This window comes from Amphiprion ocellaris, chromosome 6, assembly GCF_022539595.1.
Source record: "Amphiprion ocellaris isolate individual 3 ecotype Okinawa chromosome 6, ASM2253959v1, whole genome shotgun sequence".
In the NCBI taxonomy this organism is placed as follows: Eukaryota; Metazoa; Chordata; class Actinopteri; family Pomacentridae; genus Amphiprion; species Amphiprion ocellaris.
Window position 1 is genome coordinate 16,350,122 of NC_072771.1, and position 58,092 is coordinate 16,408,213.

Sequence of the window (58,092 nt, forward strand, 5' to 3'; positions counted from 1 at the left end):
GATGTTCTCTGCACAGAAGTTAATGTAGTCCGTAATAGTGTCCGTCAGTGAATCAATGTCCTCCCCGTGTGGACCACACAGCACATCCCAGTCTGTGGTCTCAAAGCAGTCCTGCAGCGCCTCAGTGGCCTCATCAGACCACTTCTTCACATACCTGGTGGTGGGGGGTTGTTTCTTCACCATAGGTATGTAAATGGGCTGCAGTCTCACCAGGTTGTGATCTGATTGGCCCAGCGGGGGGAGGGGTGAGGAGCTGTATGCATCCTTGATGTTTGCATACAGCAGGTCCAGGGTTTTATTGTCTCTGGTATGGCAGGTCACGTACTGTGTGAACGTGGGGAGAGTGGCAGAGAGCAATGCATGATTAAAGTCTCCTGAGATGATAATAAGAGACTGAGGGTGAGATGTTTGCAGCTGGGACACTACACTGTGGATGAGTTCACAGGCTGCAGCCGCATCAGCCGAGGGAGGGATGTACACAGTAATGGCTATTACATGTGAATACTCCCGGGGCAGATAGAACGGACGCAGACTGACAGCCAGTAATTCTACATCCTTAGTGCAGAGCTGCTCTTTAACACTAATGTGTCCAGCATTACACCATCTCTCATTCACATACATCGCGAGGCCCCCACCCTTTCTCTTACCACTCTCCCTCACGTTCCGGTCCGCTCTGACCAGATGGAATCCGTCCAGAGTTAAAAGTGAGTCCGGAGTGAGTTCGTTCAGCCATGACTCCGTGAACATCATGAGGCTGCTCTCCCGATACTCCCACTGCAGCCTGGTCAGCGCCGTCAGTTCTTCCATCTTATTCGGGAGAGACCTCACATTCCCCATAATCACAGATGGAACGGACGGCTTGTAGCGTCTCCTCTTCTCCCGACGCTTCAGTCCTGCCCGGCATCCTCTCCTCCTTCTGCGGAGCTCAGCTGGGATGTCTGGTCTCTCCCACGACGGCGGCCTGGCCTGGCTCAGCGCCAACAGCTGTTCCCGACTGTAAACAATGGAGCCATGGCTGAACGGGTCACCAGATGCAGATTTAAAAAGTTCCGAAAACAGTAGTAAACAAAGTAGGGAAAACGCTATTTGCACATCCATGTCTGTCCCGTACAAAAGCGTCACCCTACTTGCTGAAAAGAAAAACTTAAAAAGAGAAGAAAACTACAAAAATAACTAAACAGACCTAAAGTTAACCGGAGCTGCTGTAACTAGCTGCCGCTGGCACGGCGCCATCTTGAAAAAAAAAAAAAAAAAAAAAAAAAAAAAACATCACCATGATAACTTACATAACCAGCTCCTCAGCAGGTTTTGTTCCAGAGGAGAGATCAGTGTGTATGACATCACCTTCTACTGACCAATCAGTTGTTTTGGAAAATGCTATTGGTATTAATTGAAGCTCAGTGCACAGATAGTGAGATGGAAAGATAAGAGTTTTTAGAGCAATATAATCTTAAAGTGTTTCACACACTTAAGCCTTGCACTTGTTGACCTTATAAGATTTGCTGTAAGTCTACTAATCGATTTGAATTAGGTTCTTTTATTTGTTCTTTACTTGCGCCCGAGATTATTTAACCACCAAGTAGCTGAAAGAATAGGACTAAAACTGTCTCACACACCAGGAGAATATATCTAACACATTTATTAGACAGAATATACAATTGTAATTATAGTCACATCCACACGTGCCCTAAAAAAGCCTAATTACCCTCCTCATTTAAACAGTCTAAACTCATTTGACCTGCTGAAGTTTAGACAGCAGGTTTTTGCCAGCTATTTTTCTTTTCATCTGTAAACTATGCCACTCTGGTGCCAGTAGAACTGCCCCTGTCTGTGGTCGGTCATCTCTTACCAACTCCACTTTTTTCATGTGAATGCGCTCATATCGAGGTTTAGAAACCCTTGGGCTGACTTACTGAGTTTATAACCAGCTTTGTAAGACCACTTATCCAGACATATAACTTAAAGATTCCCTGGGAGTGATGGATTTGCTTCATTGTACAGGCCTCAGGTCAGTATGGCCAGTAACTGCAGATCAGCAATGTGTAGCTCTGTAGAGCTACTTCTGCAGAGAGGACAAAACACAAACTCCAGCAGAGACAAGTCAGAGCTGGTGGCATGTAAATGTATGAAGACTGACAGAGAGGTGCTCAGTGCATCATGGGATGTCCCCCAGCAGCTTAGGCCTGTAGCAGCATGACTAATGGATGGTTCAGGGCCACCTGAGAAGCCCTCACTATACACTTTATCAAAAAGGAAAGTTTTAAACCTGATCTTTAAAGTTGAGAGGATGTCTGTCTCCTGAACCTAAACTGGAACTCATTCCACAGCAGAGGAGCCTGATAGTCTGAGGGGACAGTTTCATCTAAATCCCATTTAGCATTTAGATTTCTGTGTAATGGTTCTGTCTTTTATTGCTGGTTTTGGATCACAAAACATAATCAGACAACATTTGAAACACATCTGCCATTCAAAAGACGCATAATTTTGTCTTACTAACAAACATAAAACTTAACTGAATGAGTTGAATGAGCTTTGCTTTCATAATAACATCAGATATTTTCTGTTGACATGGAAAATTAGGTGCTATCATTTGAAAGCAGCCAATTTCTCAGTGGTCAGAGGTTCAAATACAATTCAATTAGAGAGGTTAATTAATGGAGTTTCCGTTAAAATTAACACAGTGCAAAGCTGGCTTTCAGAACTTTGATTTTAATTTCATAGATATGTTCAAACAAACAACTTTTGTGCTGTCTCAGTGAGTAGAGTGTGTATTTTCAGGGGTGTACGTGGATACGTGGATCAATATAAAATCAAACGCTAAGCTGCTCATGTGTCAGAAATATTGGAAGACAGTGAAGTCGGCTTTGCCTAGAATCCTCTCATGTGCATCTGCCTCCTTGAAAATTTTTCATTTGCAGAACAAAGAGCAGCAAAATTGCCTCGCTCGTGTGATGTGTCTCTCCAGTGTTTTGCAAAGCAGCCAGTAAACCAGTTATTAGAGTACCTGCTAACAGTGGAGGTGCTCACCTGCAGCTGACACCTTCAGTAGGCAGAGTCAGCACTGTGCCCGTGGCCCGCCTCTCCGGAAAAACGGCCCGTATTGGCCTGATCCCATCTTCAAAAGGTGAATGTTGCATTAATAAGAGCTGCGAGAAGCGGTGTGGGTTGCAGAGACTATCAGCAATAAATTCTGCCCCCCGGTCCCTTTAAGGCCAGGAGCCAGGCTGCACTCATCTGTAAAGCAGTGGTACTGTTTCAAATGATTACAAATAGCAAGCGTCTAATTTAGACTTCTGAATTTTAGGCACGCTTTTCTAAAATTACCTTTTCATGGAGCTGTAAGCAGAAGCACTTACGGTTGCATTTGCAGTCCTCCTCCCCTCACACATGTTCATAACATGCAATGTGCCACTGCTGTGTTTGACTTTTGTCATTCATTTGCTTCAGACGAAGACACACTGTCATCCGTTCACTGTTTGCTCAGTTCAAATCTTTAAACAAGTGTGCATCCATCAACACAAATCTGTTCTTTGATCCATGCATGAAGTGGGGAAATAGATACAATAATTAATTACAATTACTATCCTTGCAACCTCACTCAGAAACTAGATAATCTCTTTTTATAATAATAAGTTTCTTCGAGAGCAGAACTTTTAACAGGGTTGGCACAGCAATTACTAAAAAGAAAGAAAAGGAAACCTCCCACTGCAGTCTGCTTTCACATCTAGATTCAAAGAGCTTTGGCAATAAAAAAAAAAAAGAAGAGCTTTTTCATGCTGTTATGCAAAAAAGTCAGAATCTGTCCTTGAAATCTTTATTTATTCATAAAGAAAATTGTGACTATGGGAAACCATGCTAAATGCTTATGTAATTAGGATCTTGCTTGCTTTGACCGGGTGGTTGCTTAGGTAAATGAAGTAAACAAGAAATCTAAATAGAAGTGCAAAATAATTTAAGTCAACATCTTCATATACGTCTGTCTACAAAGTAAGTGTCCTCCACAGCACAAACTTTAGTGGTAAGGTGTTGCATAAGCAAGGTGATTCTGAGGTGATTTGCTTTTCTTATCAGGTAAATAGGTGTGTGGATGGTTTGGTGTTTGTAAATATGCGGCGGTGCTGCAGGAATAATCGTTTGCATGTGGAGCGTGGTAGATTGTGGTCCATGGATGGGCTGAGCCATCACGCTGCACTGATAGACATACAGCAAAGTCCATAATGAGCACAGATCCTTCCCATCTAATGCAAATAAGCTGTCCCCACTACCTGTGGTCAGAACTGATGCAAATCATGCCTAATACTCGTATAAATCCCCGAGAAGGAACTCTTAAATCCAAGGGTTTCACCTTGCCGTGTGCATCCTGCTGACAACTCCAGGCAAGGATTAATACTTGGATAAACAAAACAAAACAAAGGATTCTTCAGCTGCAGCCAAAGGTATTGAGTCAGACAACGTATTGTGATGACTGGCAGGCTAAGAGAATGAAAGCAGGAACCTTCAGTAAGATTCAGAGCAATAAAAAGCCTCGTCTGACCCAAGGGAGCTTCGTTTGAGGTAAAAATGGCAAACGTTTCTCTCACCTCCTTCCCCTGAGCTTTATGTCACATATGATTGCCTAAATTTCAGATTTCACATATATTTTTAACCATAATAGGAGATTTTAATTGAGCCTATTTGTATCTGTTTTATGTATTTCAAAGACTTAATGTGTGAATCTTTTCCCCAGGCCCCACTGACAAACTGTGACTGATTCCATTCTGTGACAGAAATCAAGAATCGTCTGGTTAGGAGTGTGTGTGCATAATTTTTTGTCTTCTTGTCATCTCTTTGAACACAGAGAAAACAAAATACTTCAGAACCGCACACACACTGCTGAATGGTACACAGACTATAAAGTTATTCTCATAACAGTTTGCACTGCAGAGACAGAGGCATTATGCTTGGGGTAGTTAAGTTTACCCTCTGGGTGATAACAGGTCTGCTGGCTGTGCTGACCGTCTTATTTAATGTCTACATCTTTGTGATGTGCCTCTGGAACTACAAGCAGAAAAAGCAGTTGGGTCCCAGTGATACCATCATCATGGCTCTGTCGGTGGCGGATGTGGCTCATCAGCTGGCCTGTTACTTCTGGATGACCATGGTTGAAGTGGACAGAGAGTGCCGCATCGCCCAGATTATCTACGCCGTCATGCTACAGTTTATCTTCAGTGTCAAGTTCACCATTATGTGGGACACCAGCTTTCTCACCTTCTACTACAGCACCAAGCTGGTCAGCAGGCCCAATCAGTGCTACACACACATCCAGAATGCCATCCTCAAGCATGTCACCTTAGCCATGTTTCTCATCCCTCTGTGTGGCCTGTGCACCTGCATGCCCATGCTGGTGGTATTTCATACTGAACAAAATGTCACAGAGACGAACGAAGACTGCGGGGTTTTAGTTCCCAACACCAAGGCCGGCCTGGTTTATGATGTCCTTTATTTGTTCCTCGCTGATGTACTGCCAGGGCTGCTCATGATAAAATGCTGCATCTCCATCTCTGTCCACCTGGCCATCCATCTCCGCCACATGAAAGCCAGCACCAACGGGGCGCACCTCCCAAAGCTGGGCTCCCAGATGAGGGTGATCGAGATGGCTCTGTCTATAGTGGCCATCTTCATTGTCTTCCTCGTGGTTGACCTGTATGCGAACTATCAAATAGTGGTGAACCACGAGAACGACATCACGCTCACGTTCCTCTTCACGTCCGTCTACACGGCTGTCAACGCCATCGTGCTCATCTATGGTAAAAAGACGTTTTGGAAAGCTCTGCTACGTGAATATAACGTCCTCTTGGATGTATATCCATGTCTGTCTTGTCTGAAGGTGCCTGAACAAAAGGCTAAAGCCAGCACTCCTGTAAAAGTCCACAACTGAAAAGCCAATTTGCTTTGTGCTGGAGGTCTTTGTGCTGAAATCAATTGGTCATTGTCTGTGCTTATTAAGAACTTTGAAGTAACTTATTCTTTTATCTTCTGTGCGAGCAATTTCAGTAATGGCCACTGTCTTGCTGAATAACATAATTGCAATTTCTTACATCAATATGGGATTTTAGCTGTGTTACACAGTTGGAGCAAGGGAAGCACAAGCGTTGAAGTGATGCACACAGCTGCTAGGTGACCATCCAAATCACAAGCTCATCAGACTGCACCTATGAACATTAATATTTCAGCAGAACAAATAATAGTCAGGCCTGTAAAATAGATCCCCAAGCATGGCTGCCTGGACATGATGTAACTCTGTGCCCATCTCAAAATGTTAAAAAATACATGTGACTGTGGTGAGAGTACAGAGCATATTAATAAAACAAGAAAGTACGCACAACTTGATTTTTTTTTTCCTCTCAGCATCACAGAGGATTTGAGGGTTTTTCCTCTGTCGGGTTGCAGATAGTTAAAGCTGCACATGTGGGACTACAGTAGGCTGCATGTACAGTGCCTTGCAAAAGGATTCAGCCCCTGTTGGCTTTTTTACCTATTTTGTCACATTACAACCTCTAATTGCTGGACTTTATGGAAGAGTGATCAGAAGAAAGCAATTACTTTTAGCTAAAAATAAGAAGGCATGTTTTGAGTTTGCCTTTTTGCAAACTCAAAACCTGTACCAGTCTGTAATAGGTTTGAGACTAGGACAGAGGTGCATCTTCCAGCAGGACAATGACCCAATATACTGTTTATGCAACACTTGAGTGGTTTAGGGGGAACATATAAATGTGCTGGAATGGCCTAGTCAAAGTGTACACCTCAGTCCAACTGAGAATCTGTGATCAGACTTAAAGAATGCTGTTCACAAGTACAAACCATCAAACTTGAAGGAGCTGGAGCAGTTTTCCCCGGAGGAATGGGCAAAAATCCCATTGGCAAGATGTGGCAAGCTCATAGAGACTTATCAAAAATGACTTGCAGCTGTGATTGCTGCCTAAAGGTGGCTCTACAAAGTACTGACTTTAGGAGGGTGAATAGTTATGCACCTTGATGTTTTCTGCTATTTTGTCATATTTTTTTGTTTGCTTCACAATAAAACAAATAATCACATCTTCACATTTGTAGGCATGTTCTGTAAATTAAATGACGCAAACCTTCAAACAATCCATCTAAATTCCAGGTTGTCAGGCAACAAAACATGAAAAATGCCAAGGCGGGCGAATACTTTTGCAAGGCACTGTAACTGGAAGGTTGCCAGGCCCAACACCTGCACTATTTGAGAGAGAAAACATGAACCTGATGAGGAAAAGCACTCGCAACCTCCTCTCCTCTGGCGTGTCTGTTCGTTGCCCCTCAGCAGAAGTGTGTGTGCAGACACACGTCAGCTCCCAGGTGCGACTGTGTGTTGCTGCAGCTGCAGCTGTAGCTGTGGATGTGAAGCTGGGCGTTCCTGAAAAGTGCACTCATGCCCAGCCAAACCTACCCTGAGTAAATAGAGGTTCAAGAAATGCAGCAGACCTCTTTGCAATGCTACATTAGTTCACACCCTCTGGCACCACCTAGTGAGGTTCAAAGCAGAGATACAATAGTGCAGCTAATCCCACTCCACACAGACGCTCGGGATCCCTCAAGCAGCTAAATGGACAAAGTAAGAAAGGGCGTATTTTCCTTTGATGCGGAGGAGTTAAGTCGGACCGAGGGAACGGCTTCCATGCCTGCTGTCGTTCTCGCTCGGTGGGAGGGAGCTGGGTTCAACACGACGGCCGAGAACGGCTCGATATGACAAAGTACTGGCCGTTTATGACTGTAATGCTCAAAATGGAATATCATTCTCCATCTTTGCCCTTTTTTGTTTGGGAAATGGCAGTGATGTACAAAGTACTTAAACGGTTTGCTGCACTTACAACAACATAAAAAATAATGATTAAATAGCAAAAGGACAAGTATCAACAGCAAAATGTGCTTCCAGTAGCAAAAGGGAGTAAAAAGTGGTCCTGAGTCATCACAAAAATGGCCCCTGAGGCTGATATTTGATTATATGTATAGAAATATTAGACTGTTAATGCTGTTTTTAAGCAACTGGGGCTAGTTTTGAGAATTGTATCCAAGTAATTTTAGCTTATGTCTGATGTTATGATTAATGGTCTAGAAAAAAAGCAGCTACACAACAGCTCAGCTCCTTATTTTTGGACTTTTATCTTATCGTTTTGTTTTTGTAGATTTCCACACGGTTTATTCAACACTACAGTACAAAATGATTTAAATGAGACATAAAAAGTACTATGAAAAAAGTAGAAAAGCAATATGATGCTGTAAAAAGAAGCATACATATATAGAAGTTTAAAAGAGTAAAAGAGAATAAAAATAAAAAGGAGATAATATAAAATGTGATATGAATGAACAGATTAACTGAGAGGTGGAGTTTTTTATGTTTGGTCTGGAACAATGTTTAGGTAGGTGGTTTGAGTCACAGTAACATCCACACAAATGCCAGGACCCAGGGTGAAACGTTGCACTCAAACAAGATGATCGGTTTTACACACTACCAGTGGATTTTACACTGCCTGGCCAAAAAAAAAGTCGCCACCTGGATTTAACTAACAAATAGGTAAGAGCCTTCCATTGGATAATTACTGCAGCGATGAATGTGTTTCAGCTGCAACAACTTATTTAAGCACCAGCTGATGCAGTGAGGAGCTTCTCATTTCTTAAACAACCATGTTGGAAGACATATCCTGTGGTCATGGAAAGGATGTTAATCTGTGTCAGAAGGGTCAAATTATTGGCCTGCATCAAGCAAAGAAAACAACTAAGGAGATTTCTGAAACTACTACAAACAGAGTCCCAAGCATTATTAAAATCTGAAGGATAGTGGTGAACCATCATCTTTGAGGAACAAATGTGGTTAGAACAAACTCTTATATTGTAGGAAATCAACAGTAGAACTCACGGCTATGTTAGTGAAAGTATATGTCAGTGTTGTATTCACAGCTTGTTTCCACTACCCCCAAGAGGCCAAACATTCTTGCAGGTTTAAAAAGCTGATAATCAGCTTTTGGTTTTTTTTTCTCAATGTGTTATAGCATTTTTTGTGCATGTAAAAGGACTGAAAATTTACAAAAAACAGTTATTCTCTCCCATTAAAAATGTTTGCCTGAAACGCCTCATCTGAAGTTCAGGCTTTTCTTCTGTTACTTATTTACGTCAACATGAAACACATTTCACAATTTGCTGAGTAGTTAGTTTATCACGCCCTGAAAGAATAATCAGCTTCCTGGCAACCTGCATTATGTAACCAATAATACTTCATTTTGATTGGGCCAACTGACCAATCAGAGCAGAGTGCGCTTCCCAGAGGGCCTTAAAGAGACAGGAGCTTTGCACAGAAGGTGAGAAATACAATGTGTCCTTTGAACATAAACACTATAAACCTATTCTAGTAGATCTTAAAATGTGCACAATATGGGCTCCAGAGGGGAAATGTTTCAGATCTGCAGTCACTAGCCTCACCAGTCTCCAAAATGTTTATTTTTCTCTTATGTATTGTTTGTTTGTTCTCCATCAACTGGTTGAGGCAGATGGCCTCCCTCCCTGAGCCTGGTTCTGTGAGGTTTCTTTGCCCCTCCCAGTAGATGGGAGGCTTTTTGTTCCTTTCTACCGTCACCGAGTGCTTGCCCAAAGGGAATCCAAAAGAAACTTTGGATTTGTTGAATTCTTTGTTTAAAACTTGCATGGCCTTCCCCTTATTATAAAGTGCTATGAGACGACACATGTCGTGAATCGGAGCTACATAAATAAAACTGAACAGAAATGTGCAGGAAGTACTAATGATTCATAATCATCTAAAACAAGGAACACCCAGACTAGACTAGATTTTTCAAGGCCAATTAAAAGTAAGTAAAGTTGCCTTTGAAAAACTTTAAAAATCTTTCATTTTTCTGCAAAATCTTAATCTGTAACGTAGTTAGATGGAGACTGAAACAAACTATTTTTCCCTACGAAATTAAAAGAAAAAACAAGGCCACATAACAAAAGAAATACTCAAGTGAAGCATAAGTGTCTATAAATTGCTCGGTATAAATGTTAAAATGATGTGTAAACATTTGTAACCATGTTCTGGAAAAATGCTTCAAACGGCTTTCCAATAAATTCTCTCAAGAAAATGAAATTGTGCACGTGACCTCCGACTGCAGAACAACTCAAACACAGTTGTCAGCAATGTAAATGAGAGAAACAAAGCTGTCGTGATTTATATGCTCAGAATCTGTGCAGTATGAAGTTGTAAACCGTTGCTTTATTTGCATGAGTAAACATCACTTCAAATGTTTATTGCTCCTGAGACTTTCAGGGGGGAGTGATACTCTGAACCTCACTATCTGACAGGAAGGAAAAGGCTATTAACAATCCAGATTAGCAGGACCAGCACCCATCACACAAACCCTATAAACATCTTATAAACTCCTCCCTGCAGGCGGCCTCAGCAGATAACGCCCCGTCAGCTCGTGCATCAGTGGGAGCCAAAGTGGCACCGCTGACCTACACCTACTCTTATTGTATTTGAAATCACCAGTTTTATGACAGTTTGTTGGATGTTTTGAGCTTGACTGGGTAGTTTTTCATGCTATCACAAGCATCTAAATGACTGTCTGCGTGAGCTCTGTGTTTCCAATGTGGGCACAGAGAATAATCTGTATTCGCTATGTTGACAGGATTGCAGTTAAGAGATGGAGAAGATGCCTTTCTAAAATAATCAATGTCATCAAAAAAAAAAATAATGGGAGTTTGGTGACCTTTCAAAAAGTCTTTATTTTTGTTTAGTCAACAACAACTTGCTCATAAAAAAAGATCCCCATGTATCTCTTGAGGCATTGTTTGTATAAAAGTTCTTTGATGCTTGCTAGGAAATCTGTACTGCACAAAGAAGTTAATCCCTTCTAAAAAAAAACTGGAATCTAAAAACATAACTGAAATACTGACTTAATTATAGATTCAGTTTGATCATTTTCAAAACACTTTACATGCATAGATTTAGCACTCTGAAGGCACATGAATTGCATTGCAGTGTACAGTAAAGCAGTATGTGGAAATTACACTAATAATTACACTGCATTAAAAATAAACCCTCTCTGTACACACTGTGTGTGCAAAACTATGGAAACATTACATTTCATGAATAGCAATAATTTAAATTTTAATAATGATTTGATTAAAAAAAAGAAAATCTGCCAACACCTGAAATATCAACTAAAGTAAACTTAAGAAGCATTTAAGCTTGTACCATACAGCATTCAGGGTATGAATTTTTGGAGGAAAAATTTGGGAAAATATGCTTTTTACTTTCTTGACGAGTGTCATCTGATCAAATACATACCACTCTTACGTCTGAACAATAAACATGTAGCTGTGGAGCCAGCAGCAGGTTAGCTTAGCTTAGCATAAACACCAGAAACAGCCAGATCGGCCCAGTGTGACGCCAATAGAATCTGCCTACCAGCACCTCTAACACTTGCTAATTAACAAGTCAGATCTCATTTGTTTTTAAAAAAAAAAAAAAAAAAATGTTAAAAATGACAATTTGTGGTTTTATTGAACAAAAACCAAGATGAGAGTGGTATCAAGTGTCTCATCTCTCGGCAAGAACGCAAGTAAGTGTATTTCCCAAATATCAGACTAATTCCTTTAAAGGTGTACTTTGCTTTTCTGGAGAAAGATTGTAGATAAGTAGCTAGTTAACATATTTAGATAGTTAGGATGGGCCTAGTCTGATTCAGTGGGTGTAGACTATTCCTTTCAAGAAGGATTCTCCTCCCCTTCTCCTACCTGTGTATTAATGCTTTCAAAATGCCTATCACAATGGGAAACAACAACAATCATCTCCATTTCCCATCCCTTTACCCCTGCCCTGTGCACGAGCATGAATAATCCCTGAAACACTAAAATAGTGTTGTGTGGATTGGCCACTTTGTTTCCCATTTACAGAGCCAGGGCTGGATTATTTTTCTGCTCACACACAGGACGGATAGTTAGCAGACTACGAGGAGATACCCATTATATTAACTGAACTTGACAAAAACTGCATTGGTCTGAAATTGCATACTCCACCTTTAAGGAAAACATAATTCCATTGAACACCGCCATCAACATGGCGTACTACAGTTTGGAAGCATCGGTTACAGTTTTCAGTTCACCATAAACATCAAAACAAATGCACCACATTCAATAATGCCATCCAGTGTCTTAGAAACATTGCAGTTTAAGAAAATCGCTTTGATCATAATGACAGCATCAAAAAATAACGACATATCAGCTAACAGTTACATTCTGTACATCATATTCCCTGCACTTAATCAAGTTTGACATGTTTCTAATGCAGCTTTTTCCTGATCAAATATGGAATGCAGGTAAAAAGCTTGGGGGGAAATTAGTCATCCAGTGTCACTCCACACACACATAAAAACTTATAATATTGCATTGCAACATTGGTCATTCCTTTTCCCTGCGATTGATTAAAAAAATACACCATACTATCGTTTCCTCAAGGAAAACTGTTTCATTACTGAATCTAAGGCTGTACCTAAAATCATACTGTATGCCCATTTTTGCACAGTAGTACCCTCTTATGACAGTAACCTCACACATATCCTTGCTTGCGGCGTAAAAACAAAACAACAGTTAGAACTTGGAAACAAAGGACTGCTTGGAATTATAAGTGACTTGCATCGGAGAGAAGTTTTTCCAGCGGAATCCTTGCATACATCCCACATAGATGGTCAGGCAATCTGTACCCTACTGAGGCGTTTCCACAATGCCACGAATGAAACTGCATTTTCATCACAGCCAAATCAGAGGGCTAATGAAAATTTAAGGCCTGTGCGTGGGTGTCGCCTTACTGGGGGGTGTGATCGTACGAGGGGAACATTGACTTTCGTGTCTTCGGGGGCGGGGGAGGAGGCTTGCTCTCGACTTTCACTGGTAGCGGAGGAGTAAACTGCGGTGAAGGAGAGTTGGAGTTAGGACTTGAAATACAAATAAAAACAGAATAGTTCAACGTTTACTCGCCATTAAATATGCATTAGTGAGGGGGTGCTGTTTTCTCTGAGCAGATGTACCTCTGTGGAGAACCCCGGGTTGTCAATCTCGTGCGGGTGTTTCTTCGGAGGCATGGGTGGGGGAGTCCCTGGGGTGTCAATGGTATTGGCATCATTGTCACTGAGAAGTGATGAATAACCTACCACGGGAGAGAAGAAATAAAAGCTTTTCAGACCGCATGCATCTGTGAATTTGTGTGTGTGTGACCTGATTAGGGCTACAAAGCAGAATGTGCTTACACAAGGTTAGTCGGCATGATGCTCTCCCTTTTTCTGTGAGCAAGGCATATTTTTAAGAGAAAATAAAGTGATGACATACAGTGCGGTGTCTGTCAGAGTGGCAGGTTTTTGCTACGTACTGGAGCTGCGTGGTGTGTGCGGTGTGTGTGGAGAGGAAGGCAGCGGGCTGAGAGGGTTCGACAGGCTGAGCTGGGATGAAACACCCTGGAACAGTGAGAGGGTGAGCCGTCGGTCTCCTAATTGTAAACTCTTGGGTCTCTGCTGCTTCTCTGGAAGACTCTGGAATGAAGGTGGAAAACAAGATACTGGCTTCCATGTAAAAAAAAAGAAAAAGAAAAAAAAGCCTAAAACAATGGAGCTGCTCCCAATTCACAAATGACAGAAATGTAATGTTAGAATGATACGGTCTTATATAATCACCTGAGTGAAAGTGAAATAAAAACACCACAACACAGACATAAAAATAGCTCTGGCACGTAAAACCTCACCTCATCTGAATCTAACTGCCTCTCCAGCAGGACCTGGGACTTGCTCACACTCCACTCCTTCCGGTTCTTTCTAGCAATCCTGTTGTCCTCCTCTGAGCGAGACAGAACAGAGACCCTGCGATCACTGGGATGGGACAACAAGGAACTGTATGTGAATGACCAGAGGCAGAGAAACAGATGCAACATAATCAGAAAGAGCAACAGAGCTATTTTTTGAGCAAAGAAAAAGAAATGTACTTGAAGTAAACAGTGAATTGAAACTAAGACAGGGTGAATAGGTAGACTGAGGAGGCAGGGAGAGGATGCAGGGACTGACTCTTGGGAGGAAATGCAGGAGGGTCCATCTGAGGATGCAGAGCCGCTGGAGAGGCCTGAGGAGGCGTTAGAGAGGGTTGAGACAGTGGACATGCGACGCAGGGTGGAGGACAGGATGTAGGGCATCACCACCGAGCCCACGCGACTCTTCTTCCTCTCGGTGAGAGAGCACGGCTGGGACACACAAATGGGATTAAGCATCATCGGGGAATCTTGGCAGGGGAGGAGCACAATGACAGGCAAAACACGGGTCACAATAGACTGCCTAAAGGAAGATTTATGGTCCTGCACTAATATAATGTACACTCTGCTTTGAATGAGAATCGTTTGATAGGAAGGCAAGAGGGCCAATAGCTTAAGTTGGCACCCTCTTACATTAAATTGAGTTTGCAGTTGGCAAAATACCAAGGTTATGACGCCATAATGCTTCTCCACTTTCTCCCGAAGGTCTTGGAAGCAAGTAACCAGACGATTGTGTAAGGGCTTCAGCTGCTCTGTCGTCTTCTCCCCGTGGATGCGAATTCCATCTGCCAAGACGGGGATCTGGAGGGAGAGACAAGCACTTAAGTCAAACAAAACGTGCTCTGCTTGAGGCTAGTGTCAATGACAATGATGGTGAAAGGATTTACCTGTAGGGCGATGAGGTGTTTAAGGACCTCGATGCGTTCATGGTCGTCTGGGTGCTCTTGGATGTAGGTGTCTGTAAAGAATGCCTGCAGAGAATGAAAACAGGATGAATATTGGGCAGCTTTTTACGCATGTTCAGTTATAATTTAGCTGCAAGCAACAGGGAACAGGCTTCCACAGCATGACAAAGAAGCCAAAGCGGTTCCCTTATGAATACAATGTTTTAGCACAACAGGCTAGAGGCCAACCAGAAGTCCTGTCTCTAAAAAACAGGATTTACAAATTCATTCATTAGTGTTTTCTGTTCTTTATCGTCTATTGGCGTAGTTTGGCAATGTTTAATAGCATGGTATTCCTTTCCAGATCAGTTACTTTGGTTCTAACTGTGTGTGCAACATGAACGTGATTCAGCAAACAGCTAAGATTTAACAAATACAATGCAGTCTCCAAGGAGAGGGGCAGTGAATCTATTTTTGTGCTGCTCCTCTTGCATAATGAATTAAAGAGTGATTTCAAACACGTACTCTACAAATGTAATGAATTACAAAAAACACTAAAATATCAGGCGGTTTGAGTGTGTGGATGTTCTCCCTGTGCCTGTGTGGGTTCTAACCAAGTGCACCGGCATCATCTCACTATCCAAAGACACGCTGATGTTATCTGGTGATTCTAAACAGGCTGTGGTTCTGAGTGTGAATGTGAGTGTGCTTGGTGGTTTGTTTCCATGTGTGGCCCTGTGATGAACTGGCAACCTGTCCAGAGTGTCCTCTGCCTTTTACCCTAAGTCAGCTGGGATAGACTACAGCACTGCGACAGTATGAAGTAGTGAATAGAAAATCAATAGATGGACTGAAATTTCATTCTTAGCCATCATAACGACACAGTTCTGTTTGACCTTTTTCGACGGCCCGTTTTTTGTTTGTATAATTTCTGGCTGACTGAACTACTACACACTAGCTCAGTGGTTCCAAAAGGAGGGGTCTGGACCTCCCAGGGGGCTGCAGGATGATTTCCAGTCATCAATGAATCAAGCAATAAACACAGATTACAATTTAATGTGCTGATGTCTACAAAATAAAATTCTGAATATACTTGCTGTGCTCCAAGCATAGTGGCCAAGTTTCAATGAATAAAATTAGGAAAAAAATTTGCAATTGACAGGAGCAATGTTTACTTACTACGACAGTTTAAATATCAACATTATTTTGACATATTCTGCAACTATCCTATATTGCTCCCCTGTGAGCAAGACAAGACGGCGCTCCCCTGTGTGCGACGTTGCGTTGCTCTCCGAGTCAAGTTAGCATATCTGTAGTTAATTTGAATTTATTTAAACTTTAGTGTGATTTATTTCAGGGATCTTATTTCTTTTTAATTGTTGCTAAATTATTCTTATTTTGACTCGGAGTCACGTACAAGAATTCCAATGTACCTGTACCGTGATGTACCTCTGCAAATGGCAATAAATTCTATTCTAATTCTATTCTATATTAAACAAGAAAAGCACTCAGAGAGCACTATACTGCACCAAGGCTGCTCAATCGTACCATTTCTTACAGCTAAAATCTTGAAAACATTTGTGGCAGAAGTCACAGCAACATAGAATGTGGCCATTTAATATAGATTTACCCTCAAACAAAGTGACCTTGCGCTGAGCACAGGCGTGTGTTATGCATGTGTACCTTATGTACGGATACCGAATCATCTGACCTAAATATGTAGCGGGTGGCAGGAATTGATGGGACTCAGAAACACCCCCACAATTTAATCAATTGTTCCTTGTATAATGTCGGACAGATAAGTCTCGATAAGTCTGCAGTGGTGGATTTGTAGTAGGATCACAATCATGTGATCGTCGGCAGGCAGCTCACGTAGCATTCACTTGTTGTCAGAGTTACAGAGACGCCGTGTTGCTATCTTGCAATGATAAAGAAATCTTTAACAAAGCCATGGATCCAGACTATAAGCTGCATCACTGCCAAAATCTAATGAGTTGGTCCTTGTGTCATTTCTGACCTTCCCTGAAAATTTCCTCCAACTCCGTCAGCCCGTTTGTGAGTAATATTGCTAACAGATGAACAGACGGACAAACCAACGCCAATCATCACATAACTCCGCCGAGGCTCCACTTCCATGGTGGAGTAACTACAATAAAATAATGTTATTGTTGCTGTGTTCTTTTGTGTTCTCTTTGTGCCCATGTTTGGATAGTTATATTAGTGCATGTGTGTGGTTGTGCTCAACATTTGCCTGCAGGGATACAGAGAGTCATAGGCCTCTAGCACCATTATTTTTACAAGTCAATCATTTATAGGCCTGGCCAACTGTTGAATTTAATTTTCAGCATTTTCCAATTATTAGTATCTTTATTTTGTTAACTAATTCCTGATAAAATAAATTTCACTACTCTGTGTAGTCGAATAATTATCTGCCCACAGTACTGTCTGACTGGATACACAGAGGATTGGCCAGTTGACAGACAGAAAAATGAAATAAAAGTAATTTGTTCCTATGTGTATGCTTATAATTATCTATTCTTATATTTTTATTTATCTAGCACACTTATTACCTCCAGCTTATTCTATTTATCGACTTAATATGTTCATACCAGTTTCATAATAATCATTAACTGCATTAGCCCTGAAGAAAAACATAACAGCCAACCTCTAACTGCTTTAGGGGCTTGGGGCTGAAAAGTTTAGGAACTGAGGCTCACCCACTACACCTGACATTGTCTGGTTAGCATTGTGATATTAGCATTTAGTTCAGCCTCACAGCACAGCGTACATTTTGTCTAGCATGTTACCATTTTTTTTGGTGAGATTTTTCATGATTTTAGTGATTATTTGATGCATTATTTGATTATTTGATGCAAAACAAAGGTGTTTCTGTTTCAAAGTTACTCCAGAAAGACTCCAATGGCCCAGTTAAATCATGCTATTTGTTTCTACATGTGTCTGCAAAGAAAATATAATTAACGAGTCAGACCTTCTCATAGTTGGAGAATCCACCCATGACAGCAGGGTCAACAATGCCACTGAGCATCATGGACAGTGGATTGATGGACAGAGAGCGATCACAGGCTTGTTGCTGCACGAGGTTACTCAGCTTCTCATTGGCCATCTCCATGGTTTCTATGGCGTTCTCCAAAGGACTGATCTCCTCCTGCTCAGCAGAAAACAATTGCATGAGCAATGATCTGTATATGAGAAATATTTCAAGACAAAGAAACTGTGAAAAGAACAGAAACAACACAGCATAATCATCAAAGCTGCTTCTTACCACTGAGACAGATTTGACTTCAAACCATTTGAGAATCCCCGGGAAGCGATAGGCAGTAATGTAAGTTGTTCTCTCAATCCACATGGTCTGTAGGGCAAAATAAATACCTTTGAATTACTAAAGGGTGACATTTTCGTGTCTTTATTAATCTTCAGAGTGAAGTATGTGTATACACAGGGTTGTTTTAAGTATTTTTTTACAATTTATGGCTGTGTACTTACACATATGAGTTTAGTGCTTTAAAGTAAATTCAAAAAGTACTCACTGCAAATTCATTGTCTGGGTCCTTTTCACCTTTCCTGAAGGGCCTGGAGTACTGGAACTGGTCCACTTCATTGGTTCTGTAATAGCTGCAAGAGAACAGGAAAGGACAGCACTGAGCTAGCGCCTTGCCCAGAGAGCTATAAATCCCAGGATATTCACAAGAAAATAAATCAGCCTTTAAGTGTTCTGTTACGCACTTTAATATCTGCTCTGGAACCCCCTTGTCTTTAAACTGGTGCGGCACAGTGAGAACAGGCTTGACAGTAAAGCACTGGATGTCTGTGAAGTTCAGCTAAGGATAAAACCAGGAACAGTGTGGCAGAGCAGAGATAAACTATACTGAATCAGATTTTTTTTTTTTTAAATCTGCAATTGTGAAATAACTCATAGAGCCTACAGCCAGGCTTCCCACTTTGTGAGGCACAGTGGCGCTTTAGGCTAAATGCTAACATGAGCCCGGTCACAGTGACAACGCTGACATGCCAATGATCAGCATGTTTACCATCCTGGTCTACTGTCTTGACATTTGCTAATTAGCAATTAACACAAAGTGGAGCTGAGGCAAATTGGAACGTCAATTTTTGATGTCAAGGAAAAATATTTGTTCATGACTCCTCAGCAAAATGTTTAAAAGTCTCAAACATTATGTTCCAATTTATCCTGAGTGTATTAAATTTTGTGAGACTCCATCATGACATTTCACTCACAATCATAAATATCCATCTCATATCTCCGCTTGAGCCATGCACCAATTGTGCCAAAAACCTGTCATGAACAGACAATGTGACGTTAATGTCACCATGCCTGCCATGGTGGTTACCTGTTTACTTTATGTTTTGTTTGGACAAAAGTTCGTTAAATCTGCCAAATTTAATGGAGACGGGAAAAGAGGCAGAAAAGGGGAATAAAAACCGTAGTGTGGTAGCTCTGTTTGTGATGGTAGTCACATAACTGTGTTGGAGACCCTCAGCTACACAAGTCATAATCTCAGACACTGAGCAAAGAAGAAGGCACATGATTGTGTCTCCGGAATAATATCTATCTTTACATTTTTAAAAGGCAAATCGACAGCTAATATGATAATTACAGTTGCTAAATTTCTTCTTCCTGCAATCTAGACAATATGAAGCAAGACAACAAAGCCAGGACACATTACAAAATTTGAATTATTTTGACTGTTTTCAGTAAACATATTATTGCAGATTGCTTTGCTGAGACTGTAGTTCACACTTTTTACATGTGTTGTCTCTACTGTTTGTGAAGCAGCTTTTGACAAGAGAGCATTCCAGAGACTTTTGTCTGTTTCTTGAAGCACAGAGTGCTTCCAGAAAGATTCTTTTTTAAGATCACATAACTTGCTTATTAACCATAACTGAAGTTATGAATTGGGTCACAAGCCCAAAACTTAATATGTCTAAATACCATTACTCGGCACTGAAATTCAGGTTCTCCCCGTGGGGTTCCGTTTTCTTCTCTTTTGCCTTCCCCTACTCTCACATAACCAGATCTCCACAGTGCTGTGTCAGTGCTGAAGAAGGGACTGGCTGGCATTTAAATGGATTATTCACAAAAAGTACCAAGTAGGCCAGTATTATTTCACAATTCAAAATTTGCAATTTTCAGTGTGGAGTTTGTTGTTTTCTGCAGCAAAAGAGATTGTGAAAATTGTAACACAGAGCTAGCCGAAGGGGAGGAAAATACTTCAGGAAATACTTCACAGAAATGGTATATTCATACCTACATTCTAATTCTGGTGAAGCAGACCTCCCTTCTCCATCAGATTTGACTTATTTAGCCAATTTTTAGCCAAATAACACAACAAGGTAAGAAGGTAACCTTTGTAGCAGCAGAGGTAACAGAGCGTGTTCATCAAATGGTTGTGCCTCTATGTAACACCTTCACATTCTCTATTATTATTGAAGGATACACTGTCCAGAGGAGTTGCTGATGTTGTCTTCAGGAGGCGCTGTGCTGGTCATCCGGACTGCATTTGGGAACTGAGAAAGCAGCTTTAGGCTAAAGTCTTCAAGCCACTCATACTCTTTGCCTCGGTAGATGAACATCTTGTTCTGCAGCAGAAGATTTCAGTGTGAAAAATGGCAAATGAAAGTCAATGAAAAGACAGAATAATGATTGAGCTTATTTTTCATAATGGATGAGAGGTGGGCTTGTGCAACGCCTTGACAGGACTGTATTTATTCTGACATTCACACGTGTCATCAAAAGTCAATAACTTTTATCGGCATTATTGCACATTGCCCCCAGAAATTTTTCAAAAAGTCAGCTCATTGCATAAGCTTAGGCACATGAGGGTTTCCTAAGTCTCGATTTATTGAAATAGGTAATCATTTTCTTACCCTGAGGAAAGAGGGGAATCCAAGGCCATAATATCCAACAGCAAAGTACTCAGGTTGTGGCCGCATTGCATGCATTATATTTTCATAGAACTGGGCTTGTTTTTTCTGTTACAGAGGAAAAAGAAGAAGAGAAGGCTGCAGTACATTCTGTATACAGTATGCTGGAATTAGTTTTTTTTTTATAGTGGTTTCAAATTAAAGCCATTCATAATGATTGTGGATGAAAGAAGTTCCATTTTCTTTTATGGTATTTTCAGAAAAGATGTTTTGGAACACAATTCCACTAAACAACTAACACTGAGAGATTTTATAAATAGATTCTTCATAACAAATTCAAACTAATGAGTTAGTTAAAACCCCTCTTTGAGTTGTCCAACCAGTCGCAACCTTGAACAGGCAGCCGCATCATTCTTGCTGTCAGACTAATTTCATTTAGTAATAATGAAGCCCAAACAATAAAATCATCTGCAATTCATCCCATTTGTGATCAGCTTACAAAGCCAACTCTCTCTGTGTTTTGTTTGTAAGGCAGATTTATGATGCATGCATTATCTTACCAGCAGCTGGCTCAGCTCCATGAAGTCAAACATGTGGCTCTCATGCATCTTGGCCAGCTGTTTACCCAGCTCAATGGCCTTCTCCCACATCTGAGAAGACATGTGCATCATTCCGTTAAGAGGTGGACATAAAACACGGACATAAAAACACCGTAGCATAAGCTGAACTTTTCCAGCTGGCTCCCACTGCTGTCCTCAGGGATGCTCCGCCTCACAGCTTCAAGAGATAACAGCTGATGTGTAGTAACCAGTGAGAGATCTAAATACTATCACAAGACATAGTGTTGGTGCTGGTGTAGGAGATTCTGTAACTTTCTATTGGGTTTCATTTTTAACTTTAAGGGCATAATTCAAACATTTTTAAGGCCATTTATACATGACTCTAAGACAACAGCTCACATGCAAAGCAGTTAATAATCACCTTTCCCTTGTCCAAGTAACATATGATCTCCTGGAACAGCCTCTCTTTCAGCTCCTGTTGGGTCCACACATGCTGCCCGTCTCGAGGTATCAGATGAGGTGCACAATGTTTGTCAGACCACTGAGGAAGCAAACAATCAGAAATCAGCACTCAGGTGAACATGTAGAAGTGCGGTCATTAGCAAAGGTTAAACAGCTCAAACATAAAAGAAACTGATTTCTCTCTTTCAAACAGAAAAAAAAACTTATATGTCAGAGACCTCCAGCAATTCAGCATGAAGCAGCAGAGTGTAAGCCGCCTCGGTGTAGTTCTCACAGTCTAGGTGCAAATCTCGCAGCTTGTACAAGTACCTGGTTACAAGAGCACAGCAGTTACACACAGCTAGCATACTGGTCGAAAAATCAAATGTTCCATGCGTCATTCTGACTCACCGGATATAAATGTCCTCCCTCTTCTTTTCTTTGTAGAAATTCTACAAGAGAAAGAAAGTCTTAAATACACATTGAACATTTTCTCTCAAGCAGTTTGAAAATATAATTGCTTTCTGCACATACGCCTATAGTGTGAAGGCTTTGTTAACGCTGTTCAGTACAGACATAGAGCATACCAGCACATTGACAGTGCAGCTCATGCGGTGTTCAGGACTTTCATCATGTGTAATGGTGCGGTATGCCAGGAGATTCTCCAGCAGGCTGCTCAGCAGCAGAGCCAGCTCCTCTCCTGACTGGGACAGGTATCTGTGGCGTCTGCAGTGCTCCAGCAATCTGCACATACAAACAAATATCCTTCACAGACTGCTCTTCAGCTGTAATGGACTATTTCTAGTTTATCAGCATGCCAAAGCCTGCTTTTCCTCCTGACAAGCATATAAAAATTTGCTTTGGCAATTGTCTGGAATCGTACATTCTGTGCCCGAGGGGTTTTGTATTGATTAGCGGTTCCTTATTCTAACACACTGTCTTGTCCTTCTGGCTCCTTGAGGACTTTATCAAAACACAATCAGAGAGGCCTTTGTTGTATTTTAGAAGCAACCCGATGTGAATTCACTATTAGACAGAATTGGATTTTTGATCAGTTGGTTGTACTACTTAAACAACTTTCAGCAAAGAAAGAAATATTTTCTGTTTGATCTGCTCCTCTTACGTTTTCTCCAGCAGGACTTTGTACTGCTCATCCCCTCGGCCTCCTTCTACCTCTTGATCCAATTTTGTTATCAATTCGTTCTCAAACTGCAAAGATAAGAAAGAGTTTAAAAAACTGACAATAATACACATTGAAAATGTCATATTTAGCCAGGAGCAGCTCTAGTAGAATTTAAACAGAAAACAACAAAGTGCTGAACTTCAGAGGCAACTTTGTACCGTTTCAAATGTGCGTCCAGGGCTGAAGTTGTGCTCGCACTGCATCATATCAAAGAAGATGGGGATGGTCGCCTTCCTCAGTTCAGGCTCAGGGACCAGTGTGACCTCCAGAATGGGTCCCACCATGGCTGGGATGAACCTCATTTTGTGAGGGCCTGAGGGACAACAAACATTTTCACGCAGAAATATCACAGAATGATTTGAGAAGGCAATAAACTGCATCTTCATTCTCAACAAACAGAGGACAAATCTAATAATGTGGTAAACTAAACAACAACACACTGTGAAACTGGACCATAAAAAATATTGTCTTGTTATTCCCCCTGCATTACTGGCAGGCACTGAATAAACACTTCCACAAACTCTATGACAATAGCAGCATTATCAGATTGTCTAAAAAACTCACCAAGGTTGTACCACATATCTCTGATCTTAAATCCAATAGTCTTCCTCATGTCCCCATATCTGTGGCAAATTTAAAACAAAGAGCTGTTAGATTAAGTTCTCTCTATTTAAATTATCTTTTCGATGAATTGTAAATGATCTCACTTGTTCAGTATTTTATTTCGTTTCTCTTGAGAAAAGGATTCCAACTGCAGTGTCTTGTGAGTGAGGTACGCCACGGTCAGATGAAAGTAGTTATTCCACAGCTTGAAGGGAAGCAGGGTTTTCAAATATTAATAACATAATTACCTTCTCATAACACTTGATTTTGATTTTGTGTTTAATAAAAAATGTAACCTCTGCTGAGGCAGGGGAGGACGACACACACCTGCAGTTCAAAATGCGCCTGGTCCAGAAAATACATATTGAGGACATCCGAGTACTGGTTGATGGCCCTCAGGAAGACCTGCATCTGAACCAGGTTCATGATCATCCAGTCAGCAGGGAAGACATTCCCCATGAGGTCCTTGAACATGATGAATGTCTCCATGAGGAAGTCCTTAGGTAAGAAGAATAATTAAATTGTTACTGCAAATGTATGTGCTCTGTCTCTTTACAGAAATACGAGTGGCATCCAAATAAGCAGAAACCAAACTAAGCAAATCCACATCATTGCTGCTACACGTCAGATGCACATAGTGCTCCCACAGCTTAATGGAGGCCCACAGACATCCTCATCATGTCAGTCCAATCCGCTGCATGAAATGTCTATAATCAATATTCCCTTAAGGAGCAGTAAGTGGCCTGGGTGGTTTAATGCCTGTTATTGATGTTTCACGACAAGATGTAGCCAGCAGGGGAGGAACCAAGACACTTACAATGATATCCTGTCTCGTCTTGAAGGTGCTGATGTAGTGGGCGTAATGCATGTCATCCATTTGCTTCAGGATAGCCGTCATGCAGGCAAGATAGTGGCCCTGCCACAAGAAAAAAAAGACCACCATTACTCAAATGATTTCACAGTAAAATATCCCTAAAGAATCAGCATTTCCAGCACATTTTGGCTATATTTAGCTATTGTTGATGTCAGTATTATCAAGATTAAAATGAATGCTGAGGATGCAGCTGTCAAGGACACATTTCAGCTGTAACATCCCAGTGAGCCTTACAATGAGAGGAGAGGATCTGTCCATGCTGATGACAGTACGATTAACCCTGCGAAGAAGCCGCTCCATTATCAGCTGAACGTGCCCTCTGGTTGGACCCTGCACAGACAGAACAGCTTCAGGTACAGCTACCAGCTCAGACACAGCGACACAGACAAAATGCAGAGTGCTGTCAGTGTTAAAGGGCTGACTCACCCTAGTTTCTCAGTTTTTTGGTTTTTTTTTTGGTAGTGCTAGTTATAACCCCCAAGTTTTGAGATACTTGTCTTTGAGAGTTCTGTCTCAACTAGAACGCAATGGAGATGAATAGAGTTACTTTCATGTTTCCTGAAGTATTTACAAAACACATAAAGAAAACTCAGCAGCCACAGAGCAAGCATTTCTGCATTGCTTTATCTCATGTGGCAGTAAACTAAATACCTCTTTGTTTTAGATGATTAATTAAAGAACAAGAGACAGTTGAGAAACTATGATTTGCAATTTTCTGCTAAACATTTTGTTATTAGAACAAGCAATTATTTGACTGATCAGGAAAATAATAATTAGCTGCAGCCCTAAATAGCAATATGTCTTTCCAGAAACAGTTCAAACAGTTATAGACAAATCCTTCATAAGTGTTCTTTGTGACAGTGTTTTCGGTGAAACAAGTTTGTGAGGATTTAATGCTTTTCTTTGCCCTAAATTATAGTAGACAAAAATCTTTCTATTAGTCAGACAAAAAATTATTTTGAGGATGTCATTTGAAGTTTTCAACAAAGTGATGGCCAGTTGTGATAATTCCTGTTGTTTTAAAGAGAAAAACTGCTGGACACAGTGAGGTGTATGGATTATCCAGAGTAACTGCACATCCTGACATTCTTTTATCAACACATCGGGCACAAAGTAATGAAACTCCATTCATCTCCGTTGTTACAGGGTAGTGAAAAAAAAATCAGAGACAAATTTTTCAGAACCTGGGCAAATAAACTCAAACTGTCTGGATGACTACACGTTCCATCCATCCATCTATTCATATTAAACCCCTTATCAGACTGTAGGTCACAGCGACGACAGGCTAAGCAGAGCAGCCCAGACTTTACTCCCCTTGGCTACATCCTCCAGTTTCTCCAAGGGGATCCCAAGATTCTCCCAGGCCAGATGGGATATGTAATCCCTCCAGCATGCTCTAGGTCTGCCCAAGGGCTTCCTTGAATGTGCCCCGATAACCTCTAAAGAGACCTATCTCTGAGGTCCCCATGTATGTCTGAGATCTTCATACTATCTCTAAGGGTTAGTAAGCCACCCTCTAGATAAAACTCTGTTGTCACAGAATTTGGGTGTGCCGACCCTTTAAATCTAATCTCCTTCGGTGTGTCTAAAGGTAAACTTTGACTCCTCACCACGTCTTTGCGGTCCAGGTTGTCCAACACTGTGCTAAGCAGTTGAACGCAGGCTTCATAGTCCGGTTTACTAGAGTGGTCGTCCAGCTGTCCACTCAGTTGATCCGTAACAAGCGGCAGAAGCACATCTCGACAATCTGTGGCAACAGAGCAGAGAAAATCAGAGCTCATTGGATCACACAGCACATCTGCGAGTTAATGGAGTCGACAAACTTGTAGGTAAGTGTAATGCGGAGCAGAAGTTTTTTTTTCTTTCATCTTATGTGAAATGTCATTATGCGGTTTTTGAGCCTCGAGGACTCCTACCTGGCTGCCTGAAAAGGTCACTCTCCACCATTTTACACATGCAGCCAAGCTTCTGACGCACAAGCTGAGAGTCTGGAATGCTCTCAATGAACTTTGCTAGGAGAACACTGAAAAGAGAATGACAGAAAAAAGCCAAAAGAGCAGCTGTGACAATTTTAATGCTATTCATATTTCACATCCAGTAATTACAGTCACGGAGGACTAATGAGCAGCACACATGACGGGCTGATTTTACAGCAGCAAGAAATGAGAATATCATCTCCTTTACTCAGAAGTAAATATGATAATTTGCACTGAGACAGGCAATTATCATTTCCTACTGTGAAAACCCTCTGTAGAGTTACCTGAGCTCCACAGGATCAAACACAGTCTGGATGTCATTAATGATGCTGGGGAGGTATTTCAATATTGCCCCCTGAAAAACAAAAGAATCAGGTCTCAACAGGCTGAAGCAAGAGGATGTATTCTTATTCCCTAGTAAAACAAGCTATTTAACAGAGCTTTTCCTCACCTTACTAAAGCTGCCAACAGGGAGCTCACATTACTTTGCAGGTAATGTGTACAACTTTTCAATAACTTGTCTATAACGGTATAACACATTTTCACAGCTGGATAGTTATCTACACATAACAGCTGAAAACACAAAGACGGAAAATTCGAGAAACATCTTTTTTTGTTTTGAAGCTAGGGAATAATAAATAGGCAGATATTTTATTCAACGAAACAAATAAAAAAGCCGCTACTGGAAACATCAATCATACATCTTCAGCTTACCTTTATCTTCACTCCCTCATCAAGTGGCCTGTCCATGAGAGTGTTGAAAGAGAGAAAAAGGGTGCGAATGGAGTTGAAGAACGCATCTCCGTCTTCATTGTTCCCATAGAATCTGAAAATGAAGGCCAGGCATTGCATGAGATGTCATCTTTAAGAGCTACGTCAATTATTGCGTGACAGTGCCTCTGATACCTGAGATAGAGGACGCGGGACTGTACAATGAACCTGAACAGGTACTTGAGAGCTTTGAGTGCCGCGTAGAGCCTCTCGGTGAGTTGGGGCTCTTCGGCATGGCCCACGTAGTAGTTAAGCACACGGGAGAGCTTCCTGAGAAAGTAAATGAGTCAGGCATCAAGTTCTGCTGGTAATTTGGGTGTGGGAGGACAAGAAGAGCAAAACAAACTAAAAATAAACAGCATAAGTCATCAAAGGGGGGAAATACAACACGAGGACTCACATGTAAGCCAAAGTGGCGCTGAAGTGCTTGTTGATGTAGGTTTCCAGGACTGGATTAAAGTGCTGGAATTTGATGTCACCAATAAGTGTGATTATAAATACCTGGTTGCAGACAAGAGGAAGAAACAAGTTGAGAGCATTGTGAAGATTTTTACAACTGTCAGAGATTCGGGTTTCCTTTATGTGCAGCAGGGATTTACAGCAAATCGGGATTACAATTAGACAGTTTCTGTAAACATAGTATGAGCCTGTTAACTCCATTAATGCAGTACCAGAGCTGCATTACAAGGAGAAGATGAGGTCTGCACAGAGAGAGCTGAGGAGGAAGATCAGAGAGGGGAAAAGCAGCTACAGGAAGAGGATGGAGGGTCAGCTGCTGCAGAACAATGTCAGTGGGGTCTGGAGGGGCCTGAAAACCCTCTCTGGACACAAAGATCCCAAGACTGAACTGAGACGGGATCAGGAGTGGGTGAATGACCTGAACACCTTCTTTAACAGGTTTGAACAGGCAGCCACCCCTTCCACGGACCAGTCCACCCTGCAGCAGCCACAACTGCATCTGTCTGCATCCCCTGCTCACTGCACCCACCCCGCTGCATTCCCTCTCCTTATGGCTCCACCACAGTTCTCCTACCATCACACCTCCCCTCCCCTACAGGGCCCCACACTCACAACCAGCACTCAGCCCCCGTGCCCCAACTTGTCCCTATCGACATCCCAGGTGAGGAGGGAACAAAGCAGGCTGAAGATCAGGAAGGCCATGGGTCCTGATGGCATCAGCTCCAGGCTCCTCAAATCCTCTGCAGATCAGCTGAGCAGGATTGTGGAGCATGTCTTCAACTTGAGCCTGAAGCTAGGGAGAGTACCACAGCTGTGGAAGACGTCCTGCGTGGTACCGGTGCTGAAGATATCGCACCCCCAGGACCTCAACCACTACAGGCCGGTGGCACTAACATCCCACCTGATGAAGACCCTGGAGAGGCTGGTCCTTTGTCATCTGCGACCCCTGGTGAGCTCATCATTGGACTCGCTGCAGTTCGCCTACCAGCCCGGCATCGGGGTTGATGATGCAGTGATTTACCTACTGCACAGATGTCTATCTCACCTGGAGAAGATGAAGAGCACTGTGAGAATCATGTTTTATGATTTCTCCAGTGCCTTCAACACCATAAAGCCTGCGCTTCTGGGGGACAAGCTGGAGCAGACAGGAGTAGACTCTCACCTCACAATGTGGCTGCTGGATTACCTCACCAACTGGCCACAGTTTGTGAGGGCAGGAGACTGTGTGCCCAACACTGTGGTCTGCAGTACGGGGGCCCCGCAGGGGACTGTCCTTGTCCCCTTTCTTTTCACCCTCTACACAGCAGACTTCTCCCATCACACCACAAACTGCCATCTTCAGAAGTTCTCTGACGACTCTGCCATCGTCGGCCTCATCACGGACGGAGATGAGGAGGAGTACAGAGAACTTAACCGGGACTTTGTAGACTGGTGCCTGCTGAACTGCCTCCAGATCAATGCGATGAAAACCACGGAACTGGTGGTGGACTTTAGCAGGAACAGACACACTTCTCCTTCACCAGTGAAAATCCAGGGAATGGATACTGAGATTGTGGACTCTTACAGGTACCTGGGTGTTCACTTAAACAACAAACTGGACTGGACTACAAACACCAATGCACTTTATAAGAAAGATCAGAGCAGACTCCACCTGCTCAGAAAACTGAGGTCCTTCGGGGTGCAGGGAGCACTTCTGAGGGCCTTTTATGATTCTGTGGTGGCATCAGCTATCATGTATGGAGTGGTCTGCTGGAGCAGCAGCATCGCAACTGCAGACAGGAAGAGACTAAAGAAACTGGTTAAGAAAGCCAGCTCTGTCCTGGGCTGCCCCCTGGATCCTGTGGAGGTGGTGGGAGACAGGAGGATGATGACAAAGCTGTTGTCTATCATGGAGGACACCTCCCACCCCCTACAGGAAACAGTTACATCACTGGGCAGCTCCTTCAGTGACAGACTGCTTCACCCGCAGTGTCTAAAGGAGAGATACTGCAGGTCCTTCCTTCCTTCTGCAGTCAGACTTTACAATCAAGCTCCCAGTAGCTCAGTTCACCCACCTACAAACTTTGCAATAAAAATGTACATAATGATGTTGTGCAATTTCATAAGAATGTTGCTGTAAATACTGTATTGTATTTTTTCTTCTAGAAGGAGAAAATATTTATATCTATGCACTATGTGCATTGTGTGCTGCTCTCCTTTCTATTCTGTTCTATTTGCTGCTGCTGTTACATTGTAAATCAATAAAGGTTTAATCTATCTATCTATCTATCTATCTATTACAACAAAAGTGAACGGGGTCATAGAAACAGCAAGAGACAGTTAGAGGTTAAAAGCATACAGGTGCAACTAAAAAATGTCAACCTTTTCCTTTTACCCTGAGTACGAGTGGAGGACTAATCAACCAGAGGGAGTGTTGGTAGGGATAAGATAAAATTCTTTATTTCTCCCCACTCCAGGGGAAATTTACATTGTTACAGTAGCTTTATTTAGGGAGAGTAGTACAGTGCATGAAAACCCCCTCTTGTGTACAAATACACAAATGAGCTACATCACCTCATGTGCAAAAACACTCTGTTCAAAGCCAATATACACCACATAAAGATAAATACCATCACAACACACTTCTGCCATTCTTGAGCTTGATCTAGCCTCAAGGAAGAATCCGTAATGAGATCATCTGTAGTGTGCATGCAGGTAGGCAGGTATTAGGGCTGGGCAATAAATCGATTTTATCGATTAATTCGAGTTTGTACTTAATGTCGATTTGTTTTTATGAAAATCGATTTTCTCATCAACATCCGCCACCAATGGCTGCCTGCTGGGCTCCCGTAGTTCAGAGTGCGCGCCTCCCTCCCCCCTGTGCTTGATACACAAACAACATGGCGGCGAGCGGTGCAGATCTAAAGACGCGTGTCCACTAGATGCTATTTTCCTGCACGGCAACGCACCACATCTGAAAATGGCACGGACAGCGGTCACTAGCGGACCACAACATGGTCACATGACAGCGCTGAGCAACAGCAGGCCGCTACATGGTCACGTGACCGAGCTTTCAGCTGGACAGTCCGGCAGACAAGTTGAATAAACACAGCGGCTCAGCCTCAAACTTTCCCTTTTATTTCAAAAAACGCGTCAGCGAAAAGTATTTCTGAAAGCATTTGAAGCGAGAAATAATCTGCAGCAGCTAAATCTGTCCTCGTTTTAGGTCACTGACGTCTAGTTTAGAAGTTTGAGGACAGTTTCACGATGCGTGGAATCTCCGCAGGCTGCATGCAATTTGCATAAAGTAGAAGTCATTCTACTTTATGCAAATGAGCTGCAGCCCTCTCCAGGTAAACACACCGGATCACAGCTGGAAACGCACCGCAACCAGACCAGCATGCCACATGCAGCGCATTTCCAGCTGTGATCCAGTGTGTTTACCTGGAGAGGGCTGCAGCTCAATTGCATAAAGTCGACTGGACTCCAGCCTGTGGAGATTAGGTAGGGGGTTAAAAAAAAAAAAAAAATCGGATAAATCGTGAATCAGGATTTTTTGTGAAAAAAATCTGAGATTTTTTTTTAGGCCATGTCGCCCAGCCCTAGCATGTATGTAATGAAACAAGCAAGTAGACCATCTCATGTTGGATGGAATTTTCACAGAAAATGTTTTTTTTCTCTGATTTATTATCAGAGTACTTGATGAATGAATTGCTGTTAGTAGAGACATTAAGCACATTAATGCAAAAAAAAATAAAAAATCTGGAGTGCATTGCAGCTTTTTGTTACTGATAATGCAAACAGAACATCACACTGTTGCTGCTTCATTTTAAGGGTCAGGATTTGCCAGAAAAGCAATAATTTAAATGTCACATTATCTGACAACATCAAGAGACAAATGTGAATATACTTGTTTTGAATGGCCAATGCTGAATACCGCAGTGAAAAGCCAGCCATCACAGAGAAGGGTGAGACGTGATATCATTTAAATATGGGGATGACAACACACATTTCCAGACAGTCTCTCTTAGAAGGCATTCACAGTGTTGCACTCAGTTTTTCATATGAAATGTGCCAGAAATAGTTATGTGACAAACAGGAAAAAAAGAGAGCTGAGAGAGAAGTTTCAACCCTGATTGCTTTGTCACCACAATGCACCCGGGTTTGAGTGTGGGAATACTGCCCTCAGAAGTCATTGAAATAGTGGGAGCTAGCATCACCAATTCCGACATCTAAATGGTATGCTTGAGGGGAGGGGCCAGTTCTGAAACTGTTCAATCATCCGACAAGCTGTTCTCATGGACTGTAATGGTTCCTTAAACGTGTTCAATAGGTGAAACTCTGAGCGGCTGTTAAGAAGCAGTCACAGAAAATGTAATGCATTTATGACCAAGGTTAGCGCTGACAGCATCAGTCCTCAGAAATATGTTTACAAAACAAGTATTGGTAATTTTTGGTATTTCACAAGAATCAGGCAACATTTAATGAAAGGTCTGAACAATAAAAACTGTTTTGTAAGGTAGATTCAGTTTGATCTTATTTTCTATCCTTGTGATTGCTTAGATTCAGCTGGTGGGTGTTGGGAACCAGCAGTGTATAATAAAATGTTATCCATTATTGACATTTGTATTGTAAAATTTATAACTGCCTGACACTGTCACTTCACCAGAGACTCACCAAGGCATTGAACACCAGAGTATCGTAAGTGTCCTTTTCTGAAGTCTCCATCATGATGTTGAACAGAGCATCAAGAGTGTCCTGGAGAAACTGTGGATAAATAAACACATATTACAAAAGTACCATTGAAGACAACATTATATAAAAAACCCTGACATTTAAAAGCATGTCACACTTTTAATACAAGAAAAGCACTCAGAGAGCGCAGTACTCCACCAAGACTGCTCAGTCTTTGTATCACCTGATGGATGAAATCTTGAATAAAAAATTACCTCACACTGAGCACAGGCGTGTTATGCATGTGTACGGATACCGAATCGTGTGACCAAAATATGTAGCGGGCGGCAGGAATTCATGGGACTCAGAAACACCCCCACAATTTAATCAATTGTTCCTTGTATCATTTTCGAAATATAAGTCCCGGTGTATTTGTAGTAGGATCGCAATCATGTGATCATCAGCAGGCAGCTGACGTAGCGTTCACTTCTTGTCATAGTTACAGTGACGCCGAGACGCTATCTCGCAATGGGAAATCCATAACAAATCCGTGGATCCAGACTATAAGCTGCATCACTGCCAAAAGCTAATCAGGTGGTCCTTGTGTCATTTCTGACTTTCCCCTGAAAATTTCCTCCAAATCCGTTATTTCGTTTTCGAGTAATTTTGTACACAGACAGATAGACTGACGTACGCCCATCGTCACATAACTCCGCTGCCTTCCTTGGCGAAGTAATAATCTATATGAGGACTTACTTTGACAATCTCCCCTCCTTCCACTTCCATGAGCCTCTGCAAGATCTGGTCCAGATCCTCAGGATTAGATCTCCAGTTCAACAGGCCAAGCAGATCCACTAAAGGGAAAAAAAATCAACACATCAGAGTGGATTTTATTTCATCAGCAGGGTGATTGTTAAAAGTCCAATATTTCAGTAAACACTGAGTTACATCTGCATCAGGCAACGTCAACATATCAGCAGAATATTAGCAGATCAGCTTAATTAATTACAAGGGGCTCTGTGGGGAGGTAATGATGACTGCACTGCTGCCCAATCCATCACAGAATCTCTTTCATTTCTTAAAGATGACTTGTGACAAGACATCTTTTATTTATCACAAAGTCGCAGGCTGCAAGAGTGGCAAAAATGGAGATGACTCCTACTACGGTACCATTCTGAGTGAGTTTAGTGGAACAGGTGAGCGTAGCGATCTGGAAGCTGTCTTTAGTCACAGGAATCACTCCTGAATGGTGGAACTGCTTCCCCATTTGCTTTTCCTTTTCCCCCACTTCAGCCCAGGTTGCTGGCAGGGTGAGATAAACTTTTGCATCCTCGGCTTTTTTCACGTCAACCTAAGAAATTCATAAAACGGGAATGATTCATGAAGCATATTGATCGATAGAGATCTAATTTCATATTTATTGATTGAGGACAGATTCATGTATAATCCATCTACCCACCGTCAGCTATTCAAGACTGATTTTTGTGTAATTAGATAAAAACAATAAACAATCAGATTATTTTAAAGCCCAGTGAATTAAATTTCATGTAAAATAAAAACATTATCCCGCAACACTACCTTATAGACGATAAGCTCATGCCTGCCATCTTTGAGTGTTGTCCCATCTCCTCTCATCAACCGGACAAAGGCCATGCCAAAGGGCTTCTCTGATTTGTCTCTAGCTGAAGGATACACAGGAGCATAAGATGAGAACAAATCCAACAACAGTCACTCTAGCTTTATTTAACATGGTGACAGGATTACATGTGTGTTTGTTATAGGAATAAGGCACAGTCACTCACAGTCCTGGGAGGATCTGTGTCGAAACATCACCCGTAGGTGGCAGCGACACACGTCTTCAATGGGAATTGTCACCTTGCAGGGGTGAGAGGAAAGTCAGGGGAATTATGGAGTGAGTTAATGCAGGATTATACATATGGAAGAAATGCTATCTGGTGGGAGATTTGTATGAGCGGCACATTCTGCCTATATTTTCTCTAAAAGATTATTTCATTATATTGAGCCACAGCAAATCCTTTAAAAAAAAAAAAAAAAACTAATTAGAGAAAATGAGAGATGATGCTGGCAGCACAGAGCTGCATACGTGGGACCTTGACAGAAACTTACCTTCACTGTTTCATTCCAACAAGGCTGCTTCACCTGGTAGTAAATGACAGACTTGTACTCCGTTATGCCGTCATAACCGGCCCCAGGAAATATTGCTTTCTGCAGAAATTGAAGAAAGAAGATAAGTCTATTTGATGAAACTATATTACTTAACTTTGGCAAGAAAAGTGTAAAATTGACAGCAGAAATCCAAGAAAATGTTAGTACACTTTGTTACATAAACCTGCTCAGTATAACTGACAATGCAGAAAATAAAGACACCAGACAAAGAGTGAACATCCATGCTAACAGCCGTACATGTACATATATCAAAAATAGCCTCTGGGTCTGAAAAGTGAAACCAATACAGAAGTGCCTTGAAGCTACAATGTTTCTAAAAGCCAGCAGGAGGCAGTTCCTCCGGTTGTAAAAAGAAGTTTGATTGTATAGAAGTTTCTGAGAAAGTAACCCCACTTCTGATCTAATTTGTTACCTCAGCAAACATTATTCCTCGTGGATTTATGGTTTCGATAACTAGTTTCAAATGTTTTTGAACACAGCATGATCCTTATTTTGCAAATTATCGTCCCATTTAGACTAAAATAGACAATAAAGTAGAGCATGTTTTAGCACTGGGATGGACCAGGTTGACAAGTTGCTACCACATGTTAGTGTCCTCCGGTTCTCAGCCACATCCAACCCATGCTCAGTTTCAAGAGAGTAAGATGGTGACAGCCCAATTCCAAATTTGAGGCTTCAAAACAGTGCTCTAAATCCCAGTTGGTGATGTCAGAATCCCTACATTCATCTTTTGTATGTAGGCTATGCTAGCAGCTCTTTGGGGCTGTGCTAAGCAAAACGCTAACCCAGGTTTGACAATATGCTTACTAAGACCATGCTAAAATGTTGATATGTGACAAGATATGATATCTATGATGTCGTATCTTACGAGTAACATGTGCACATGCTACTAAGTATAGCTGGAGTTAATGTCATACAAAGGATCCAATTATGTCAAACGGTGGAGTGGGGTTTTCTGTGTCATTATTCAGAGTCAGATTCTATTCTGAACATCTGCAGCTAAATTACTCTAATGCCTAAAAAGAAGTAGTTTTACAGTGTTTGAGCAGAGTCTTAAGTGAGTTAGTGTGCTTGAGCTGCAGCGAGTACTGGAGGGGTGAGTGGAGAGAAAGGCAGGCATTACATGGTGGTATGCAATCTACAGGAAGCAGCTGTGCAGAGTTACATCTAGGCAAATTTAAGTTAGGATACAAAATATTATCATGGGAGAAACTTCTAAAAATGTAACTTTGACACAAAGAGATTAGATTTTGGGGTTAAGTCACTGACCAGAGAGGGACTTTAATTTGTTGAATTCAAAGGACTAGTTTACCTCCATGGGATTGCCTTCATCATCGTGAACACTCAGTATGACCTCTACATTTTTAGGGGTCTTCTTTTTACCACGGTCAAACTCTCCCTGTAGCAAGGTTACATAAATATCATTCCTCACGTTTCCTGCAAAAAGGACAGCAGATGATCAGGTCGATGTGCTGAGAATGTATAAAACACTTCTCATGGCTGCGTGAGCAATTAAAATGAACACAACCATGGCATATGTAGAGCAATGCCCAGCAACAAAGACTTTAATCCACCTGGGAGGATGATCTCTGGAAAGCCCATTTTCCTGACGATAGCCGTGCTGCGGTCCACAAAGTGGGGGTAGTCCTTCCTGACCTGGGCAAGATCCCCTGGGAGGAGCTTCAGGGTCACAAACAACCCTGCCAGGAAACATGTAAAGAAATTCAATGAAGCAGACACCAAAGGGATATAGCTTGCAGACCTCTCACACGTCATTTATTTTTCTCAAAACCAAAAGGTCAATTTAGAGCGACCCTGTGAAATCACAAGGGAACACACTGTGTGTGAGCACTTCATTTTACCCTGGCCTTTGTGATTGACCTCCCGCGTCGCAATGACTTTGTTGAAGACAGCAGTGAGCGGCTCATTCTCTCCTATGACTCTAGAAGGGATGAGCGGAGATATGATGAGCTGCCTCTGACGGATGTAGGTTTCCATAGCTATCCTGGGAGAATAATATTGGGATGAGAGTACAAAAAAAATCAGCTGCCAGCATCTCTGACAGGTGACAAACAAATGGACCGAGGAGCCGCAAAGGCATTGTGAGGCTCTCTGGATGTCCTGACAAAATGCACTATTATCCCTCCAAACACCTCTCCTTCCTGAAGTGACTACAATAGAGTCAAGTTGCAGAGTGCTGCCACTATACAGAGATTTATGAGGTGCAGGACTGCATAAGTGTATATTTTAAAACACACAAATTAATTAAGACTAAAATGAATTATTATTCTCAGTTGCTTTGACACAATCATTAATGTAAATTGTGTTTTCTCTTTTATTCTTGAACTCTTTCAGTTCATCGTTGCAGTTTTTCAGTGACCTTATTAAACTGGCGGCATGTTCAGTGCAATGTTTACTGTCCAATTTCTCGCATTGCAAAATATTTTTGGCTCACTGCTAGAATTAAACTTGAAACGTTTGCTGTATTGTCAGAAGTAGAGTTTAGAGATATGCTAATGACTCTGTGAGGCTGTACTTTGAGCTAACTAAATGCCACCGTCAGCTTGTCAGCATGTTATAAAGGTATAATGTTTACCATGTTCACCGACTCAGTCTAATCTGTTAGTTACTGGCATCTGATATTTGGTAACCCCTTGAGATGACAAAACAAAGAATATTAATCATTCAATTCAATACATTAGACAAAATGTTCATCCCCACTTTTTTTCCATTTATCATATCATATTTCTCCAAATAGTGGCTGAGGCAGTTATTTACCTCGACTAAAGAAGGTCACCGATAAGGCTTTTTTTTAGAAGCAGGTCTTTACTTTGAATTCCCTCCATTTGTTATGCATAACTCAGTGTATTAAAGTATAATGTCTCCTTTTAATCCATGCTGCTTTGTGTTGTCAAAGTTACTGCACTTAGCAATTAATACTGCATCAAGAAACCACCTTCTTTTGACAGGCATTTAGAAAAACAGCCTCAATTTCCCAGAAAAACATCTTTTATCGACAAGCAAGCATCATCCTGTGGTCACTTCTTGGTGTTAACACTGGGATCACCACAGCAGCTCGTAGATTCGCCAATTTACATGAAGGTAAATAAAACACAACCAGAGGGACTGAACTGTAAACATAATGGAAGAAACAGAGCTTATAACTCACTATAACAAAATATGCAGAACAGCTCAGTGAATGCAGACAAGCTTTGCTACTGAAAAGCCAGAAATTCAATGACAAACTCCATCAAGGTGCTAGAGTACAAACTAAACACTTACAGGAATCGATTTTAAACTATAAGTCTTTGGGTTTCAGTGAAAAAAAATCTTAATTTCTTAATAGGACTTTTATTGCTAAACATTTGCAGATATACCACATTCTCCAACATGTGTCTGAGGGCCAGCTTTTATTTGCTTGTGTCTATCACGTCCCCAGTCACTATCAGGAGTCCAGCTTTTGACTGGCTCCTGGGTTTTATTTGAGGAAATATTAGATGTTCTTAAAACTAGTTTACACGTGCAACTCAATTAAATGTATAGTAGAGTGGGTTACCTCAGTTCTTTGTATCAGAGTTACCTAATATAGACCAGAAAAACATTAGAGTGGCAACAACACAGAAGGGAATATGACAAAGTGTACTGTACTGGTTGTGTCAAAGGGAAAGCAGAGAAACGTAAGCAAGGTTTAACCATACTAAAAGATTTCTGTGTACAGCTAGAAACATCAATTGTGAGGCAGATGAAAAGCGGTGGTTTTATCGATCTACCTTCTTTGTTGTACAAAAGTTACACTAGCTTCTGTGAATACACGTTTGCACTGTAGACTGTTTTCTGAGACTGGCGTTTAATTTGAGTTTTAATAAATACCGTTCAGTTAGGTTGTAGTGGATATTTGAGTTGACAATTGGCTTTCTGCTTCTGAGTTTAAATGAGAAATAACAAATACTGAAACAAAATGCCAGTGGACTTCAATGACACATTTGTTTAGACAACTGACAGTCTTGATTAAGCAATAATAAAGGGTGGGCCGACTTAAGAGTTTAATGATTCGATGGCCTTTGGCAGTGTTTTGGGAACGGCAACAGTGCTCCAGAAAATGCGCTTAGCAGCTAAAAAAAATTAGTAATATAGAGTCCTGTTATTATTTCAGTCCTTTGCTCATTTGAAAATTAATTTAGCATGACCTTTTTGTTGTTCATTTGTAGCTATCTAAATCATGATTAGCACCGCCAAATAAGTCACTCTGTATTAATGAAATACAAAGTCATTTGTCAAGACATGAAAATTTAACAACTTATTTGGTACAATATGTCTTTTGTATAACAAAAATAATGCAGATTCTAGATTTGTATTTGCATCCAGCAGTGAAAAGTGACGGAGTACATTTAGTACAATTTTGAGGTACTTGAACTTTACGTGAGTACTTCATTTTCTTGCTATTTTCTACTTTTACATGACTATGTTTCAGAAGGAAATATTGTATTTTCTACTACATCTGTCTGACAGGTTTTGTTACTTTTAAGTTGAAGATTTTACACAATGGATAATATAACAAGATTTTAAAATACAACAGACGGCTGAAGACTACACCAGAGGGTTTTCTTTTCGGGGGGGGAGGGTTCTGACGTCTTACAAAGGTTAGGTGCGGTCAGGGTCATATTTGAGATGTCTATTAGTTGCTACAGTCAGTTAAACTTTAATACAACATTGTACCAGCTGTCACTACAGTACAGTGTGAGTAATGAGGCCAGTTTCATGCCAGCATGTCTGTAGGCACCCACACTGCTGCAGAGTCCCTGGGGAAAACTCAAAATCTCCCCCAGCCCTCTTTCTGAGCCTGACCTCTGACCTTCCTTTGGAGGGGGGACATTTTCTAATTATTATTAATAAAGACATGGCTGGAAACTGAAACATCCCCTTCGGTAAAAAACAAGTTTTTTTTCTCAAAGTTTTTTTGGAGGCCACATCATGAGCAAAATAAGACAAGAAGGGATTATTTTCCTGAAAAACCCCTTCCAAATATGTGACTTTGACCCAGAGGAGATGACATTTTAGGGGTTAAATCCGCAACTAGAGAGGAACTTTACCAGCTCCAGCTAAATGTCTTATTTCAATAAATGTCAAAATGATTCTATATCTCATCAAAAATCAAAGACTGGAGAAAAAATCCAAAACTAACCAGATCTGTGCATCAGAAGTTTTCCTCTTTTCTCTCTCATTAATCATCTGACAGCTTCTCAGATTTACCTGCCCCACCCCTGGAATATAAAACTGTATATAAACGAGTTCAAACCAGCTCCATCCGCAGCAGATACAACAGTAACTCCTGACACACTGATGCTTCAGTATTAATTGCCTCGCGTCATATAAGAACAGTATTTCTGTCAGAGGGACTGGACCACAAATTTTACTTTAATATTTTAACTGTATTTTGCTGCTAATACTTAAATACTTAGACTTAAGTAGGGTTTCTCAAGCAAGACTTTTACTTGCCATGGAGTATTTTTACAGTGCTGTGAGAGCACCTTTAAATAAGTAAAGGATCTGAGTACTTCTCTAACCGCAGGGGGTATCCCTCCAAATGCTAAATGCAAAAGACTTATGTATTTGAAAGGATGAAAAATGTTATAAAAATCCAAACTTAATACATAAAATAACAATCCAAACATTTGACAAGTCCTGATAAATATTCTTCCTATAAAAACACTTTTTTTCTCTGAACCTCATCAATAAGACACAGGGATCCAAGACACAGTGAGGACATTTCACTTTGGTAAATTTTGGTTTAGATGTCAGAAATAAGTCAAGATATTTTTGGGGCCCTTCCATCTAAGATTCCTGTGAACATACTGTCATCCTCAACCCCTGCACTAAGCAGATGCCATGAAGACATGGCTTGAAGCCTGTCTGAGAACAGCTAACACTCAGTAACATAAAATGTTTGTATATGTGTCCTTGAAAAATGACAGGAAAAGTAGAATTGCAACTTTGAAGCACGTGATGGAATGCATTATGCAGTAAGTACAACTCTAGTCCTATTCCAATTCTTATCCATTATTTGTGCTCTATTGTGTGGCAATACAAAATAAGGTTGAGCCTGTTAACAATAGAAGTGTGACAACACCAACAAAACTCACTGTTGAAAGGGGATGAAATGTTGTTTGTCCTCATCGTCTGTTTTGCCATGAGCGATATCTGTTACATCCATCACTTCAATGACAAAAAAATAGAAAGAGTCATGAATAAGCTAATTTACCAAATGTCATACAATTTTCGAGATACTGCCAAAACAACTATAAAATGGGAATTTCCTTGTTTTAATAGCTCTACATCATAAATCTGGAAACTGTATTTTCCATTTTTAAAACAGAAGCAGCGCCAGGTGTTGGATCTCACTCACCTGTTACCAGGCACGGCATTCAGCCAGCACAATAAAACAAACTGAGGATCCTTGATCTTCAGTTTACAAACGCCTGTGAATTGTTCCTTCTACCCAGCTTTTTTCCTAGAGCTATTTTTTCCTGGCTAAGAATAATGCAACTTCTGAGTCAAATGTTCTTTCTGACTCTGGTTTCAGTCCATTTGCTGGAACACCAGAGAAAATCATTTTTCATCAAATCCACTAATCATCAGGCCAAAAACAAAAAGACTGCCACTAAACCAATTTCCACCGACTCCCTTGCCAAGGCAGAGGCAGAGTGAAGGTATTTTCTAGGTCAGAAAGCAGGTGTTCCCATTTCATTCGACACATGGATCCTTTATTTCTCCACCTCAACAGACCTATTCATGCATCTGTGCCGCCAGAAAGGAGCACAATTTTCTGTTGAATCGACTTTGGTATTGCTTGAACGAATATGAGAACACCTGAAAAGCTGCTCACCAGCCACACCAAATGGTCTCCTCAACCCGCCGGTTTGTTTCTTGCCCTCTTTGAGCTCCATGCTGCCCACTCTGATGATCTGACACACCAGGAAGAGCCGCTGCCTCATCAAGTCACTGCTACTCAGATCCTGTGCACATAGGACACACAAAAGTTATTTATTACAGCGTATTGAGTGATAAGGTGTACTAGATACAAAAGACGGGGGATTTCACCTATCACTGGTCTGTCATTATGTGCATTCACAGGGCTGCGGCTGTTGACCAGATGGCAATTACTACAGGATAAAAGCATGTAGTAAAAGCATCAAACGTATCACCTTTCCACATTTTTATGTGTTTATTTTTCTGGGGGCTTTCTCAAGTCATAGGAGTCCTGACTTGTGTGCTTAGAGGAATAAAATATAAGCTCTTTGGCTTGATTAATGTGGCTTTATCACACTCGAACCACTAATTCCTGGTGGCACACATGCAGGTTAACACAATGACTTATTTCCAGAGAACTGCTGACTGTGTCATTAACATAAACAGCAGCAGCAACATAATGGAGGCAAATGTATTCAAATTTTCAATGATGTGCCCTGAATGTGAGTCATTCACTAAAACTTTCCGTAAATTAGGCGCAAATTGGCTTCTTTGTCACAGATTTCAGGCAGTGTTTGGACTGTTTAAATCCGAAACAGAGGGAAATCAGTCAGTGGGTTGGGATTCAGTTACCGTGAATAGTGCTGGCAGGTTGTTGAGTTTTTCAATTTCTTTAGGCATCCCCATACTGTCCCAGCGCACCAGGAAGTTCTCACTGCATGAATTTAAATAGGAATCTCAGTTAGATATCACATTATCTAAGGCAACAGGAGAAAAAGAAAAATAGAAGCAACTACTGTAAAAACTCAGCATTATTTAATCTGTCTGATCTGATAGGATCCAAAATGTCCAGAAAAAAGATACTTGTAAATTTCTGGAGAGCAATAATATAAGAGCCGAGAGATCCCAAAAGACCCTTCTCATAGCGAGCATTTTGATTTGCAAAACACAGGTAGTGGCTGCAAGGCCGGGAATACAAGCCAACACAGATATCACTAATTGTATTCAGTAAACTTGAAATGTTCCTGCAATGGAATCGGCTTCAAAAAGGTCTGTCGTTTTTACTCTCTAGACACAAGGCTCCATCGTAGAAAAGCCAACTAAGAGCCGTAGCCGATTGAGTGTTTTTGCAGTTTTTATGCTCTTAACTTTCATAGAAATGAACTTACTTTGTATTCAGCTCATTGTTTAGATTTTAAAGATTGTTTTAATCACTTCAATTATTTATGCTGCCACATTTTTGCCAGAGAACAGAGATGTTAGTTTTCTACACCAACAAGCAGAAGAAGCAGCAGCCGAGGAAGGCCTGAAACAAATCGCCCTCTAGCCTTAAATATTCATTTAAAACAGCACTGAAGCTGCTACATAAGAGTTGTTCAGCATTATGTGGCCTTAATGCACAACCACCAGACATTATTGTTATCATTTATTACCATTATCTGCATAGCTAATAGCTAGCTTACACGTCTGATTTGTGACCTACAGCAACATACGTCAGTGCTATACTACATAATGTAAACTTTTTCTGTTTGTTGTGCATTGAGACTCCTCAAGGATTTCTATATGTTGCACCAACAAACAAATGGAACAAAGCTTACAATAGCATTTATTTACATGTATTTGTCATGGAGTTGAGAGAAAAGCGACAAACCTGATGAATTCTGACTGGTCAGGGTCATAGAGAGACATGAGCAGCTCCGCATCTTCTCCAATGTTACATACGAAGTTCTTCAGGTTCATAAGTAGACTGTAGGTGTGCACCGTACTGAACAGGGTCTGACGTCTCATTTCCAGGTTTTGTAGTCGTGTCTGCATGAAAAAAAGCCCCATAACAGAGCAGGGACATAGACGTTAATTGAAACTGGTGGCTGGTGACTTCAGAGTAAAGTGACTGATAGTATCAGCAATTCAGAATCCTGCCTTCTCTTCTTGTATCCTGTCATCCACACTGCGGGAGGCGGTCTCATGTGCCCTGAACAGACTGACCGTACTGGTCCGGTCAGGATCCAGTGTGTTTCCGGCTTCATCTCGCACCACCAGGTCCAACCCCAGAATGCTGAACAGCAGAGAGGAGCAGAGAGCATGAAATGAGTTGACAGTAACAATCTCATACACAATGGTGTTAAACTTCACCAGGCTTTTCATTGCAGTGCAATAAGAGAGCAGGATTCATACCGGTTTCCATAATCAATCTTTGCCGTGACTTTCTTTTTGAGCTCTACAAGATCGTCCTTGGGCAGTGTTCCTGACACTATCTGAGATCGATATTCGATGAGGCTGTAGGCCATCTGCTGAACACTCCTGAACAGGGTTGACTTGTTTGCCTGTCAGATAAAAACGTATACACTTTGTTATAAGCAATACTTCCTTCAGAGGAATTAATAGCAGTGCAACTTTTTAACAAGAATGTGCTGAAGCAATGATAAAACAGAGAAGAGTACAGAACTGTGTGTACTAGAAACAGAGTGGCTGATAACAGAAGGGCAATCTACACTTACCACAAAGAGCTTGTGCCATATCTGTGCCCATTCCCTCAGAGTAGCTCCAAGCTCCTGTACTAGGGGTAAATCTGCTGGAATAATTATTTCCTGCTGGCTAGCAGTCACAAGAAGAGAATAATAAGATATTGGAATAGTGGCTCATCGCTCACAGATCATGTCATATCATTTGGAATGACTCAAGTGCATTTCTTTACATGATAAATAGTTGGATGGTTTCACTACACAGCCAAGACATGCATAACTGAATCCTTATGAATCCTTACAGTTAAGAGTGTGTCGTTATGTTACTTGCAAATGACAAGGCTGGACGGCAAACCCAAAGAAAAGTAGAATGTCATTAAAAAGATGTTTACTGATGTGTAATCTTACCCTATCCCTTCAACCGTAGCCTCCTTTAAGTGGATGTAGGAAGCTGGGAAAATGCCCTGAGGAAATAATTACATACCATCAGTACAAATGTACATCATAGCATCGGTTATAGGATAATATAGCACTAATAGTGTCCATACCTTCTGTGATTTCTTGCGTAGAGTGTAGCCCCTATACCAGCCTAAGGAGATATTAATGTACAGAAATAAATGTTGCACTGAGGAAAAGGCAGTGGACAAGACAGGAGTGATGTCAGAAAGACAATGTGGTAGACTCATCAACATTATTATGCACAGCACACTGAGCAGCAGCAAGCTCAACATTTCATTTAAGTTCCTGTGTCAGTTTGCTATAGAGACAGGAAAGAGGGATGTGTCGGGGCTTGTTGCATGTTCAGACTTACTCACCTTCCAATTTCTCAAGTATGTGCACTGTGTCCCCCACCTGTAGACACAGCTCCTGCTCACCACTGGGATCATAATTGTAGATTGCTGAAGGACAAAGCAGGAACGTCTCATTATGTGAAACACAGACAACATTCAGAAATACTTTTACAAAAAAAAAGGAAAGTTTTAGTCAACAGTTTGATGAGTTTTGCTCCCCCTCAAGGTCCAGTGGATTAAGAAAAACCCCAAATCCCTTTTCAATCACTTATTGCACAGCGGCGCAAGTCTGTTTTTAAAAAAGTTCTGGATCAGAGGTTTGCAGTTCCGCCCTGGAAAAGAAAACCAATTCACCCTCCTTGTTGCAGAACTTGGACTAGCAGCATAGAGGATCTTGATCGTTGATTTATTCCTCATCTTATAGCTGTGTGTTTGTGCTACACGCCTGTGTGACTCATACCTCCAAAGCATTTTGACTATTTTTAATTGAATTGGATGCCCTGCAGCTGTGATTAACGCTCCAGTAGATGGACTGTGGAGCAGGTAGCTTCAGTGTCATAAATGAGAAGTGGCATCAGATCTGTACATCGTACAACTGTGGCCTTGGGTCAGTAGTTACACCACAGATCATGTTTCTGCCATGGGGTTCACCTGGAAGTGCTACCCTTTGCTAAATTACTTCTAAGCTATTCGGTTTCCTCAGCTGACTCCTACCTTCTCCTTTTGAACTCTCAACCCAGGACGTGTAAGGGAGGGATCAAGAATACGCCTGTGCACACATACAAACACACACACCCTCAAACCAGAGACATTGCAAAAGAGAAATCTTGGCAAACAATACTGTAGCAAAGGTCTTTGTCATGACTTGAGGGAGCTGCAATAGTGCACAGCCGCTCATTCTCACAGCGAGATAGAGGAACTATGAGGAGAGCTCTGCCCTGACTTGCATGGTGATAATGCTTCTTGCTGGAGGCCAGATTTCACAGCATGCTTCAACTGGCTTAGTTTATCACACCTCAGTCTGAATACCAAAACTTGACAAATCACTGAATGTTGAGTGCCCTTCCCTCTTCATGACTTCCATAAAACACATTTGCACAAACACCTCCACAGGGAATCGGTTCTTAGCCGTAGACTGCATCCGAGTTAACATCCCATGACCCCCTAAAATATTAGGTTAGACCCAGAGTGGCGGTGTTGTAAAAATCACCTGCACGGGTTCATGTGAAAGACACCTTAGCGTGGAATCCCTCATCTGGTCATTGAAAGGAAAACAACTACTGGAAATTAGATGGTTTCAGACGAAGTGGAATACCAGTTACACTGTTTTTGCTTTTCACTTTTATAGTTTTCCACTAAACAAAAACATGAATACACAAGCATCAGACACTGTTTTCTTTAAAAATAATTTACAGACATACGATGAATCACCTGGAAATTATTTGTGCAGTCAGAATAATATTGAATGAAAAGTAAACTGAAGAAATGACATCTGCCTCTAGCCACGCCAAAAGTGACAACGGTCCATTCACCAACTTGACACAGTGTCCGGGCCTGGCAACAACACAGCAATGTGCCAATGGAATGGTAGGAACCCAGCTGAGCATGTTGTGATGCCACACTGTCTGAACTAAAGGCATCAGTCTGGGCTTTGGCAAAGCAGCTCATCAGTGCAACTCTGAGACACACTATTGTCCTCTTAAACTTCAAATACTGAGCCTGTAGCTACCGCTGTAAATTCCAATAAAGCTCTCTCGGCACAAGTTCAAGTTAATGTGCATACTAATGTTAAATCAGAGTCAGCCTGATTCACTCTAAATGATTTACCATAGAAGTGGATTAGCCAACAATTAAAGAACACCAGCGGCTGAATAGTTTGAGTGGCTGCTGGCAGCTCATCAAAGGTAACACAACACAATGAGAATCTATTGTTCTCATCACTCACTGGGTGCGAAAGCAAAATATACAACAACTTTTCGACGTTATGACCATGATAAAACAAAACAAAAAACACCTTCATAAATAAATACATTTCATAATTCACAATCTAGCAACCTTTGAAAACACAAAGATTGGTTGCTAGGTTTTGTACACAAAGACATACTGATTCTATCTGATTCTGAAGTAGAATAACCTTCAATCTATACATGAAGGAAATGAAATAAAAGACATACGTCATGCTCCATATAATGGCTGATACAACAAATCATTTTCACTTGTGCAGAGCAGAAGGTGTTAGTGTTGTATTTTCATTAGGCAGCTGATGTCCCATGATTTTACACGTATCTCTTGGAAATATGTACACTTGCAAAACATAGTACTACCAAAGCATAGAGACAAACACTCAGTATCTATGCAAAAGTCATTAAGTAAAAGCGAGTCTATTAAAGTTTGTTTTTGATCCAATTCTCCTCAGGCAGCATGTTTGAAAATGTAAGAAAAGGAGAACATCTCTCCTCTACTTCATCTAGACAGCCAGAAATTATCTGCAGCTCATAAAACTGCACTTCAGCTAATAAGTCCTTATAGGTTATCCATAAACCAGAAAGTTAATTCTCAAGTTCAAAGCTAATAGTCCAAAAAGGAATCAAATTAGACCAGCGTGGTTTCATCTTTTCATTCTTGTTAAAAACCCTGCTGCAACATTTCACAGAAAGAAAATTACAAATGCCTTATCTAACAAACAAAAAAGTACAAATGCCTTTCTCCAGGCTGCCGAGGAAAAAAGTAAAACAATTACAACTCCGATAATAAGTTTTAAAAGTCAAGACTGACCAACCATCTGGTCAGTCCATCAAAACTGGGAACAAGATCAACACTTGTCTCCAAGTTGCCGGCTGCAATCAGGTGTGACATTGCAAAATGAGCAAAGTGGGATATCACTGTTGTAATCTAACAACACTGCAAGTCTCAGTAAGCAACACCTGCAAAGAAACAAGTCTGAGGTGTTCATTATTTTAAGCAAATGTGTATACAGTTCATTGTAGAATAACACCAAGTGGAAGTTGTGGCTGATTGCTTGAAACCCTGTTCAACTGACCGCGGTGAGCACAGTTGTATACCAACCTTTGACGCAAGTAGCTTGAATGGCAGTTCCTCAAAAAAAAAAAAAAAAAGGTAAGACAATAATAGGAGGAAGGAGGGTTGCTTTTAAGCAACTGTTGGATGTTATCATTATGAGTACATCATCACAAAATAATACAAAATAATTTAACTGCTTATTGTAACTTTAAAATGCTCAGTGGTACTTCATGTGGATATCTGGACCCGACTGCCCATTCATCTGCTGAAGTGGGAAAGCCCCTCTGGGCTCACTTTGAATTTGAAATTTCCTGCCGGCATGATTTCTTGAAATTTCACTTTGAAAGCCAATCATGGGCCAATAAACAACTTACACAAGAACGAGGTGGGCACTTGCCAGTATGCTTGCAGTGTACATATAATACTGTAATTTAGGCAAAGTAGGAAACATCATCAAGCTGTTTCATTTCTAAAGTAAAACACACTTTAAAATATAGGCTTTTTCTATGAGAGAAGATGGAAATGTGCTTTTAAGAACTTTTAGAAGAGTCATACTCACAGTGGACATTTTCTGAAAGATAAAAACTGGTGCAGAACAACCAGAGAATTCATCAACTTATTCTTTCTTATCAAAATTTGTTGTCGACGCTTTCCACAGTGCACTTTAACCAATAGTTTAGTTGCAGATTTCAAGCCTCCAGAAACAGTGTAAACCTGTGCCAAAATTTTGATATATTTAAATACATTTCTACAACTTATGCATTCAACACATGATGCACCATGACCCAAACAGAATTTTTCCCTCACAAAATCTGTGAAAAAGGAGCTGCTGTAAAATCGTGAATACAGTTTTTTCAGGACATTACTGAAAAAAAATCCATAAAATAACTGCTTTTATTATCAGTATGTAGTCAATTCACTCCAATAACACTGGACAGTGTGGAACAGCCATATGATTATTTGACTTCATACCACACATGTCTACAGGGAGTCAGCTGGCAGGTTCTGATGTACACGCTCTATAGGCCCAAAACTGCAGACGTGTGAAGAACATCTGGGTAGCAGACGTCATGGAGGAAGCTTGGAAAATCATTTTAGTGTATACAAGACTGAGCAACTCTCATTCAAATAATTAAGGTGCCATATCGCTCTTGTAGAATGTCTTTTTTAAATTCTATTTTTGACAATTATGTCGTCTGTTCTTTAACTCGACTTCCAAGAAAGCCCTGCACAAGAATTCCTTTGTGCCTTAACTGTCTGTTTATGTGTACAAATGGCAAATAAAAATCTTGAATCTTAAATCTTGGAATTCAGCATCCAGGTCTCCTTAATACGTTGCATGGACTGGATGTGGTAGGCTTGTAGCCGCTGGGTCTCAGTGAAGCCAGTCACTGAACAACCAGCAGGGGGCGACTTCTCTGACTGAAAAAAGAATTCTGACTGAATAGAAGTCTATAAGAAAAGGACCCTATTTCTCACTTAAGTTATTACCTCAGTAAACACTTTCCCAATAAAATTATGGTGTCAGTCACTAGTCTCAAGTTGTCTCCAGTACAGAATAATGTTAAATTTGTACATTAGGGTCTTCATTTGAGTAATCAAGGTGATAAGTAGGGTCTGTTTTAGGGCAGGGCTCAGTTGTGAATAACAAGTTGCTACTGTATCACTGAGCGTAGTGTTCCTAGGTTCTCCACTGAAATTATTATGGTTCTGGTTTCAACAGACCAACATGATGACAGTGAAATCTCACACTAGAGCCTTCAACTTAGTAGTCCACAAACCAAATGGGTGAATAAAACTGAACTGACATCCTAGATACAATAGCCATTTTTTATATACGGTCTAAAATAGCTTCAACGTAAAAACCTTAAGTAGGTCTTGAAACTCATTTCTTTCATTCTCCGCAAACCCATGTTTTTTTAAAGCTTGAAGTCCCAATTGACGCTAAATTGAAGCTACAGTGTGGGACTTTAACATATAAATGAATGTTTATTATATTCAAGAGTTTTCAATCTGGTTTTGGGGCAGCATTGCTGTGTGGGCAAACCAGTAGTGTTGCATTTTATGGTTTGAGTAAATTACAGCAACTAAGAGTATGCTGGAGCCTACAACACCAAAACATAGGTAGAGACCAAGCCCCAATCCCAATCTCCACCCAAAGGCCTAAGCACTAAACCCTCCCATACTTGACTTAACAGCTGTAGTGCTTGAGCGCGTGAGTTCACGACAGCTAGAAATAGTATAACAAGGAGGAACGGCACACAACATCATCTCAACATATGTTGCTGAGAAACAAAGCCATTAAACAAAAAAACGTGAAAAAAGCATTTATACATAAAAAGTCTGGAAGTACATGGACATCTGTAAATCCTATGGGGATGCTTGACTGAAAGTACAAATAACTGTACAAACATGCAATAAACAACCACAACAGTGAGCAGCCGGACGCCGTTATTTACAGAAGAACTTCTTAGTGAATTTCTTTACCATGTCAACCATGCTTGGTTTGTGTACATTTTGTCAGGAGCAGCACAACCACATTTATATGTCACCAGTTTTACTATGAACTATGGGCGAGTCCCTTAAACATCTACAGACATACAGACTCATAGAAAGAGCATGCAACAGCATCTTAAAGTCCACATCAGAGCCTTTACGGACTTGATGATTTGACGGACAGTCAGTGAGTCTGTGATTGAGCAAATTGAGACAGGACCCACAAAAAGCTTCTGGTGGTCCAGACAAAAAAGAAACTCAGCACTTTGAGGAAGGATTACAGTGACCATAAGGCATTCATCATGAGCACAGATCAACAATGTTTGTGTAATTACTCTCACTGCAAAAGGGGGAAAACAACAGTTCTGCACTGCTAGTTTAAGTGAAATCACCTGAGGTGATCAGACTTCACACAGCTCCCCCTGAAACAACGTATGCATCATCCATTGGGTCTGCTGATTTCAATGCTTCATTTGAGCATCTATTGCTGTGCGTCTCTTCAGGATATAAAAATTAACAAGCTATTTCATAATGATGGTGTCACAAATTCACCATGAAAGATGGTGATATCTTAAGCCCCATATTATCCACGTTTCCCTGTCTGCTAGCAAGATATAACTGACATTATCAGAAATCTTACAATCTCTTGTTTCGTCCCAAAATGTAGTTGCCAGTATCGGCGCGCAGCTGGGGTTAACTAATTGGATTAAAAATGTAAGCCCTTGTACAGGGTCCGATGGCATTTTAAGGATTAAGTACAGTGTTAGTAACTCCTGTCCTGTTTCTAAGGCGAATGGCAGGAGAATGGCACAGTCTACACAATCAAGCAGAGCGACAGTTTTGAACACCACACTGGGATCTAAAAGGATTAACATAAAAAATTCCTCAACATCAGCTGCTAAAACAAGGTCATATGTAACGAAGAAAGGAGGGGTAGTGTTTCTAATGCAGAGCAAAACGTACCCAAGTGAGATTATGGGTTAAAAATGTTTTTAGTCACAACAGCAACCGAGAACACAACACTTAATCTAAATCTCGGGATAACATCAATGACAGGACCCACAGTGGAGGTATCTCACCTCTGGCCTCTGATTCATACCTGCTCCAGGAAAAAACTACACACTGGAGGCATTCACAATCACCACATGCTGAGGGTTTTTTTTTCTTCTCACATCTGCTGTACACCAGGAAACAATGTTGGTAAAAGTGTCTGTAGCTTTAAGCAAAGATTTCGTCTAAACTGTAACCAATGGCAAGCTGACCTGCATTGGCTGTAAAGTCATGGCTATAAACCTGAAAGGGATTTGTCATCCCGGTAACAGTTGTGCCAATATACCTTGAGGGCGTGGAGAGTTACCTGATAACTAGAGCCTACATGAGCAGTGCAGAAATGTAGGTGATGGTGCCACACCTTAGTGTAAGACACACAGTAGAAAGTTGCAAGGAGCACAAAACATGCCACTCAGCCACAGTTCACCACACTTGCACAGTAAAGACCTGTGTAACTGTGGCCAAACACCACTTGTCTGCCCAGTTCCTGTTATGTGTATGCAAATATACAACTCCCTTATCTCACATGCAGTGCAGTGGCTCCCATGTGGGGCCCTACAAGAGTCCTTGAAGGGGCCATAATGGACCTTAGATCAAAATGAGGATTCATTTCTGTAGCTTCAACTAGTACGCTCAGTGAGATTAAGTACAAGAATGACTGGTATGTTCATTGAACTCCTGGCTCTTATCCATGTTTCCTCACCAACTCTTCAGGGACAAATATGTACGTAAATCCTCACTAAAACCAAACGTGACGAGTTTTTTTTTGAACGTGTAAGACTGAAGCTACACTGTTAACACCCGCCGTGTAGCAGCAACAACAACAACAACATCAACAGTCATTTGTGTTTCCCAACTTCACAGAGTCCTTCAAGTTTGTTTTCTGGGAGTTCAACTCGGTGGAGCTTCCCACTAGCTTAAAAAAACACACACGTAGTTAACATTTGGCCACTTACCGACTCCGTACTTCTCTTTTTTAGTCGGAATCCAGCGGGTCATAGCGGGGGGGGAAGATGTAAAGTTGTCTGAATAAATAAATAACTATGTACACTTGGCTAAACGAGGACGGGCGGCGCTATCCAGCTCGTCCCGAAGTCTACAGCTCCGCCATCATGACTTGTGAGTGGGGAGGGGAGGGGAGGGGAGGGGAGGAGGGGGGAGGAGGGAGGAGAGGGGAGGGAGGGGGAGAGGCGTGCATGCACCACCCCTCAAACACAACGCTACACCTCCCTCTTCAAAGGCTCCCGAACTTTGGGCTCCCCAGGAACACACGTCCCTCAACAAGAAGAAGAAGAAGGAAGAAGAAGCCGCAGACATCATTCAGTCGATACTTGTAACGGTTCCTTATAAATCCTCAGATGAGACCAAATTGAATTCAGGGAAATGATGGTGAGACTTTGCTTCAAGGACTCCTCACAGTTTTTTTTTTTATTTTTTTAGTGGGCTGCTGGCACACTCTTTGACAATCTTTGCAGCAGAATAATTAATTGAAAGCAGGGCTATAAATCACTGATGTGCCATAAATAAATGATTAGCAGGTTATTGTTTTTAATTTGGAATGAGACTTAAAGTGCAAACTCACGCTGCCTGCTTTAACCTTCATCCCAGCAGCATATTTAACAAGTATACGTGTAGCTTTGTCCTCCTCCATCCCCCAAATAAAAGCATTTTGTAGTTTTCCTTTAGGCCTACTTAAATAAACTTATTTCCAAAATGAATTTATGCAGAAAATGTACAAATTGGTGCTTAAAAGTTCACCAGAATGTACAAACTTACGTGTTTGAGGATCAAACACTCAGACCTCTGCTTATAATGTTCAAACTAAATCTACGCCCATGATTACAAGGACTGAGGTCTCAAGGGAACGCAGGAATAAACTACTACAAGAAAAAGACATCACAATAAAATATTCACTAATTTCTTCCCAAAACACAATTAGTTACATAATTAATATAATCTAGATAAAAGGTTATTATTATTTTACGAAGGTTACAATAAATTTTCATGTTTCATAAAGCAAAATTAGACGCGTGCCTTTGGTACAAATTGCAGCTTTTATCCAAGGTACAACCCATATTTAAAAGCTTATTTATCCTCCTTTGAGTTTGGTGTCATTTGGTTTTCTGTAATTTCAAGGGAATGTTATTTTACAGCTTAAAATTTCATCAACTCCGGATCTGCCCAGTCCCGATCTGCTTGCCATTGTTCACTAAAAAAACCCAACAACTCTAGTTTCAGCCAAAATGATATAGTAAAGATATATACTAGATTTATTACAGCCACACAAGCACATCTCAGAGAAACAGAGAAAACCTCCAGAAATCCTTTCGCCTGCATACACCTTCTTTTCACCCCTCTCCATCTGCGGCCTCAGAAATGTCTTTTCCTGCAGCATGCTCTGACTGCATGTCAATCTCAGGTATGACACGCTATTTGTATCTTATCTTGCAATAAAAGAACATAAACATTTACCGTTATTGTCATAAATCGCCTTATCATGAAATTGTGTATGTGTCTGACTCTGAACATCATCTTGTTTTGGGAAGAGCAGTGTTTAGGATTGTCGGGAGAGCACTTGAGGGAACCTGTCTTTCAAAATGACTGACAGAATGCTTCTACTCCCCATACATTAGTATTTTATTTAAAAAGCACAAATTTAAACAGAAGGAGAAAGTAATGATATGAAGTCATTAGGAACAAGATGATTGACACAGCCATAAAAAAATTGGAGTGACAGAATAAAGCACCTGTGAGATGTGAGTTAAAGTGTTTAGCTCGGAGGTCTGTGGGTAGGAGGAGGGTTAAAGAACACTGGATTATGAGCGAGCACAAATGCTACACGTTCACTCATATTCAGTTTAGATGTGTGGATTATTCCGTACAAGCCACGTAATTAGGAGAAACGTATGGTAATATTGTCAAAACTGTTGTGTTGTCCTGTTCATTCATGAGATGTGAATCACAAATTCCACTCCTCCTCCTGTCACTGCCCAGTCAAGTAATTTACAGCTGTTGGCTCTGAGATCTGGTAGCCCACTTAGCCTTTTGTTTGCCCATCATGTGTGTTTATTTATCTGCTGCCATCGGTCAACCAAATGGTGCTGTCAATAACGCTGAGCCGTTCAACGCTTTTGTTGTTCCCCCTGACAGGGCGACGTCCAGTATTTTTTCCCTCCCATCTATTGTGATGTGGCTGCTTTAAAATACAGCTGGTGGTTAATTAGTACACAACACTCTTTGATTGAAAGCTATTATTGAATCTTATCATTTTTTGCAAAGGACCGAACAAATGGCAACTGCTAAATAGCATCATTAGAACCTGGCCAAAACTGTAATCGGTTAAAGCTGAAAGGAATTCTGATTTCAGATGCCAACGTTTAGAATTGTTGCCTTTTTTTCCCCACCACATAACAGTAATGCAGAGTTACACAGAAGCATGCTTTCCTTTTTTCTGCAGTGTATTTTTTTAACAATTCTCACACAGCCAAAGGATTCCAATACAGTGACTAAGCCTGTTCTGAATATTAGGGACTAGAGATGTATTTTGCAGCTATATGTAGAATTTCCAAGGTTGTGACTGAAGCCGTTACACATGATTTTTGTGACCTATTTATGGCTGAGCTGTAGGTGCACGCTCAGAATTTGAATTCATCGCAAAAGGGGGGGGCTTATCACATCTGCTTATGCCCTTTTCACCTTTGATCCTTCTTACAACTTTAGCAAAATCTGTCATGCCAGTGAAAAATAGTGGCTTTTGAGGCTATTGAAAGTTATAAAAAAAAAAACAAAACAAACAGGACAGTGAGGCCTGCAAAAAGGAATGCAATATTGCCATCACCTGACTGCTTTGTGCTATTGCATACAAATACACTCCTTGTCCCTGACAGAACCTCATCATCCCGTCACAGCTTGTTGTGCCACAAGACTATTTTGACCATCTGCTTTGATGTAACAAGTGTTCTATTCTCTCTCCACATCTCATCTTGCAAACAGAAATCCTAAAATTCAGATGGTGGTCTGCTCATCTGGATGTGTGCGTGTAGGTGTGTGTGGGTGTGTGTGCATGCCTCGCATTAATGTGTGTGACAGCTTGACAAGCAGAATTGAACTCTTAAGTTCACCTGGAGTTGAATAAGCAATAGGAGCAGACAGGCTGAGTCTTTACAGGAAATCCCCGCTGCCCACGTCTTCAAATCGAGATCAGATTGTGTTATGTCATGTGTTATGTGTTATATGGGCTTCCTTCTAGATTAACGCTCCCTGACTAGGTGCAGCATTTTAGTCATGAGGTTTTTAAAAAGGAGATGGGGGAGGCTATCATTAAAACATGTGCAGATGTGTGAGGTAAATGGAAACAGGTGCAAACATGGATACGGAGGCGGAACAGCTGGGACATGAAGACAGTTTACAGTCACTTCCTGCATGAAAGTCAAGAGGTGGTCGTGGTGAGAGTGGGATACAGTTATTGCAGATTAAAAAAACAGAGATTGAGGTGCTTTTTGTCTTTATACAGAAATATACTGTCTGTTTACTTTGCCTGAGGCCTTCTCAGCATGTCGCCAAGGAGATGAATGAACATCCAGCATGACAGACAGTTTGAAATAATAATAAATATGTTCCCAATCCTCCGCCCAACCTTCCTGCATTCTACAGCATTTTATTACTGTTTGTGTGCAGACACGCTTGAATGCACGTGCCTCTGTGAGTGTTTGTGTGTGTGTTTATTTTTACAGGATGCACACTGAGCATCCATATGTATGAAATGTACCATATAAATAAAGCTTGACCTGACTTGACTCCTCTCAGTGCCTGACATTACTAAAGTCAGTGAACTGTGATTTGGACTAGGATGTGAGGAACTACAATGCTTCAGGGACTTCTGAGTGGTAGGGATCACGTAGCCATATAGCTCCCACTGAGGGGTTCAATTCCTGAGACATGGGGAGACAAAAGGCCTAATGGATTTACAGGTCCGCAGCCAGAACCGCACGATGCCAGAGGCAAACTGGCCGCAAGCACCCACCTGGCCGTCTGGCTGCAGAATCAGGTAATTGCTTGGTCCAGCAGTGCTTTGAGGATAGGTCAATGCATTGTCTCTGCACAAGGACTCAATATCCTGGGGCAGAGGTTGATTTTGCACTTAACTTTTGTTTTGTTTGGAAGTCATATTTAAACTTTTGGACTAATTTTACTAAAAATCTTCCATCTCTCGTGCTTGCTGCATGATACCAGACCCTGCATGTGTGTCACCACGATTACTGTGGAATGATGCAACCCAGATAAGCAGAAAGATTTAAATTACAGTCCAGTCTGAAGAAATGCACATAAATACATAGTATTATTACATGATCTCACAATCTGATTCTGCAGGTAAGTAAGCTTTAGTGCATTTATGGCCACTTGTCTAACATCTCATTTCCAGCTTGTGGTGCAAGAGGAAGGATGTGCCCTGAGGATCCCCCATTTGTCTCCATCTGACTCAGTGAGGCATTCTTTGTACCACTGTAGTGGGCAGATGAAGCCATCTGAAAACTGAAGCTAAGCTGTGTGTATGCCAGGAGAATATCTATTTTTAGAATTAGAGCACAACTTCTTTATATGAAATAGTCTCTGTCTGCTGTCTTCCAGGCAAATGTGAAAGCTTTTTCAACAGAGGCTTTTAATTAGGTGATTCTCTCACATCAGCAGAGGGAGCCACAACTCTTATCTACATTTCCTTTTCTTTGTAGAGACAAAGCCAGGCTGTGTGACATCCAGAAAGGCAGACTGCAGTCTGACCACAATCACTGTCTGGACCGAAGCCCGACAGGACTGCACACTCCCACCCACAATTTAAAACCCATAATCAAAATGACAAGTGCTTCTTTCAAGGTGAAAGTATTATTATTCCAAAGACATCTAGCTTTTGATTGTATTCCTCTTGCATTTATTAAAAGAACCAATGTAAAAATGGATCTTTTTCTTGTTCATGTGCCTACAACTGTGTACATTTAAATGCACATTCTAGATTTAACTGGATTATACACTTAAAGGTTATCTTGTGAAATAAAACCAAATGACAACCAGTGTTGCTGATACTCTGCTTTGTAGATTAGATTTCTTACAGTTCAAATCAGTGTATTACTTCATTCTATATCCTCCTGAAATATAACATGTATTTGTTGTAATCGAAAGCTGATATACTTTCCCTAATGTAGACAATGTTACATGAGTCCGGGGCCAGGCCACAGTCTTTACACAATGTGCTGTGAAATGTTTGGAATGAATCTAAGTCTCAAATAGTGAGTCATTTTTTTCCAAATCTGATAATGATGTTAAACCATCACTGTCGTATTTAGGTATGCAAACTTTATTGTAGAACCATGTATTCAAAGAGGCTATTAAAAATGTGCTCCTTGTTGTGTTGAACACAGAAATGTTTATGGTGAAAGCAGTCACAGCCATCCTGTCTATTTTGGAGTAACTTTTTCTTACCTGTTCTACAGGAAACTGAGTTGCTGTCGATGACTCTTGCTGCACTTTCAGCTCTTTGTTTTTCATGAAAGGACTGTAAATCTAGTCAGTCTCAGTGGGGTCCAGTGATGGGCCTCCTTCCCTCTGACATAGTGTATGCCCAGAAGAGTGAGAGTCATAAGATTTATATACCGGTCCGTTCACAGCCCAAATGTGACAGATGAAACGGGGACTAAAACTCAATATCTGAAAGATGAAATGTGATAAAAATAATACAGCCGTGCTTTGATATGCTACTTTTACAGGGGAGCTGTGTCCCACTGTGCCCTAAGATGCACTGACACATATACATGCACAAAGCCTCCCCAGCTGTATGCAAGGCAAGTGGGAGAGTACATCCTCTGAGGATGGTTACTGTACCTGTTGTGAAAAGCTTTACCACCTCCTCAGCCTTCAGTCTGCAGGGTGGGTTTGTGTATTTAAAATCCAGCCAGTAATACATCATTAATGCTCCTTTAATCCAG

General features: G+C 41.1%; 2 protein-coding genes across 7 annotated transcripts; one reads left to right on the top strand and one right to left on the bottom strand.

Annotated features, from left to right (window-relative positions):
• Nucleotides 1-4,722: 4,722 nt before the first annotated feature.
• Nucleotides 4,723-7,118, top strand: LOC111574318 (uncharacterized). The gene has a single exon (XM_023278853.2). The coding sequence runs from the start codon at nucleotides 4,937-4,939 to the stop codon at nucleotides 5,915-5,917; it is 981 nt and encodes a 326-aa protein (XP_023134621.1). The 5' UTR covers nucleotides 4,723-4,936; the 3' UTR covers nucleotides 5,918-7,118.
• Nucleotides 7,119-10,751: 3,633 nt separating this feature from the next.
• On the bottom strand, nucleotides 10,752-52,237 carry dock5 (dedicator of cytokinesis 5). 6 transcript variants are annotated; one of them, XM_023278843.3, is made up of 51 exons: nucleotides 52,072-52,236; nucleotides 44,573-44,656; nucleotides 44,306-44,346; nucleotides 44,166-44,221; nucleotides 43,794-43,890; nucleotides 43,471-43,619; nucleotides 43,216-43,351; nucleotides 42,947-43,104; nucleotides 41,929-42,010; nucleotides 41,213-41,342; nucleotides 40,470-40,542; nucleotides 36,192-36,271; nucleotides 35,904-36,029; nucleotides 35,642-35,766; nucleotides 34,270-34,368; nucleotides 33,945-34,017; nucleotides 33,721-33,824; nucleotides 33,313-33,493; nucleotides 32,899-32,996; nucleotides 32,146-32,235; nucleotides 27,431-27,531; nucleotides 27,166-27,300; nucleotides 26,974-27,085; nucleotides 26,544-26,614; nucleotides 26,200-26,306; nucleotides 25,894-26,030; nucleotides 24,518-24,613; nucleotides 24,227-24,325; nucleotides 23,737-23,907; nucleotides 23,514-23,614; nucleotides 23,371-23,429; nucleotides 22,965-23,119; nucleotides 22,747-22,832; nucleotides 22,211-22,367; nucleotides 22,035-22,075; nucleotides 21,863-21,953; nucleotides 21,604-21,723; nucleotides 21,183-21,272; nucleotides 20,626-20,730; nucleotides 20,196-20,337; nucleotides 18,466-18,547; nucleotides 18,270-18,354; nucleotides 18,005-18,091; nucleotides 17,711-17,887; nucleotides 14,725-14,808; nucleotides 14,501-14,638; nucleotides 14,097-14,269; nucleotides 13,781-13,925; nucleotides 13,412-13,571; nucleotides 13,074-13,192; nucleotides 10,752-12,952 (listed from the first exon to the last, which is right to left on the bottom strand). In XM_023278843.3, exons 1-51 carry the CDS (start codon nucleotides 52,112-52,114, stop codon nucleotides 12,851-12,853), a joined length of 5,553 nt encoding a protein of 1,850 aa, XP_023134611.1. In that variant the 5' UTR covers nucleotides 52,115-52,236; the 3' UTR covers nucleotides 10,752-12,850. The 6 variants fall into 6 exon arrangements, 5 of the variants coding, with proteins under 5 accessions (XP_023134611.1, XP_023134610.1, XP_023134609.1 ...); XM_023278842.3 differs by having other exon boundaries at nucleotides 13,781-13,904; nucleotides 36,192-36,334; XM_023278841.3 differs by having other exon boundaries at nucleotides 36,192-36,334.
• Between the last annotated feature and the right edge of the window lie 5,855 nt (nucleotides 52,238-58,092).

Bases quoted from the DNA above. Each gene is read 5' to 3' on its own strand.
- dock5 (XM_023278841.3), bottom strand. From the start codon at position 52,114: ATGACCCGCTGGATTCCGACTAAAAAAGAGAAGTACGGAGTCG. The intron at 41,343-41,928 runs GTAACTGAATCC...CTATGTGCACAG, and splicing joins ACCTGCCAGCACTATTCACG to GATCTGAGTAGCAGTGACTT. The intron at 32,236-32,898 runs GTAAGTCCTCAT...ATTTATCCACAG, and splicing joins AAGGAGGGGAGATTGTCAAA to TTTCTCCAGGACACTCTTGA.
- LOC111574318 (XM_023278853.2), top strand. From the start codon at position 4,937: ATGCTTGGGGTAGTTAAGTTTACCCTCTGGGTGATAACAGGTCTGCTG.